This window comes from Macaca mulatta, chromosome X (assembly GCF_049350105.2).
Source record: "Macaca mulatta isolate MMU2019108-1 chromosome X, T2T-MMU8v2.0, whole genome shotgun sequence".
NCBI classification, from domain to species: Eukaryota; Metazoa; Chordata; class Mammalia; order Primates; family Cercopithecidae; genus Macaca; species Macaca mulatta.
Genome location: NC_133426.1, coordinates 160,849,672 through 160,903,984, shown reverse-complemented (window position 1 = coordinate 160,903,984; position 54,313 = coordinate 160,849,672). Strand labels below are relative to the sequence as shown.

The 54,313-nt window shown below is 50.9% G+C and overlaps 3 protein-coding genes, 1 long non-coding RNA gene and 1 pseudogene across 7 annotated transcripts; 4 read left to right on the top strand and 1 right to left on the bottom strand.

Annotated features, from left to right (window-relative positions):
* Positions 1–8,924: 8,924 nt before the first annotated feature.
* On the top strand, positions 8,925–10,223 carry LOC144338628 (cyclic AMP-dependent transcription factor ATF-4 pseudogene; annotated as a pseudogene).
* On the top strand, positions 10,162–14,935 carry LOC701497 (cancer/testis antigen 1). Of its 2 annotated transcripts, XM_077988994.1 has the most exons (5): positions 10,777–10,839; positions 11,671–11,808; positions 12,303–13,612; positions 14,271–14,405; positions 14,645–14,935. In XM_077988994.1, the coding sequence occupies exons 3-5, from the start codon at positions 13,326–13,328 to the stop codon at positions 14,781–14,783; spliced, it is 561 nt and encodes a 186-aa protein (XP_077845120.1). In that variant the 5' UTR covers positions 10,777–10,839; positions 11,671–11,808; positions 12,303–13,325; the 3' UTR covers positions 14,784–14,935. The 2 variants fall into 2 exon arrangements, with proteins under 2 accessions (XP_001095706.1, XP_077845120.1); XM_001095706.4 differs by having other exon boundaries at positions 10,162–13,612.
* Positions 14,936–16,239: 1,304 nt separating this feature from the next.
* LOC144338640 (uncharacterized) lies at positions 16,240–27,494 on the bottom strand. The gene is made up of 3 exons (XR_013412900.1): positions 27,384–27,494; positions 17,361–17,459; positions 16,240–16,374 (listed from the first exon to the last, which is right to left on the bottom strand). It is a non-coding gene; the product is annotated as an uncharacterized LOC144338640 (long non-coding RNA).
* Positions 27,495–39,370: 11,876 nt separating this feature from the next.
* On the top strand, positions 39,371–47,007 carry LOC720490 (olfactory receptor 10Q1-like). 2 transcript variants are annotated; one of them, XM_077988984.1, is made up of 3 exons: positions 39,371–39,594; positions 40,220–40,324; positions 42,159–46,719. In XM_077988984.1, the coding sequence occupies exon 3, from the start codon at positions 42,325–42,327 to the stop codon at positions 43,342–43,344; it is 1,020 nt and encodes a 339-aa protein (XP_077845110.1). In that variant the 5' UTR covers positions 39,371–39,594; positions 40,220–40,324; positions 42,159–42,324; the 3' UTR covers positions 43,345–46,719. The 2 variants fall into 2 exon arrangements, with proteins under 2 accessions (XP_077845110.1, XP_077845111.1); XM_077988985.1 differs by having other exon boundaries at positions 39,392–39,677; positions 42,159–47,007.
* Positions 47,008–49,696: 2,689 nt separating this feature from the next.
* On the top strand, positions 49,697–51,312 carry LOC144338632 (cancer/testis antigen 1-like). Of its 2 annotated transcripts, none has more exons than XM_077988996.1 (3): positions 49,697–50,087; positions 50,660–50,792; positions 51,022–51,312. In XM_077988996.1, the coding sequence occupies exons 1-3, from the start codon at positions 49,838–49,840 to the stop codon at positions 51,158–51,160; spliced, it is 522 nt and encodes a 173-aa protein (XP_077845122.1). In that variant the 5' UTR covers positions 49,697–49,837; the 3' UTR covers positions 51,161–51,312. The 2 variants fall into 2 exon arrangements, with proteins under 2 accessions (XP_077845122.1, XP_077845123.1); XM_077988997.1 differs by having other exon boundaries at positions 49,697–50,090; positions 50,663–50,792.
* Positions 51,313–54,313: the final 3,001 nt, after the last annotated feature.

Genomic DNA, 54,313 nt, shown 5'->3' with positions numbered 1-54,313 from the left:
GGGCGGATCACAAGGTCAGGAGATCGAGACCACGGTGAAACCCCGTCTCTACTAAAAATACAAAAAATTAGCCGGGCGCGGTGGCGGGCGCCTGTAGTCCCAGCTACTCAGGAGGCTGAGGCAGGAGAATGGCGTGAACCCGGGAGGCGGAGCTTGCAGTGAGCCGAGATCGCGCCACTGCACTCCAGCCTGGGCGACAGAGCGAGACTCCGTCTCAAAAAAAAAAAAAAAAGAAAATGCAAATGAAGACACAGAAGAAGATCAACATTGAACATTTACACCATCACCTAAAGCTATGTTTGACAGGTGACCTTTTTTTCCTTCCTTCCTTCCTTTCTTCCTTCTTTCCCTCTTCCTTATTCCTTTCTTCCTTCCTCCCTCCCTTCCTTCCTTCTCTCCTTCCTTTTTTCCTTATTCCTTCCTTCCTTCCTTCCCTCTCCTCCCTCCCTCCCTCCTTCCTTCCTTCCTTACGTTTTTAACAGTAGAGACAGGGTCTCACTGTGTTGCCCAGGCTGGACTTGAACTGCTGGAATCAAGTGATCCTCCCACCTTGGCCTCCCCAAATGCTGGGATTACAGGCTTGAGAACTGGCAGGGAGAATGGGCGACTGACTTTGTCTCGTGAAGCAGAGTGACCCTACTCTGTCCTTTCCTCAGAGACTCAGGGTTGGTACCAACCAGGAAACTAGCAGCTGCTCTTGTACTGGGCCCAGGTTGCTTTCTCTATAGTCATTGAGAGGCAAACCCTCAAACAGAGAGTGTGTCAGCAGGGGGCAGGCAGCTGATGGATGTCATTGTACCCTTGGGGGAAGAGAACTCAGCAGGCAAAGGAAGTGGGGAGATCCAGGGATTCCATCGGTCGCGGTCGCGTTGGTTCTGAGTTTCGCAGGCCTGAGGGGAAGGGGTGGGATTTTCTTTCTGAGTCTAGGAGAGCCAAAGTCGATAAATGTGTGCTATAGCTGGAAATAAGTCTTCTCCCGCACCTAGTGGGCGGTGGCCAGGGTGGTCTGTCTGTCCATCCCCAAAAGCATTGCAAGACCTGCCATCCGTTTCTGGTGATGCTGGCTGGTATTATTGAGACTGATATTTCTGCTGAAAATAACTGCAAATGAAACAGTTTGAGACTGTTCAAAACAACTGAGAACCAGCAAGCGAGCAAAACCTGAGAGGAAGTGGGAATCCAAGAAGAAGTACGCCACTGAAGCTGCTTATTTCCCGAGGACGCTGGGTGACCTGGGCAAACTTGGGTTTTGGTTCTGGAGGCCGTCCAGGCAAGGGAGGCAGCAGGCAAGGACCAAAGCCTTTGTGAAGTGTGGAGAGTTGAAGAGCAGCCCTCACTGCATTAAGGAAACCCCACCCCAGCTCTGCAGACTGCGGGGAAGCAGGAGATGAAAGGAAAGGGAAAACACCCATCTGCAAAGTTGTGGCCAAGGGCCAGGTTCTGTGCAGACTCGCAGTCTAGGTTTTCCTGGTGGGGCCATTCAGTGGCCCTGAAGTCCTAAATTTGGTCTGAGGTGGTCCTGGGCCGACAGTACCCATATTAGTTTCCTAGGGCTGCCATAAGAAACGGTCACAAACTGGGGGGCCAAAAACAACAGAAATGGATTCTCCCGTGGTTCTGGAAGCTACAAGTCTGGAATCCAGCTGTCAGCAGGCTTGGTTCCTACCGGAGGCTTTGTGGGAGAATCTGTTCCATGCCTCTCTCGTAGCTCCGGGTGGTTTCCGGCAATCCTTGGCACTCTCTGTCTTGTAGAGGCACCGCTCCAATCTCTTTGCCTCCTTCTTCGTGGGGTCATCTTCCCAGTGTGTCTACCTCTCTCTCCTATGAGGACACTAGTCATATTTGATTAGCGCCCACCCCAATCTAGTATGACCTTAACTTGATTACATCTGCAAAGACCCTATTTCCAAATCGGGTCACATTCCCAGGCACCCAGGTGTTAGGACTTGAACATCCCTTTTTGGGGGACACAGTTCAACCCACAATGGTTATCCCAATGGATGTGCGGACTTGTGGGAGCCTAGGGTTGAGATGCAGTTCCATAAAAGTTCCTGAACGAGAGCGTGTCCTTTGCAGGAGCATGGATGGAGCTGGAGGCCATTATCCTTAGCAAACTAACGCAGGAACAGAAAACCAAATCCCACATGTTCTCACTTATAAGTGGGAGCTAAATGATGAGAACACACGGACACATAGAGGGGAATGAAGCACACTGGGGCCTTTTGCAGGGCAGAGGTTGGGAGGAGGGAGAGTATGAGGAAAAATGGCTCATGGTTACTAGGCTTAATACCTGGGTGATGAAATAATCTGTGCAACAAACCCCCATGACACACGCTTATCCGTATAACAAACCTGCACATGTACCCCTGAGCTCTTAAAATAAAAAGAGCGATATATTAATATAAGAACTTCAGGAGCACTGGGGAAAGAAGTTCTTAATGATAATGAGCAGTGCACATAAAAACTAAGCACACCCGGGGCAGGAAAGAGACCATGAGACTAAGAGTTCAGATGCTGGAGGCTGGGTGCAGCGGCTCACACCTGTAATCCCAGCACTTTGGGAGGCCGAGGTGGGCAGATCACAAGGTCAGGAGATCTAGACCAGCCTGGCCAATATGGTGAAACCCCGTCTCTACTAAAAATACAAAAATTAGCCAGGCGTGGTGGTGGGCGCCTGTACTCCCAGCTACTCAGGAGGCTGAGGCAGGAGAATCACTTGAACTCGGGAGGTGGAGCTTGCAGTGAGCCGAGATGGCGCCACCGCACTCCAGCCTGGGCGACAGAGTGAGACTCAAAACAGATGCTGGAGCCACCACACAGATGACAGAACAACTGAACTTTAATAAATAAATAAATAAATAATAAAAATAAACCCTTGAGAATATCTGCAGGGAATAGGGAATATATATATATTCAAAAAGTAACAGCTGTCTAACTTCGTATTTGTTCGTTTATTTATTTATTTGAGACAGGGTCTCACTCTGTCACCCAGGCTGGAGGGTAGTGGCACAATCACAGCTCATTGCAGCTTTGACCTCCCGGGCTCAAGCAATCCTCCCGCCTCAGCCTGTCGAGTAGCTGGGATTACAGGCGCGTACCATCACGCCCGGCTAATTTATTTTTATTTTTATTTTTATTTTTTTGCAGAGATGGGGTTTCGCTATGTTGTCTAGGCTGCTCTCGAACTCCTGGGCTCAAGCCATCCTCCCACCTTGGCCTGCCAAAGTGCTGGGATTACAGGCGTGATGAACTCAGTTTATTTTTCTCTTTCTAAAAACTACCTACTTGCTTTCTCTGTGCCCGGAAAAGCCTTCAAAGCAATGCTAATGCGTCGTAGCTGGCACCAAGACTGTGGACTGAAGTGCTCCTGCTGAAGGTAAATTTGAGACATGACCACAGCGTTTGTCAAGAGGACACTGCTGCCAACCAGTTTGAGTTGCCATTGGCTACGAATGGAGCATCAGAAGGAACAATGGCCCTTCCTGCCGGCTGCTCTGCCGGTCTTCCTTCCCGCCTCTCTTCCTCGATCCTGTCCTTCTCCCCATCTTCTTCCAAAAGCCCCTGGGATTGGGGGCCCACTCAAGGCAAGTGTGGAGGGCGGCTGGGGACCAGTGTGAAGCATGATCCTCCACTGAGCGCAGCAGTGTCCTGCACAAGGAAGTTTTGTGGAGTAAGGAAGGGAGTCGGCGAGGGTGACAGTGTCCTGGGGAGGGGTCAGGGGTCCAAGAGAGGAACGTGTGCCAAGTTGGGTGGTGACCTGATGGGCTCAGATGATTGATTGGCTTTGCAGTAAATATATGAATTATGTAGGGACCTGGCTTTCTCACCATTTGGAAAAGGAGTTGCAGATATGAAAAGGGAGAAGGCTTGAATGTGGGTTCGATTTGGAGTTGTTGGTGTGAACTCATTGATCTAGTCTGAATGTTTGTCCCCACCCAAATCTCATGTTAACTTGTAATCCCCAGGGCTGGAGGTGGGGCCTGGTAGGGGGTGTTTGGGTCACGGGGGTGGATCCCTCAGGAATGGCTTAGTGCCGTCTTCGTGATAGTGAGTTCTCGAGAGATCTTGTCATTTTAAAGTGGGTGGCATTCCCCCCTTCCCCCCACACACATTCTCATTCTCTCTCTCTCTCTCCCTCACTCGCTCCTGCTTTCGCCATGAGATACACAAGCTCTCGCTTTGCCTCCCACCACAAGTAGAAGCTTCCCGAGGCCTCTCTAGAAGCCGGGCAGATGCCAGCACTATGCTTCCTGCAGAGCCTGCAGAACCAAGAGCCCAGTAAATCTCTTTTCTGTATAAATTACCCAGTCTCAGGTATTTCTTTATAGCGGCACAAGAGTGGCCTAATACACTTATGGCTTTCAATGTACAGATAGGTATAGAAATAAACATAGCTGTAATGTAGGGCTGTGCGTATGCATATGTCTCAGCTCCATCACTTAGAAGGCCTGGGACCATCTCAATAGCAGTGAGTCGACTTAGCGCCTGGGTCTCGATTTCTAAACAACAGTCTTGATTAAAAAGAACAGAGCTCATTAGAGAAATGACTGATTCCAGGGCCAGGGCAGAGAAAGTCCAAGATTAACTGGATCATCTTGTTGTCCCAGAAAAATAAGGAAGTGCTTAAAGAACAACGGAGACACATTTAGCTGGACTAAGACAGAGAGAGAGAGGACTAACATCAGAAACGAAAGTAGGCACGTTACTACTGACCTTGCAGAAATAAAAGTATGCATGAGAGCACGGAAACATATGACTTCCTTTAACTTCATTCTCCTCCTTTACTTCTGAGTTGGTCAAGAATTAGAAGCAAGAGTTTGGGAACACTTTGCTAAAAGGGTTTCTATTCACTGCTGCAGATATAGCTAAGCTATACATATATAGATATAGATGATAGAGATAGATAGAGATGATAGATAGATAGATAGATAGATAGATAGATAGATAGATAGATAGAGACAGACAGACAGAAGACTGGGTCTCACTTTGTCACCCAAGCTGGAGTGCAGTGGCGTGAACATGGCTTACCGCAGACTTGACTTCCTGGGCTCAATGCCATCTTCCCGCCTCAGCCTCCAGAGTAGCTGGAACCACAGGCGTGCGCCACCACGCCTGGCAAATTTTACAATTTTTTGTAGAGAGTAGGTACAGCCATGTTGCCCCGGCTGCTCTCGAACTCTTGAGCTCAAGCAATCTGCCCAGCTCAGCCTCCCAAATTGTTGGGATTACAGGCGTAAGCCACCATGCCCGGCCAATTGCAGCAATAATATTCTTTTGCAAAAAATTTGTTCACTGTTGGTACCGAAGAGCTGTTGAACATCCTATTACTGGACAGGAAGCATTTGTCATGGTACAGGCCAGGGTTTTCTGCCCCAATCAGGGTCTGATGTTAGGAGGTACGTGGAGAGATGGGTAACCCTAACAGTGTCACCGTTTTCTTACTTTCCCCCAACAACTCATCTCATTTATTCATGTTTGTGTTTTGCAGACAATCGGAAATAACACGTCACAGTTACAAGTGCCATTACATATAGTGGTAGTTTTTCTGATCCTAGACAAAGACCACTTGAGTTTATTACAACCCCTATCAGCCATGGTACTTTGGGACAGTCACTCAGCCTCTCTTAGGTTTAGTTTCCACGTCTATGAATAGGATGACAATCATATTCTGCATGCTTGCTCTGAGGATGGAAAAGACCATTTCCCTTTTTTTAGAGTCAGGGTCTCGCTCTGTCGCCCAGGCTGGTGGGAGTGCAGTAGTGCGATCACGGCTCACTGGAGCCTCGACCTCCTGGACTCAAGTGTTCCTCCCACCTCAGCCTCCCGAGTAGCTGGGACCACAGGCATGAGCCACCGTGTCTGGCGGAAAAGACAGTTTTTATAATGACTTTTATCTCTTTTATTTCTTGACAAAACCATGTTTTTGTTCACTACTTCAAGGTGAATGATGTCCTTCCGGTTCCAAATCTAGTGTCTGATTTGAGTGCTAGCTAGCCACTGGATAGATGCTGGAGGAAAAACAACTGCTCTCTGATTTGATTTTATGCTTAAGCAGATTTTCTGGAAGCTTGCACACCTGTTATCTTTGAAAAAATAAATCGGTTATTGGTTAATTTTTTCCCCAAACAGTGATACAATGAGTTATGATTATAACATGACATACGTGTACCTCAAAATCATTGTGTAGTACAAATCACAAAACTTACAGGAAAAATGGGGTTGGGGCACAATACTCAAAACCTTTGTCAGTGACACATAAAAAAAGAAGATGGGAACCTAGTAACAATGGTAGCACAGTTCTATGCATGTTAAATGGCTAAAAAATACTTAAGTGCTGCAGCAAGTATGGCACCTCACCTTGAATAAGACCTGAAGTTTGCTTGTGGAAATGGCGGTGGAAGGGTTGCAGGCCATGAATTGGTGAAAGGAGGGTGTTCTGAAATTGGACAGAAAGTTGTAACACCAGATGCGGACTAGTGTGGCTTATACTACGTGTGCTGAGCCGAGGGAGTGGAGTAAGGTGGGAATCCCCTGGGAATTTAAGTAAACACTGATCCAAATGTTTGTTTAAAACCAATTCTCTTGTATTCATTACGTTGGCATTTAGGAATGAAGTGATGTTTCCAGGACCTATGTTGATTGAAAGACCAAAGATTTTGTACCTGTTGAGTCTACGTCTTTACAGTACAGTAAATTTGTAAACTCAGAAGAGTTTAAAGATTCAGTCAACAATTGGGTATTTAGCAAGGCACTCTGGGAAACAGAAAAACTATAAGACAGTCTCTGCCTCGGGGCGACCAACTACTTTTTAAAAATTTAACTGGAGTGTATATGAAAGAGGAAATGGAGGCGGCCTGGTGCAGTGTGGCTCACGCCTGTAATCCCCACACTTTGGGAAGCCGAGGTGGGAGGACCGCTTGTGTCCAGGAGTTTGAGACTAGCCTGGGCAACATAGTCAGATGCCATCTCTACAAACCATTTTAAAAAATGAGTCAGGCGTGGAGGTGCGCACCTATAGTCCCAGCTACTTGGGAGGCTGAGGTGGAAAGATGGGTTGAGCACGGGAAGTCAAGGCTGCAGTGAGCCGTGATTGCACCACTGCACTCTGACCTGGGTGACACAGTGAGACCTTGTCTCCAGAAAAAAAACAACAAAAGGAGGAAATGAAAATCTAGAAAAAATATGTGAAATCTTTTCCTATCAGATGTTCCCCCCTAAGCTTTAATGATCCTATTTCAATAAAGGAAATATGGGAGAATATTGATGACTGGCAGCATGTAGTGGTTAAGAGCACCGGACTGGGAGCTGAAGAGTCTGTGATTCCCGAACTCCTGGGCTCAAGCGATCCTCCCACCTCGATCTCCCAAACTATTGGGACTATAGGCATGAGCCAACATGCATGGCCGAGTCTGTGATTCTTTACTGGAATTGAGTGACGTGTGTTTCCTTCTTAAATGACATTGTGAATTTCCAAGATCCTTGAAATCTCTTTGCATCTCTTTCCAATTTGCCATCACTATGCCTGAAGTTCAGCTGAAATGCTTATATTTCAGCTTAGACCATTACCTGTATTCTGATCAAATATGTTATGGCATCGAAGCTAATTTTGAGACATGGTCCCTAGGCCACGGGACCTAATGACCAGAGATGGAAGTCCATGTGCTGCTTCTGTCCCAAGGGAGATGAGTATCTGTTAGGGGCTCACTCGGGACTCTGTGCTGCTACCTGAGTGCGACGCAGATGCTGGAGACTTGAAAAGATATCACTGTAGACCCCAACCCTGTTATAGCTGATGAGGAAAAAAACTGAGACCATGTATTATTGCCCCCACAAAATGCATGTATTATATTGATAAGATGTGAACAATATATTATTCCTCACTATTCTGCAAGTTGCCTTTCCATTTTGTTGATCGTTACTGAATTCTTCCACCCTCAAAAAGGATTATATGAGAAGATTGTGAACAATTGTTTGCCAACACATTAGATAACCTAGATGAAGTGGACAAATTCCTAGAAATGTACAAACTATGAAAACTGACTCAGGAAGAAACAGATTTCATTTCCTTCAGATCTATACCCAGAAGTGGATAGCTGGATCATATGGTAGTTCTATTTTTAATTTTTTGATGGACATTCACAGGCCTGGAGGCCAAAGAGGCAAGAAAGGATTTTTGGACCCGGCCCAGGACCCTGCTGGCCTGCGCACCCTCGGGACACTGCTATCTGTGCCCCAGCTGCTCCAGCTTCAGCCATGTCTAAAAGGGCCCCAGATACACTTCCGGCTGCTGCTCCAGAGGGTGCAAGCTGTAAGCCTTGGTGGCTTCCATGTGGTGTTAAGCCTGCGGGTATGCAGAGGGCAAAAGTTGAGGCTTGGGAACCTCTGTGTACATTCAGAGGATGTATGGAAACACCTGAATGTCCAGGCAGAAGTCTGCTGCAGGGACGGAGCCCTCCTGGGGAAACTCAACTAGGGTAGTGCAGAAGGGAAACCTGGGGTTGGAGTCCCCACACAGAGTCCCCCCTGGGGCACTGCCTGGTGGAGCTGTGAGAAGGGGGCCACCGTCCTCCAGACCCCAGAATCGTAGATCCACCGGCAACTTGCATTATACTCCTGGAAAAGCTGCAGACACTCAACACCAGCCCAGGAAAGCAGCCGAGGGGGCTGTACCCTGCAGAGCCACAGAAGCGGAGGTGCCCAAGGCCTTGGGAGCCCACCCCTTGCATCAGTGTGGCCTGGATGTAAGACATGGAGTCAAAGGAGGTTATTTTGGAGCTTTAAGAATTAATGACGATTTTCTGCTGTGCCCGCCCACACATGTAGTTTCCTCCGCACATGCGTGCCTTCCCTCCTTCCGGCCTTCAGGGTCCATGGCCACCATGGCGTATTAGGGGTAGCAGTGCCTGTGGCAGCATTGGCCTTTGCAGTGGTGGCAGCAGCACCAGGCTCTGCAGTGGCACCCACCGGCGGCTTAAGCCATGGCACTTCTCACAGCATTCAGCAGCAGCATTGCTGTAACTGACAAAGACACCTTCGAATTAAGCACATTCCTTGATTCCAGCAAAGCACTGCACCATGACCAAGATGAGCTTCCTGAGCAGTGAGGTGTTGGTGGGGGCTTGATGTCCCCCTTTGACCAGTCAGGTTTGGGGACTGAAGAAAGCCTAGGTCTCTTAGATGACTACCTGGAGGTGGCCAGGCACTTCAAACCTCATGGGTTCTCCAGCGACAAGGCTAAGGCAGACTCCTCCGAATGGCTGCCTGTGGGTGGGTTGGTCAGTGCCTCCGACAATGGCAAGGAGGATGCTTTCTTTGGGACAGATTGGATGTTGGAGAAAACGGATCTGAAGGAGTTCGACTTTAATGCCCTGTTGGGTATAGATGACCTGGAAACCATGCCAGATGAGCTTCTGGCCACGTTGGATGACTCGTGTGATCTCTTTGTCCCCCTAGTCCAGGAGACTAATAAGGAGCCCCCTCAGACGGTGAACCCGATTTGCCATCTCCCAGAAAGGTGAACAAAACCCAACCAGGTTGCCCCCTTCACCTTCTTGCAACCTCTTCCCCTTTCCCCAGAGGTCCTGTCCTCCACTCTAGATTATTCCTGTAGTCTAGAGCTGGGAAGGGAAGCAGATATCTCTGAAGGAGATAGGAAGCCAGACTTCACTGCTTACATTTCCATGATCCCTCAGTGCATAAAGGAGGAAGTCACTCCCTCAGATAATGATAGTGGCATCTGTATGAGCCCAGAGTCCTATCTCAGCTCTCCCCAGTACACCTCCAGGGGCTCTCCGAGTAGGAGCCTGCCATCTCCAGGTGTCCTCTGTGGCTCTGCCTGTCCCAAACCTTATGACCCTCCTGGGGAGAAGATGGTAGCAGCACAAGTAAAGGGTGAGAAACTGGATAAGAAGCTGAAAAAATGGAGCAAAAACAGAACAGCAGGAACTAGGTATCACCAGAAGAAGAGGGTGGAGTAGGAGGTCCTCGCTGGTGAGTGCAAAGCCCTGGAAAAGAAGAACGAGGCACTGAAAGAGAGGGCAGATTCCCTGGCCAAGGAGATCCAGTACATGAAAGATTCGATAGAAGAGGTCTGCAAGGCAAGAGGGAAGAAAAGGGTCCTCTAGTTGAGGGTAGTCAGGAGCATCAGTGTGCTTGTACACAGGAGTCTCACGCTGTAGCTGTGTGTTTGAATAAATTATTTTGTAGTGGAAAAAAAAAAAAAAGAATTAGTGGCTGTCCTGTTGGGTTTTGGACTTGCATGGGGCCTGTAGCCCCTTTGTTTTGGCCGATGTCCCCCTTTTGGAAAGGGAGTCTTTACCCAATGCCTGTACCTCAATTGTATCTTGGAAGTAACTAACTTGTTTTTGATTTTACAGGCTCATGGGCAGAAGGGACTTGCCTTATCTCAGATGAGACTTTGGACTGTGGAGTTTCGAGTTAGTGCTGAAATGGGTTAAGACTTGGGGGACTGTTGAGAGGAGATGATTGTATTTTGCAATGTGAGAAGTACATGAGATTTGGGAGGGGGCAGGGGTGGAATGATATGGTTTGGATTTATGTCCCTGCCCAAATCTCATGTTGAACTGTAATCCCTAGTGTTGGAGGAAGGGCCTGGTGGGAGGTGATTGGATCATGGGCGTTGGTTTCTCCTTTGCTATTCTCATGATAGTGAGCTCTCACGAGATCTGGTTGTTTAAAAGTGTGTAGCATCTCCCCCTTCACTTTCTCTTTCTCCTTCTCTGGCCATATAAGATGTGACTCCTTTCTCTTTGCCTTCTGCTATGATTGTAACTTTCTTGAGGCCTCCCCAGCCATGCTTCCTGTAGAGCCTGCAGAACTGTGAGTCAATTAAACCTCTTTTCTTTATAAATTACTCAGTTTCAGGTAGTTCTTTATAGCAATGCGAGAACAGACTAGTACCGTCACTATTGATGAGAATGTTGAGCTATAGGTACTCTCATACATTACGGTGGAAGCGAAAATTGGCTCAAACCACTTGGAAAAACATGGCATTATCTAGTAAATTTCGAGATATGTATTGCCTGTGATACAGCAATTCCAAAAAGAAACTTGGACGTGTGCTTCAAGAGACCTGTACAAGTATGTTCATAGCCAAGGGATGGAAACTATCCAAATGCCTGCCCATCATCAGCAGAATGGATAAATTAGAGGACTAGGAAACTCTGCTGTAATGTAATAGGTAGTTTCCAAGAAATCCAATCACATACAATGTGAAACTGTGTTACTGTGGGGTTAATGAAGTGAACGAGGCAAGCCTACTGGACCATCCAAATCTGTCCTGATCCCGGCTGGAGTTTGATGCCATCTAGTGGCAGATGTTGCTCTGGCTGAAATATTGATGGAGGAGATTTCCGGCCCAGTGGCTGATTGAGACTTCCAGGACAGTGGCAGTATCTCCGGGAATCTCTCAATCAGTTAGGACTTCCTTTCTTGACTTGATCTGGTGATAATAGGCCGGGAAAATAATGGGGACCAGGAGACCCTCCCTCTGTCTTCCTGCTTCCTAAGACAGGGTCACGTGTACTTTACTCTCCCTTCCCTGACCTGTTGAAGGTAAGAACTTTAGCCTGCCTCTGTCTGAGAATGGGGACTGAGCAGAGGATGACAGGAAGGATGGCAATCACTAAGTGGGTTATGTCTCATTTTCAGCTATTCCAGGTGTAATTGTGTTACCAAGTTCTCTGGTTTTTAAAATTCATCATTTAATGAAATATATGCAATGAAATACAGTAGTGAAAATAATGAACTGGAGGTACACGCAAGAGCTTGGGTGAATTTTTCTTTCCTGTAAGTAAAAACATTTTTAACTGATGTATGATAACTCCACATATTTATGGAGTATATGTGATATTTTGATACATGCAGACGCACACACTATGTAATGATCAAGTCGGGGTATTTAGGATATCCTCCACCACCTCAAGCATTTATCATTTCTTTTTTTGGGGAACATTTCCTATCTTTTAGCTATTTTGAAATATACAATAAATAGTCCCTCTACAGTGCTATCAAACACTAGAACTTACTCCTTCTATCCAACTATATGTTTGTCCCCAGTAACCTCCCCACCCTCCCCACCTTTCCCAGTCTCTGGTAACCATTATTCTGCTCTACCTCCAAAAGATCAACTTTTTTAGTTTCCACGTGAGTGCCAATATGCTTTTCCCAGGTGCAGAGGCTGCTGATTCCTGGATTTGGACGGTGGGGGAGAGTGGTTTGGATTGCAGTACCTCCCCCTTCCTCAGGGCTAGACCCTGTCCGGTCACCTCCTGTTGCCACAGGTGTGCCTGGCACAGACATCCAGCTCCCAGGGCCGTGCCGCCCTTACCCCTGCATGCCTCTAGAGGTACCTGTCCCGTGGATTTGACCCCCCTTCCGGACACACAAGTAGATCAGCACCCAGCAGACACAGGGTCATCTCCTAGCTCCCCACCAGGTAAGAGCGACCAGGACAGGGACTGATACTGCCGAATCCAGGAGCCAGGCCCAACCCAGCCTCAGGTCCAGCAGGTCCTGCCTGTCCACCTGCGCCGGGCCTAGAGCCCGGGAGCCCCTGGCTGCTGGGAGGCCACCCGCAACCCACCCCACACGCAGCTCCAGCTCCCCCACCAGGCGGGGCGACTAGGACAGGGACAGAGCCTGTTGAACCCAGGAGTGAGACCCGGCCCTGGGTCCCGCTGGGCCCTCCCGTCCACCTTGGGTGGACCTGGCACATGGGAGACCTTGGCTGGCAGGAGGTCACTCCCACCTGACATGCGGTTCCAGCTACCCCACCTGGCTGGGTGACCGGGACAGGGACGGAGGCTGCTGAACCCAGTTAGAGGCCTGGCCCCGGGGTCTGTCCTGGACGCTCCCCCAAGGACAGGCAGGATAGGCAGGGTCCGGGACGACGGCCGCACAGCCCCGGCCCTGTGTTCCCAGGCCCGCCTTGCTCCTCGATGTGAGGAAGACCAGGGAGACGGGACAGGCTGGGCCCCGCGGTACCGGACTACCTGCAGGGCTCCCGGGACAGGGGCCTGGTGGACTGCCGGCTTCTCAGGGGTGACGGGTCCAAGCTGGCATGGCGGCCACCTTCCGGCCCGGGCTCTCTTGGGGCGGGGCAGGGTTGGCGAGAACCAGTCATGTGCTCCGGGGCTCGCTCGGGGTCTCCCAGGGCCGGAAGTAGGGCCCCTGTGCGCAGGCGCCCTGAGGATCCCAGGCTGCCCCTGTCACGCCAGGGGGCGGAACTTCCTGCAGCCTCACTGCCTCCGCGTGCTTGTGGGCCCTGACTTTCTCTCTGAGCACACCACAGAGGCCCAGGAGCCATGCAGGCTGCAGGCCAGGGCACAGGGGGCGCAGCGGGCGATGCTGATGGCCCAGGGGGCCCTGGCGATCCTGGTGGCCCAGGGGGCTATGCTGGCGGTCCAGGAGAGGCGGGTGCTGCGAGCGGCGGAGGTACTCAGGGCATCGCGGCAGCAAGGGCCTCAGGGCCAGAAGGGGTCTCAGGGCCAAGAGGAGGCGTCCCTCGTGGGCCACGTGGCGGCCCGGCTTCACGGCTGAATGGATGCTGCAGATGCGGGACCAGGAGGCCGGACAGCCGCCTGCTTGAGTTGTATCCTGTTCCGTTCTGTTCTGTTCTAGACAGTTCTCGTGGCGGGGTGGGGGCCGGGAGATGGGGAGGGCAGGACCCGGTGGGGGAGGAGGCGGGGGAGATGTGAGTAAGGGGTTGGGTGGGGGTGGGGGTGGGAGTTGGGAGGTGGGGATACGGGAGGCCAGCTGTGAGGAGGGCAGCAGGTAAGGGCTGGGAGGTAGGGGGTGTGCAGGGTGGGGGAGAGGGGATGGGTGATGGGGTTAGGGGCACTGGGTCATGCAGGAAGGGGGGCAGGGGCCAGGAGATAGGGGGACCCGGGTGTAGGAGGGGATCAGGAGGTGGGGGGAAGGGGGCAAGATGGGAGCGGGTGGCGGGAGGTGGGGAGAGGGAGGGTTGGGTGACGAGGAGGGGGCCGGGTGATGCGACAGGGGACAGGGTGGGGAGGGGCCTTGTAAGGGCATGGAGGAGTCACCTTGAGGTGCAGCAAAGGAAAGTGTGGAACCAAGACAGCTGAGTGGGATGTGCTACTGGGCCAGTGCCTGGGGAGACAGCCTGGGGGGGATGAGCTGGGCAATCGGGGGTGGGGGTGAGGAGTGGGGAAAGCTGACCTGGGGTAAGCAGCAGGCCGGAGGCACAGGCCACGTCCTAGGAGATGATGCCTTAACTGGGCCCCCACCAGCTACCTCACCATGCCTTTCCCGACACCCATGGAAGCAGAGCTGGCCCACAGGAGCCTGGCCCGGGATGCCCCACCGCTCCCCATGCCAGGGGTGCTTCTGAAGGAGTTCACCGTGTCTGGCAACATACTGACTATGTCAGTTCAGGACCAGGACAGGGACGGGGCCTGGGTGGGTGGCGTGCGCAGCGTGGCAGGGTGGGGACTGGGATCCGCCTACACCCCACGGTCAGGTTTCTAGAGACCTGGGAACACCCCAGCACAGGGTCTCAGAACAGAGACCTGGTGCACCAGGCCCGCCACCACCCGAGGGAGCCCGGGGAGATGGGTGCAGAGGTGTCACCTTTAATGTAATGTTCTTCGCCTCTCACATTTAGCCGACTGATTGCTGCGGACCACCGCCAACTCCAGCTCTCCATCAGCTCCTGTCTCCAGCAGCTTTCCCTGTTGATGTGGATCGTGCAGTGCTTTCTGCCTGTGTTTTTGGCTCGGCCTCCCTCAGGACAAAGGCGCTAAGCCCAGCCTGGTGCCCCTTCCTAGGTCGTGCCTCCTCCCCTAGGGGATGGTCCTTGCACGAGCGGCCACTTCATTGTGGGGGCCTGATTGTTTGTCGCTGGAGGAGGCCGGCTTACATGTTTGTTTCTGTAGGAAATAAAACTGAGCTACAATTCCGTGTCTGAGTCTCTTCTCGGCGAGCGAAGGCACCTTCAGACTTGCGTGCCCTTGTCCTCGGGTTGCAGGGGAGGCTCTGGGATTCAGAGATTGAAGTAGCACAAGGTAATGGAAGACAATTTGGGAAATGGGGGAAAATGAAAAGCCACTGGGTCCCGCCGTTCAGCTTTAAGTACTGTGGACATTTTAGAATACTTTCCTCAATATGCTTGCATTTATATGTTAAATATATGACAGTAGCATATATGATGTTTTTCCAGCTCAGCATTAAGTTTGTTCCCAAATTGTCTTCATTGAACATACGAGCTTTTTTACTTTGAAAAAATTCTTCAAAAACATGTACTTGAATAGGTGCATAAAACCAGTATTATCATTTCACTCTTAAGCATGTGATATGGGTCGGGCATGGTGGCCCACACCCGTATTCCCATCGCTGTGGGAGGCTTGAGGCGGGAGGATGACTTGAGACCTGGAGTTTGAAGCCACCCTGGGCCATATATTTATTTATTATATATTTAAATAAATATATATATAGACACGTATATATATGTGTGTGTGTGTATATATACACGTGTGTGTGTATATATATGTGTGTGTGTGTCTGTGTGTGTGTATACATATATATATTTAAAAATTAGGGGTGGAGGGTGTGGTGGCAGGCACCTGTAGTCCCAGTTACTCAGGAGGCTGAGGTGTGAGGTGGAAGGATGTGTTGAGTCCAAGAGCTGGATGCTGCAGTGAGCTATGAATGCACCCCTGAGCTCCAGCCTTGGTGACAGAGCGAGACCCTGTCTCTGAAATTATGATAACAGTAATTCAAATAATTCAAAATCTTTGTGTACACGCAATATAACCAAAACACAGGTTCATTCTCTCACCTCTTGGAGATCGAATTAACAAGAGCGATGTCTGCTACGAAGAAGCAGACTTTCTGCCATGCTTGGTTTAGGGGAAGACGTACAGGCTCCTGCCTTTAAGGGCTCTGCTTCCCTTTGTGGGCAGACAGCAGGGCCTTTTAAAGGGGGACTTGGCATGAATGGTAGGCAGGGGAGGGGGCAGGCTGCTGCGGGGTCTACGTGACATGCTGAGGTGCCTTGTCTGCTGCGCGGACATGCTGGCACCATCTTGGCCAGAGCTACATTGGAAAGGGGCTGTATGTCAAGCTGAAACAGACATATTCTTGAGCTGCGTTCCGGGATGCTCTTAAGTTGCTTGGAGACAACTTGATCCCTTTGAGTTTTGTTTTGGAATTTGCTCAGTGGGACCAGAGCATATTTTAATGTAAATTAATAGTATTAGTTGACAATCTCCAGTGCTTGGCAAGGCTGTAGTTGGAAACGAAGACTCATACGCTGTCAGTAGGAGTGGTGGTAACCTCTATCTGGACATTTATTTGGCATTTTCTATTGAGGGAAAGATGTACATACCCTTCCACCTGTAGGGAAAAGAAAGAAAGATCAGAGTGTTACTGTGTCTATGTAGAACAGGAAGACATAAGAAACTCCGTTTTGACCTGTACCCCGAAGGATTGTTTTGCCCTGAGATGCTGTTAATCTGTAACTTTGCCCCAACCTTGAGCTCACAGAAACATGTGTTGTATGGAATCAAGGTTTAAGGGATCTAGGGCTGTGCAAAGTGTGCCTTGTTAGTAAAATGTTTACAGGCAGTATGCTTGGGAAAAGTCATCGCCGTTCTCCATTCTCGATAAACCAGGGGCACAATGCACTGCGGAAAGCCTCAGGGACCTCTGCCCTGGAAGGCCGGGTATCGTCCAAGGTTTCTCCCCATGTGATAGCCTGAGATATGGCCTCGTGGGATGGGAAAGACCTGACCATCCCCAGCCCGACACCCGTGAAGGGTCTGTGCTGAGGAGGCAGGCCTCTTGCAGTTGAGATAAGAGGAAGGCCTCTGTCTCCTGCCTGCCCCTGGGAATGAAATGTCTCGGCATAAAACCCGATTGTACATTTGTTCTATTCTGAGATAGGAGAAAACCCGCCCTGTGGCGAGAGGCGAGACATGTTGGTGGCAGTGCCACTCTGTTACTGTTTACTCCACTGAGATGTTTGGGTGGAGAGAAGCATAAATCTGGCCTACATGCACATCTAGGCATAGTAACTTCCCCTGAACTTATTTGTGACACAGATTCCTTTGCTCACGTGTTTTCTTGCTGACCTTCTCCCCACTCTCACCCTGTTCTCCTGCCACATTCCCCTTACTGAGATAGTAAAAATAGTAATCGATAAATACTGAGGGAACTCAGAGACCGCTGCCCATGCGTGTCCTCCGTATGCTGAGCGCCGGTCTCCTGGGCCCACTGTTCTTTCTCTATACTTTGTGTCTTATTTCTTTCCTCAGTCTCTCGTCCCACCTGACGAGAAATACCCACAGGTGTGGAGGGGCTGGCCCCCTTCATCCACCCACCTTGAGGAATCCATCTGAGAAACTCCTGGACAGGCAAATGAGGTCGAAGACAGGTAAATGCGTCCAGACAACTTTGACCAGGCGCTGAGCCACCGGCCCCTGCAGACAACATCACGGGCACAAAAGCAGAAGCCCAGGGAGCAAAGATGAAGATCCAGGAGCACAGTAACTGTCAGGTAGGGACCTGCTGGCCCACTGAGTCTGGGAGCAATGCTACAGGCTCTGCAGGGAGACCCCCGGAGTGACCCGGGGCCTGTCTCCAGAGGGCGGCCCTTCCTTAACTGGAGCTGCCTCTTTCCCTCCTGCCCTAGGACGTAAACCTTGCTTGGCTGAAGTATTGAATTCACAGGGGATCTGACCCTGCTTCGCCCATGATGCTCATCTGTCCTCTGGGGTCTCATTCCCTGAGCTTCCCAGAGCGGCCTCCTTTGTTTGGCTCAGCTCTGTGTCTTCCTTCCCAAAGCTGTGTCTCCAGTGTGCTAGGCTTCCCCTCTTCCCTCAAGTGACCTCAAGGGCCCAGGAGGAAACACAAGAGGGCGGGAGGGCTCCCTGAGGTGGGGAGCAGACAGACAGCAGGTTCTCCTTCTGCCCTCCCTTGAAAGATGCCCCCAATTCACACCCACGCGGGCGCCGGCATGGCAAGGTGGGTGAGGAGGGGGAATGGGCGAGGCCTCAGGTGATCCTCCCACCTCGTTTTCTAGCATTAGCATATGGCATGGGGGAACAGCGTGGGGAGGTACATGGCTGTCAAAATGAGACTCAGGTTGGGGACATGACAATGATGAATGTGTCTGGGTCATGCAGCATACATGTGTGCTATGCACTCTCCGTATGACTGTGTGTGTGTGTGTGTGTGTGTGTGTGTGTGTGTGTGTGTGTGTGACTGCATATGCAGAGGCAATTGCAGGCGGCAGGGCCACCAGGATCCTGACAGTCCTCTCATGTGGCTGTGGGTGACAGTTACATTCTTCTCTATAGTTTTCTGTGTTGCTCGTTCGTTTTCCCTCCCGTGAAACTGTTTTATCTACAGAGTCAGAGGAAAAACAATAAAATACTTTTTTTTTAAAGATGAGATCTCACTTTGTTGTCTAGGCTATGAGGGATTATAACTCACTGTAGCCTTGAACTCCTGGCCTCAAGCAATCCTCCCACCTTGGCCTCCCAAAGTACTGGGATTACAGGAGTGAGCCTAGGATACGAAATGTCTTTCATAGATCGAAGGCTATTCAGGTTTTCTACTTCTCTTGAGCAAGTTTTGGTTATCTGAGTCATTCAAGGAATTTGTCCATTTCATCGAAATTGGCAAATTTATTTCCAAATATTGTTCCTAATATTTCCTGGTTATTCTTTTTTCAGTTTTATTGGTATTTCAAAAAGCATTCAGGTTCGTGGATTTTTCTCTATTGTTTGTTCATTTTACAGTTTTAAATTTCTGCTCTTATCTTTATTATTTCTTTCCTATTAGAAATTTAGATGTTTCAAAGTTATTTGTTTTTAAAATTGGCATGTAAAATTGTATGTATTTACCATATACATTGAGATGGGTTTTTATAGCTTTTATTTCTTTAATTGACACATACCAGTTCTACATATGTATTGGGTACATAGTGAAGTTTTGATACATATAATGTAGAGTGAACAGATCAACGTAATTAGCATATCCATCATCTCAAACATTTATCATTTCTTTGTGTTGGGAATATTCAATATCCTCATTCTAGCTGTTTAAAACTATATAATAGATTATTGTTAACTCTAGCCATTCTACAATGGTATAGAACACTAGAACTTATTCCTCCTATCTAGCTATAATGTTGTATCCTTTAACAAATGTCTCCATATCCCTTCCTTCCCCTCCCCATCCCAGCCTCTAGTATCTTCCGTTTTACCTTCGTAAGACCAACTCTTTTTAGCTTCTGCATATGAACGAGAACATGCAGAGTTTAACGTTCTGTTCCTGGCTTACTTCACTTAACAAAATGTCCTTCAGTTCCATCCATGTTGTCACAAATGACAAGATTTCATTCTTTTCATGGCCGATAGTATTCCATTGTGTATATACACCACATATTCTTTATCCATTCACTTGTGGTTGGACCCTTGTGTTGATTCCAATCCTTGGCTATTGTGAATAATGCTGCAATAAACATAGGGGTGCAGCTGTCTCTTCAATACATTGATTTCCTTTTCTCTGGATAAATTCCCAGTAGTGGGATTGCTGGACCGTAGGGTCGTTCTATGTTTAGAGTTTTGAGGAACCTCCATACCATTCTCCACAGTGGCTGTACTACTTTACAATCCCATGAGCAGTATGTAACAGTTCCCTTTCCTTTGCATCTTTCTCAGCATTTGTTATCTCTAGTCTTCTTGATACTGGTCATCCTAACTGGGGTGAGGTGATACCTTATTGTGGTTTGATTGTCACTTCCCTGCTGATGTTTGATGGTAGCCACGTTTTCATTTATTTGTTGGCCATATGTATGTCTCTTTTTGAGAAATGCCCGTTCAGATCATTTGCCCATTTTTCTTTTTATTATTTATTTATTTTTTTTTTTGAGAGGAAGTGTCGCCCTGTCGCCCACGCTGGAGTGCAGCGGTGGGATCTCAACTCAATGCAACCTCCGCCTCCCAGGTTCTAGCGATTCTCCTGCCCCGGCCTCCCGAGTAGCTGGGATTACAGGCCCCCGTCACCAAGCCCAGCTGATTTTTGTATTTTAGTAGACACGGGGTTTCACCATGTTGGCTAGGCTGGTCTGGAACTCCTGACCTCCAGTGATCCGCCCACCTCGGCCTCCCAAAGTGCTGGGATTACAGGCTTGAGCCACCGCGCCCGGCCACATTTCTTTATGAAGTTTTGTAAATGTATAGCTACAATTTAATACCAAAATGGAAATAATTGTGGTTTTATTACATGAATGATAATCTTTCACCCCTGGGTTTTATGAAGAGGAAAGGTTTTATGCAAAACAATGTGTCTCCATTCCTAATTGTTTTAAACACTTTAGGAGGGATTGGATTATATAGATTGGTTGTGTGATAAAGGAGATATTTTAATTATCATTTATCTTTTTGTATTGCGAGAAATTTCTTGTTCGTGAATCAGATTTTGCTGTATGTAATAGAAAGCATCCCAGGTGGCTGTCTGAAATGGCTATCGGTACATTTCTTGAAAAAAAAAAAAAAAAATTCCTGAAGCCTTTAAGTACTGCCACTTTCGGTCAAACTTTAAAACTGTTAGCAGTTTCAAAGTGCTCAGGAGGTGTGTGCAAAGACAGGTTTAATGGAGCTTGCACAGGTTGCTTTTTCCTTTGAACCTTTGAAAAAATTTACTCTTCACATTTTCTGACTCGAAAATTATTGAATCTTGTTGAACAAAACTTTTACATATTGAGATACTGTTTCCTTTTCATGGCAGAATTCTTTATAAGAGTTCGTTTGTTGAAAACCAGGGATCCTTTTGAATACCACAGCCTTAGTTCAATGTTGCTTTTTAATATATGGAAAATAGTTTTAAAACCAAATAGGAGTAATAGTGAATTATGAGGAACAACATAGACTTACAAATTCCAAAAATACTAACCTGGTGTCATAAGTTTGTATGATGCAATACATAATAATACTCTCACTTGAGAAGCTGTGATTGAGTACCCAGGCTAAGACTTTGCCCCTGTCTCAAACGCTAATCGCTTGGAGGGAGAACACAGCTGACTGCTGTCTCCCTGAATACGTTTGACAGAGACTGTCCAGTTGGGGTTTCTGGCAGCTGAGACATCCAGGCAAGTTCCGACTTATGCGGGAAGGCCAGCACCGGGGCGCTGTCCCAGGAGACATGGGGCCGCTGGTCACCAGGGCGGGGAAGGAGAGAAGCGTGAACACAACCCTTGCACACGATGACGCTGCTGTAAACGTGTACACCACAGACTGTGGCTCGGCACGGGCTATCCGGTTCCCTGGAGGGCCAAGTGGCAGATACTCAAGCTGAGTGTGAAGAGATCTATCTAGGTCCCAGCGGAAAGAAGCGGGCCAGACCCCACTCCCAATTCAGTGCCTCCCTTTTGCCTGTCCCCTAAGCCTTCTCTCCAGCCCAAGAGAAAGTGGCAACTGGTCTGGAGGAGCCCTAGGCCCTACCCTGCTGGTTCTGCTACCAGCCCAGCACCTGTTGATGCCAAAGCTGGTGTGTGTCACGCCCCCTCACCAGCACTGTAGACACAATGACTCGGCCAGTTGATAGTAGCCAACCTTCATCCTCAGCTATGCCAGAACCGGCATCCTTTAGCATCATGAAAATGGACAGTGAGACTGAGATATCACCACATCATACTTGCCACAGTGAGATGCCATCAAATACTTAGTAGAAGGGCTAACATGAGAAAGACTGACCGTGCCAAGTGTTGGGGGAAATGGTAGAAAGAACCGAACTGTTGGAGATGTGTCCGAGGCTTCTTGTCACTTCCACAAGAGTCCTACAAGAGGAAGATGAACTTGGACTAGAGCTAGGAGTCTGCAAGCCAGAGCTGGGAGGGGATGCACTTCTGAGAGCGTTGCTTTCCTCCTCCTGAGACCTGAAGTCTTTGTTGAATGAGAACCTGAACATTTGGAACCTTACAGGCTGAGAAAGCTAACTACTTCTAAAGCTCCAACTGCAGCCATTTGCGCAGGTGCCCTGGAATCAGCATCCTGAGGAGGCGATACAGACTTTAGGAGCCAGTCAAGTAGTTAAGATCAGCACTTCAGAAGTGAGACAGCCCAAGCCCCATTCATGAGGGATTCACCCCCATGACCCAAAATCGAGCTGGCACTTCACATGGTGAAAACAGGAGGGAGGGAGGGAGGGAGGGAGAGAGAGAGAGAGAGAGAAAGAGAGAAGAGAGAGAGAGACAGTGGGGGAGGACGTGCCACACACTTTTATTTATTTGTTCATTTCTTTGAGACAGGGTCTCACTCTGTCGCTCAGGCTGGAACACAGTGGTGTGATCACGGTTCAGTGCAGCCTCAACCTCCCTGGCTCAAGCATTCCTCCCACCTCTGCATCCAGAGTTGTTGAGACCAGAGGTGTGTGTCACCACGCCCAGCTAACTTTTGTGTTTTTTGTTGAGACGGGGTTTCGCCATGATGCCCAGGCTAGTCTCAAACTCCTGGGCTCAAGCGATCCACCCACCTTGGACTCCCAAAGTGCTGGGATGACAGGCGTGAGCCACTGTGCCCGGCTGCCACACACTTTTAAAGACCAGATCTCGTGTGAGCTCAGACTGAGAGCTCACGCATCAGGAAGGAGACAGCCCAAGCCCCATTCATGAGGGATTCATCCCCATGACCCAAAATCACCTCCCACCAGGCCCCACCTCAAACACTGGGGATTACAATTCAACATGAGATTTAGTGGGATCAAACACTCGAGCTGAATCACTGCATGACCTCCAAGAAGGCCATACTCCCCAATGCTCACATCAGGTGTGGCCCAGGGGGACAGATGGATAAGGAGAGACCGCCAGAAGGCAGAGCCAGTGGCCACAGAAGGCAATGTGAGGACAAGGGGTTCTTTCCCAGATGACAGACCCAAGGGCTGCCTGATGGAATAACCAAGGACTTTGCTCCACTGCTGGAGGAAAGCCCTCACGTTATCCCTGCCCAGAGGGATTTGTTCCATTGCTGCGAACCAGAGACTGCGGTGTGTCTCCCATCTTCCCCTTCTGGCTAACTTCAAGTTACCCTCCAGTAATGAGTCTCACCTTCTTCTTTTTTGAAATAAAGCTCGAGTTTTACCCGTGCACATTACCGTCTAGCTGGGGACTTATACCCAGGCTCCCTCGTCGTTAGATATGATTCCATGTGACCAGGGCCAGCGTCCTGCACACGGGACCTCTGCATGGGGCCCTGCTCTCAAAAGGACCTCACTCTTGGTCCAGTGCTCTTCTGTGGCCTCTGAAATTCCTCATCATTTTATATTTGAACTTGTGTTATGTAGGTGAAGTCCCTTGGGACAACAGAGCATGTGCAAGGGCAGAGGAGATACGCCGGTGTCAGCATGCAGATGTGTGGGCCCAGGCCCGCAGGTGCCAGAGGCAGTGGGCAGCACCCGTTCCATGCCTGGGGCAGTCTGGGGTGACATGGGGCCTTGACAGGTGGCCAGGGTGAGGCCTGGGCCCAGACTGGCAGTGGAAACAGTGGCTGGGACACGGAGGATGTGAAACCCCTGAGCCCTTGGCCATCCACTTCTAACTGCCAGTGAACAGACTCCCCCAAGTTGGGCCAGAGTCACCAGAAGACATTCACATCCCTCCCTTTTGATTCATAAGCCACCGTGCTGTGACTTCTGCCTCTGCCCCTCTACTGAAACTAAGGAGAAGTGGCAGGTGATGGTGAAGGAGGAGAGGACAATGCACAGGTTCTGGTGGAGTTCTTCATAAACCTGATGGGAGATAAGAAGCCTAGAAAGAGAAGCAGGCCTGAGTAGAAGGAAGATTAGGTCACCTGTGCTGTCTAATTCCTGCTGAAATAACCACGCAGGAGAGGTTGACCGACATCAAGCCAGGGGAAAGATATGAGGTGTTGTCGCGGCAGAGAAGAGAGGGGAGAGCCAGGAAGGTCCCAAGGAGGAGCGGGAAGTGGGGCGCGAGCTCTGGAAGGGGCTAATTTGCTCCTGCCGAGGGGTTGGGAGGATAACGGTGACGGATGAGAACGACGAGACCACAGAAAGAAGAGATGAGGGAAGGACAGCATCGTGCACGGAAGGGCAGAATCACAGGGTCCCCAGACCCAGGTCACTATGGCCAGCAGACTGGAGGGCTCCTGCTCAGAGGGTAGCCCAGGCTGACCTGATGGAGTAAAGGCAGACCACATACTCTGAGAAGTACTTTAAGTTAAGACTGCAATGAACCGGGGGAGGAAAGCCATGCTAAACTTCAGGAAGAGAGGAAGCATTGGCAGGGCAGCAGGGCAGGGCTTTCCGACGAGACGCAGGCAGAACAGGGGGAACTAGCGTCGCCATAGCTCCTTGACTCTAAGGGGACCTGCTGCTTCTGTGTATGCAGATGCTGTGTTCAACCTGTCACAGAGAGTAGAGTCAGACTGAAGCCTCCCATCGGAGCCAGGCCCCAGCCGTCCCACATGGCCAAGACCTTGGGAAAGGGTACAGAATGTACACCATTCACTTCAAAGGATCTGGAATTTCTCAATGAGGCACTGTGTGGCCACTGAAACAGAGAGAGGCATAACTAAGCATTCCAGGCACAGGGAGACAGACGCCTTCCCCTCACCCCCTGGGACAGGCTCAACCTGGCAACATGAACACCCCATCCATACCTGGTGGTGTCCAGCCCCAGGAATGACCCACCCACCTGTCACCCCAGATACAGGCAGATATGTTTTCTAAATAAGGTCACCATGTATGAGTCGTGCTCAAACTTTGGTACATATCAGAATCTCTCAGAGCCTGTTAAAATATGGACACTCCCCACCAAGCAGCAGTTAGAAAAAGCAAGTGCAGTGTGCAGCAAATGTGCTAAAATAAGGTCTCTGGGACTTGTTGGCAAAGTTTACGTGTGGTTCAAACGATCTATTTCTACCTAAAGGTGGGTGGGTGGGTGGATGGATGGATGGATGGATGGATGGACGGACAGACGGATGGACAGGTAGATTAGCTAAGCAGATTGGCTAACCCCATTTGTCCTGATGCGATGATTACACATTGCATGCCCATATCAAAATATTTCAGGCACCCGAAAAATGTATCCACCTACTATGTACTCATAAAAATTAAAAGTCAAAATTAAAATCAACAAATAGATTAGATAGGTTGGACAGGTGGATGGGTCATGTAAATACACAGACGCCTCCAGGGCCAGACCTGCCAGAGTCTCCCTCCCACAGGAATGGTGGTCCCTGAGTGGCCAGTTACACCCCCAGCCCCAGCTCCACACCACCTCAGGTTCCGCACTAATATACACTGGTCTTCCCCCCTCCCAGCCTACCAAGTTGATCCTTGAGGTTGTCGATTTCTTTCTGCAGCAGAGGACGCTAGCCCTCCTGCCGGCAAGGTCTAGGATAGGTCTGTCCTATCACCCACCATGGTGTCACATGCTCAGGGCATCAAGACTTGGCCCCACAAGTTACTCTCCGGAGAGCAGCTTGCACAATCTTATTTCTCGGGGCATAGATGACAGGATTTAGCCTTGGGGTCACTGCTACAAAAAGCCACCTCTTTTTGTAGATGGGCTCCCTAAAAGCCATGCGAGCCTTCTAGGGATTAACCTTCAAGGGATTAACCTCCCTTGCACCAGGAAGATGGGATCTGACATCTTGGTGGGGGCTTGCTGGAGAAGACAAAGCCGGCCCCAGACATGTGTCTGACTCCCGTGTCTATGCTCCCAGCCACTGTGCTACGACTGATCCACAGACCTTCCGTGCCATTTATCCAGGTATGTACCTCCATTTGTGCATTTGCCGTCTCCTTAAATACCACTTGATCAACATCGAGCTCGTTATCTGGTCCTGTTCCTTTTGGAGCCAATGCCGTTTTCGACTTTGCCGTCTCCACCAGTGTCTGGCACATATGAGGGGCTCCCTGAATGTTGGATCCCTTCTCCGTCTTACTCTCCCTATGTCATCAGTCAACCAGCTCTGTTAATGTGTTCATTTAATTGAATAGGCATTTACACACACACACTGTGGAGCGGGTGCTGGGAAGACTCTTCCTTTGCAATACCCCGTATAGCCATCCCTTCTTCTCTATTCGTAAGTTTTGGGGCACTCATTACCTCACTCCAAGCCTCACTACGAGCAACCTCCTGCACAGAGTCCCTGCCCTCAGGGAGTTCACAGTCTGATGGGAGGGACACGGAAGAACAGACAATTAAATCTTATGTGATATGTCATATGTCGGGGTAGGCTCAAGGTCCTACGGAGAGCACCCAAGAAGGGTGCCTAACCAGTTCTGATCAGGGACGAGGTGACATCTCTGCTAACACACAAAGAATGAGTAGGAACTAGCCAGTCAAGGAGTGGAGGAGAGGTGCGAGGAGACGCAAAGGTGAATGCCCCAGTTCCTGCTCACCATCTGTGGGGTAAGAATCTGACTATTCCAATATAGGATGAGGAGGGTGAGACAGAGGGAGGCACCAGAGAGGAAAGGACTCGCTTGGCTCATGAGTGGCTCTACTGATGAGTGGCTCATCAGTTACCACAGACAGATGCGTGTGCTTAGACCAGGGGCTCTCCAAGTGGGGCCTGTGGACAAGCGGCCTCAGCTTCCTCTGGGACTTGTTAAAGATATGTGATATGGTTTGGCTCTGTGTCCCCACCCCAGTCTCACCTTGGATTGTAATCCCCATAATCCCCATGTGTCAAGGGCGGGACCAGGTGGAGGTAATTGAATCGTGGGGGCAGTTTCCCCCGTGCTATTCTCGTGATAATGATTGAGTCTCACCAGATCTGATGGTTTTCATAAGCGTCTGGCATTTTCCCTGCTCACACTCATTCTGTCTCCTGCTGGCCCTGTGAAGAGATGCCTTCCGCCGTGATTGTAAGTTTCCTGAGGCCTCCCCAGCCGTGCAGAACTGTGAGTCAAATAAAGATCTTTTCTTTATAAATTACCCAACGTCGGGTACTTCTTCACAGCAGAGTGAGAACGGGCAAATGCAATATGGATCCTCAGGTCCCATCCCAGACCTACTGAGTCAGAGACTCTGAGAGTGGAGCTCAGAAATCTGTGTTTGAACAAGTCCTGCAGCTGATGCGGACGCCTCTAAAGTTTGAGAACCACTGGATGGAATAGAGCTTAACTATTCCCTGGTGGTTTTCAATTTGCATCTGAAAGCAGGAAGGAGTAACACACACACACGCACACACACACACACACACACACACACACACCCCACGTTTTAAACCTAGCTTCTGGAATTTTTCATAAGTTTCATCAGTTGCAAAGATATGATCTCTGGCTTACTATAAATATTCATCGTTGAAAACTATCCGTGCCTGGGTATTCTTTGGAGAGACTTTGTTTGCCCTCAGCAGTGTGCATACCTGGCTTTGAAGAGCAGGCACTGAGACCACACAACCACGCCAAGGCTGTTGACGGGGCTTGCTCCCCGGCGAGCTCCCACTGAAAGACTTCCGCCATGTTCTAGAGCACGGGATGGGCTAGTCATTCTGGGAAGCGGTCTCTTCCTGTTGGCATCAGGGCCAACTCTGACCTCAGGCAGATGTGCCTGAGTGAGTGGACTGACTCTTCTCTTCTGGGGACATCATGTGGATGATGCAGGCAATGCAGTAGAAAGTGAGCATGTGGACAGAGCCGAGTACTTCTTCTTTCCCAGGGGTGTGGACTAAATGTCCGTCTTTTTCCATAACTATCAACATTTCCTAACTAACTAGTTGGCACCCAGATTCTGAGGTCCAGCTGGGACAGACACAAGGGACAGCTCTTTAGGTACAAGATTGCCAAAGATGCCAGAGGTCAGGGCTGTGCCAAGAAAGTCACCTGAATCCAAGTGACCCTGCAGCCCTCCACTGTCGACCCATGGCCGATGATTCGGGGCTGCAGTGAAGCCAGGATAGGTAACGTGAAAGTCCGGTCCTCTTGCTAGGGACAGACAGAGGCCAAGCCGCAGCTGGCACATGTTCAGCTAGACTCTAGGAAGAGAGACACTCCAGGAAGAGAGACCCACTTTCCAGAGTCACGTGGATCACAGAGTGGCTCAGTAAAGCAATCCAGACTTTTCAGCCTGAAGTTGGGCTGACTTGGGGGTTAACTCCGCTGACCTGATTAAGCCGAGTCTTAGGAAATACAAAAGGACCTTGGCTAGAGAGGCTCGAGGGAATCACTTAGAGGTGTCTGCCAACCCTATTGCTGAAGTTGTGGGTACCCTCTGTGGGCAGCCACGATTGTAAGTGTCGTCCCTGGTGGAGCAAACAGACTGACTCTTTGAGCCAACGAATGACGACAAATAACAAGTCCCTGCTGCAACCTCACAGCCCAATGCATGGGATTTCTGCACTCCTTGTCCAAAACCGAAGATGACCATGGGAGTTCACGGTTCCTTTTGGGAAACAGTGACTCTCATGTCAAAACATAAGAATTATGGGATGGACTGCCATCATTTTCCCGGTGCCGCTTCTATGCCAGGTCTGTGCTGGCAGCTGTGAGGAAGGCTAACACTTGGAGTGGACGTTAAGAATTCAGCATCAGAATTAAGTCAGCTTAGGATGCTTACATTTAGAATCAGCCTGCTTAGAAGGAAAACTGAGGGCGAGACTTGACTGAGGGAGGGACTTAAGCTGGAGCCAGACAGATGGCCAGAGGTCAAGCTCAACTCCACCCCTTCCTGGATGTGTGATTTAGGGCGAGCTAGGATACTCAGCCTCTCTCTCTCAGCTTTAGATGTTTCCTCTTTCACGTGCAGCGAATAATAGCAGCTAGCTCACTTCGTTGTTTGGAGGAATAACAGAGAGAACATGCAGATACCTAGTTCCTAAGTGCAGGCATCCATTCAGAAAAGAAGCATGACACTCCCCCACTCCCACTAGTGAGGCCTCACCCTATGGCTCTCGGAGCAACTACACTGGAAAACAACGGTCCTGTATCAGCACATACCGGGGTATTCTGTGGTTAGCAACAACACACAGAGCATTGGCAGCGTAGGCAGGTCCGGCTACTTTGTCTCCCATTCTGTGCAGAAGTGGAGATGGGCCTGAGACAGCCCCAGCACGTCTCCCAGGGACATTGAAGGTACTCAGGTGGAATAACTCCTGGGGAACAGGAATTACACAGCTAGATGCACGGAACAAAAACAGTTTGGTGTTGAAGAAGAAACAGGAAGGCTGGTCAGTGAAACAGATTTAAGAGTCCAGACATAGATGGGTTTAATCCACGTGGGAATTTGGCGATATAATAAAGGAGAAATTTAAATTTCAGAAATGATAGAGGCAGCATTGAATAAATGGCGTTTCGGGCAACTGGCTCTCCATTTGGAACACACAAAGGCGGATCCCTACCTCTAACTTGTTGTGAATAGTTTCTCATTTGTCTTTTGCTGCCCATACACTTTTAATTTTATGCAGCCACTTTATCGTTTTTATGGCTTTTCTTCTCTGTGGTTTCTCAGCTCAGAAGTGTTTTCAGGACGCTCAAACGAGAAAATATTCACAGCAGTCTGATGAAGCCAACTTTGTTAACAGAGAATTTTAGGACAAGACAAACAACCTGATTTTAGAAATGGGCTAAAATATGAATAAGGAGCTCACAAGAAAAGAAATACAAAAGCAAATAAGCACATGAAAAGATGCTCAGTTTCACCAATTTTTAAATAATTTTCATTTCCTTCTTCAGTTTTTTTTTTTCTTCTTCTTCTTGAGACAGAGTCTCGCTCTGTCACCCAGGCCAGAGTACACTGGTGCAACCTCAGCTCACTGCAACCTCCGCCTCCTAGGTTCAAGCGATTCTCCTGTCTCAGCCTCTCGAGTAGCTGGGATTACAGGTGCGTGCCACCACACCCGGCTAAGTTTTGTATTTTTAGTGGAGACGGGGTTTCATCATGTTGGCCAGGCTGGTCTCAAACTCTTGATGTCAAATGGTCCCCCCGCCTTGGTCTCCCAAAATGCTGGGATTACAGGCGTAAGACCCCCCCACCCCAGCCTCCTTCTTTCGTTTTTAAAGAAAAATTAAAACAATGATTTGTTTTTCCGTCTGATTGGCGAAAATTTAAATAATTCCCATCAGTTCGGCAAGGATGTGAGGCTAGCAACACTGTCATAGGCTGTTGATGACAGTGCATATTGGAGGGCAAGTTGGCAGTGATGTAAGATAAGGGTAGGGGAAGGAGAGTCCAGATGGCCGGGGAATCTCCTCTGGCCAGAGCAGAAAGTACTGAAGGAAGAGAAAGAACAGGCAGGCATACTGAGCACCTTGTCCTGTGTTTTAATTGAGGGGTTTCCTGGGGTCTCACCCTGTGCACTGCAGAGAGCAAGTCAGGACTGTGGAACAGCCTGAGCTGCAGGGAACCTGAAGGAAGCTTTGGCAAAACTTGGTGATGTGGTTTGGCTGTGTCCCCACCCACATCTGATCTTGAAGTGTAGCTCCCATAATTCCCACGTGTCATGGGAGGGACCTGGTAGGAGGTAACTGAATCATGAGGACGGATGTTTCCCGTGCTGTTCTCGTGACAGTGAATAAGTCTCAGGAGATCTGACGGTTTCATGAAGGGGAGTTCCCCTGCACACGCTCTCTTGACTGCCGCCATGTAAGACGTGCCTTTGCTCATCCTTTGCCTTCTGCCATGATTGTGAGACCTCCCAGCCATGTGGAACTGTGAGTCCATTAAATCTCCTTCCGTTGTAAATTACCCAGTCTTGGGTATGTCTTTATTAGCAGCATGAGAACAGACTAATACACTTGTCCTCTCTCCCAAACCCGTGCTCAGTGTCTGTCCTGTTTGGAAAGCCTTTCCTGGAGATACATGCTCACATCTGAAAGACACCATCCTTCCACCCCACAGCCATATTAGCACATTGGCTTTCATATGTGTTCATTCAACCACCATTTATTTAGCATCCATGAAGCAGCAGACACTAGGGCCAGGGCTCTAGCGACGTGCCCAATTGCAGAAACTCCTGGGAACACTAGGGACCCAGCTGCCGCCAGTCAACACATGCTTGTCCCAGACTGGAGAGCTCATGGGCTAGAGAGAAACACGGAAAGAGTCAGCAGAAGAAAGGTGCTACGTGTTTGCCGGTCAATCCTGAGGAAGTCGTTTCCTTACCCTTAGACTGGCGTTCCATGCCATGTCCCTTTCTTCTTGTGTCTCCTTTTGGTGACCTGGCATGACGGTGTGGTGTCATTGAGCCAGCTTTCACCACAGGGGAAGGGCAAGAAGAGAGCCAGACAGGCCAAGGTCCCCACGGAGCTACTGCATCTGGAGATCATTGTCATGTACATGAGCCGGTACTTTGCTCGAACTGGCTAACATCCATATTCCCATCATCCCCTCCTATCTGTCTCGTCGGCCAACACTGCAACGCAGACCACATCCAGAAGGCCCTTCTGGCTCCTTCTTAGTGGATATGGGAGACTCAGAGAGATAGTCCTGATGATGTTTTAGAGCAGGAGGGTTTTCAAGTTACTCCACACCTTGACTGTCACCTGGGGATAGAGTTTGGATATTCGTCCCCTCCACATCTCATGTTGAAATGTGATCCCCAGTGTCGGAGGTGGGGCCTGGTGGGAGGTGTTTGGGTCATGGAAGCAGATCCCTCAAGAATGGCTTGGGCCATCCCCTTGGTGATGAGCGAGCTCTTTCTCTGAGTTCACATGAGATCTGGCAACTCCCTACCCCCTTGCTCCTGCCCCAGCCATGTGATGGTCCAACTCCACCTTTGCCCTCTGCCATGACTGGAAGCTTCCTGAGGCCTCACCAGAAACAGATGCTACTATGCTTCCTGTACAGCCTGCAGAACCATGAGCCCATTCAACCTCTTTTCTTATCAATGACCCGGCCTCAGGCATTTCTTTATAGCAGTGCGAGAATGGCCTAATACACCTGTAAATTTGGGAGCTGGCTGCGGTCATCCTGGGAAAAGGTGCAGAAGACATTTGTCTTCAGAGAAAAGGAAGAAAGGAGCAGATCCACGGGGCTGAAAGACACAGGGAGGGAGGAAGTCTTGATGGTGTCTGAGTCTCTGGCTTCAGTTTGTTCCTGAGACTCAGCTGCAGTCCTGTCCTGGGCTTCTGAGAGACAACCACCCCGCATCCCATAAACCTAGTATTCACATTAGAAGGTCCCATGCTTTCCTGACCTTGGTGGAGTTGCTTTCTGCTTCTTTTGACCCACAGAATCCCAGCTGCCACATCTGCTTGATCATTACTACAGTTTGGATGTTTTTGTCCTCCAAACCTCATGTTGAAATTGATCTCCAATGTCGGAGGTGGGGCCTGGTGGGAGGTGTTCTGCTCAGGGGGGCGGATCCCTCACAAAGGGCTTGGGGCTGCCCTCATGGTGGCAAGTGAGCTCTCCCTCTCTTAGTTCCCAGAATATCTGGTTCTTAAAAAGAGCCTGGCACCTCCTCTCTCTCTCTCTTGCTTCCTTGTCCTGTGACCTCTGCACATGCCACCTTCCCTTCGCTTTTCACAATGGGTAGAAGCAGCCCGAGGCCCTCCCCAGGAGCAGAGCAGACGCCACCACCATGCTTTCTGTACAGTCTGCAGAAACCTGAGCCAAATAAACCTCTTTTCTTTATCCATGACCCAGCCTCAGCTATTCCTTTGGAGCAACACAGATGGACTAAGACACTCATCTTTACAGAGGAAGGTCTCTGTCTACCAAAATTGGGAGTTAAGGAGGCTCCATCAGACACACTGTGTTCCAATCTTTCAGGCAGGATGAAGAGAGAGGGAAACAGTCTAGACTCTCTGTGGTTCTACTTTCCAGCTAAGAGATCTGGTAAAATGTGAAGAGCGCAAGACAATGGCAGCAGAGAGGTGGGGCCGTGCCCCCTGACCCAGCACATTCCCCCTCAGAAAGCCAGATCATGGCAGTGGCCAGCCCTTTCCACGGTGCTGCCACATGTAACCAGTATAAGGCAGGAGTAGAGACTCCTGTGGACTTCTCAGAAAGCTGGACTTCCAGGGGTGCTGGTGGGGCCAGATGTTTCTCCTTCCTCCAGCTGCTGCAGAACTCAACCTTGCTTCCAACCCAGGCCCCTCTCAGTTAGTGGGTGTGATTCGCCAAGATGCTGTGTTTTCACAGGCAGGGAGCCACAGGCTGCCCCTGCCTTTAAATTAGTCTTGCACCCTCTCCATGAGAGCCACAGAAAGTGAAGTTCACAAAACGAGGATGCTCCGTGTAGCGGGTTGAACTGTATCCCCCAAAAGTCATGTCAACCCAGGACCTGTCGATGCAACCTTATTTGGAAATAGGGTCTTTGCAGATGTAACCAAGTTAAGATGAAGTCCTTACGGTGGGCCCTAATCCAATAGGACTCGTATCTTAATTAAAAAGGGGAAAATTTGGAAACAGACGCATACGGGAACAAGGTCATATGATGACAGAGATGGAGATTGGAGTGATGTGCCCAAGCGTCTAAAAGCCACAGAATATCAAGGAATGCCACCAGCCACCAGAAGCTAGGAGAGACCAGCAACGATTTTTCCCTGGGAGCCTCTTTGGAGGGAGCGCGGCCCTGCCAACACCTTGATTTCGGACTAGTGGATGCCAGAACCTGCAAGAAAATCCATTTTTGTCATTTTAAGCCGTGCAGTTTGTGGTATTTTGTTCTGACAGCTCTAAATAAATGAATACAGTCTGCAAGTGGACGGTAATCCAGAAACTGCTTCCAGCCTGTAATAAGTACAGGAGTTGAGTGTATAGGCAGGCGGAGTAAATCTGTTTAATCAGAGTGTCTGTTGACTCTAACAATAAAGTAGATGGGCTTGGATTTGGGATCCTTTTCAGTTAATCGTATGATAAATGTTATTGTTTTTACAAAAATACCAATCCATGATAGATTGGAACTACGACAGAGAGACAGAGAGAGAGAGAGAGAGAGAGAGGAGAGAGAGATTGAAATTCCTCAGTTCCTGGTGAGGGGCTGCTGCTGTTTCCTAGTTAGCTGATGAACTGGCTTCCCCTTACACTTTATATTTCATTTGTTTCATTTGTCATTTCAGGGTAACTCTGGGGAGAGGACTTAAAAATCTTTGCCCTCCGGTCACTATTTTACCCAGAAGTTCTAATGCTTATGGTTTTCTTGTATCAAAGTTAAAACATCCTTACGAATTATTCCAATATAGAAGTGATGCAATTTCTAGATTCTGAGGTGACATCAATGATTGTAACATCATTTTTGTATATTCATAACCGAGAGAAAGAGAGAGAGAGAGAGAGAGAGAGAGAGAAATAGGATAGCAAAACCAAAACCTGAGGGCAACATCCACAATAAAACTAAGTGGTGACAAGATATCCGCATGAACTCCAAAATCTGGACTGGCTCAAACCAAATCATCCCTCCTGCACCTGCTCCAAGATCTGCAGAGCCTTAGCATCTGAGGGAAGGAAGTGAGTGGGCACCTGGCAGACCCAGAATTCCAATACTTACGTGCCTTCAGGCAATTGCAGCTATGGAATTCTTTGTGGTTGCCTCCACTACAAAACAAGGTAATAATAAAAATCATCTATAAATCTGTAGCTAACCATTTCAAAACACAAATGGACTGTAATGAGTAAGCTCGAGTGAGACAAAAAAGTGATCAACCAGATGGCTTCATCACGTCTCAACCTGGTATTTGCAGAGGGTTCCATTGAGCAGAGCTTAGTGTTGAGGCTGTGGGTGCAGCTGTGGCTTCCTCACCCCCTCCAGGCAGGCGTGGAGCACCATGGTGAGCGGAGGGGGGCCAGAGTTCGCTGTAAAACCAGAAGTGGTAGTTAAGAAGCCAGAGGAATTCTGAGCCTCCCCCCACCAACCTTCCTGGCAACCAGAATTGCATTCCTGCATATCTAGCACCAGAATTCCTAAGCAATTTACAAGCATTAGCACTGAAGTTGACAATCGGGGGAGCGGGGAGGTGGGGGGGGGCAATAAATAGCACATCTTCCCTGCTAGGGTTCCTAACCAACTGAGAAATTCCACAAATGTACCAGCAGATGGGGAAGCAGCCTTGGTGGATAGGACTTGTCAGGAGAGCCAAATGGGCTTGCTAATTCCTCACAAGCCCCCTAGTCTAGACTTAGAGCGACCCAACTGGAGGAAGGTTTTGGGTCTGTAGAACAGGCTCACATCCCCAGGATTGCTGCCTGCCACCAAACTGGGCAGGAAGGAAAGGAAAAAGAGGCCAGATCTCCCACAGTGAGAACTTTTGACAAATTAACCACTTGATCTAGAAATGTGGACCTATGGGTACCACCCACCAACTGGGTATTTTACTGCATCTCCATGGGGCGTCTCCTTCCTCGAGGAGACTGGGGGAGAGAAGAGTTACTGCCCCAGCATGCACACCTAATGTTTCACAAATTTTTGCACCTCGATATGGTTTGGCTGTGTCCCCTCCCAGATCTCATCTTGAACTGTAGCTCCCATAATCCCCATGGGTCGTGGGAGGGACCCAGTGGGAGGTAATTGAATCACGGGGGCGGGCCTTTCCCATGCTGTTCTCACGGTAGTGAATAAGTCTCACGAGATCTGATGGTTTTACAGAGGGCAGTTCCCCTGCACACGCTCTCTTGCCTGCCTCCATGTAAGACGTGCCTTTGCTCGTCCTTCGCCTTCCACCATGATTGTGAGGCCTCCCCAGCCATGTGGAACTGTGGGTCCATTGAACTCCTCTTTCTTTATAAATTACCCAGTCTTGGGTATTTCTTCATAGTGAAACAGCCAAGTAGAAAGGAGTCCCAGAGAAGCTCCAACCGGCTAGGGCACTGGGAGAACAGGGTAGCGCCATGGAAGTTCGTGCCCTTTCCAGGCGGGAGGAACCTGGCCCCTCCTGTTCCTGTGTGGTAACCTGGGATTCAACCTGTGAGATGGGGGCCTGTTAACAGAAGCCCCTCTGGCTTTGCTGAGAGTCTTTTTCCTTTTCGCTCAATATATCCCATAACCCCTCACCCTTCAAAATGTCTGCATGCCAAATCTTTCCTGGTCATGTGACAAGAACCCAGTTTTTAGCTGAACTGAGGAGAAAGTCCTACAACAGTAGCAGTGTGAAAATGGTCAAATACATACCTCTTGACCCATTGGGCTTAACTACTAAGTCTATGGTGTACCCACAGCCAAAAGTTTACCCCTTACTCTGTTTGCTCATCCCAAATTATTTCTGGCCATCGTTGCCCACCATATCTCATCAGAGGTTCTGCAACAAGGTCAAATGGTGTCTATGAGATATTCTAACAATGACAGGCCAACATAGTACATGTCCCAAACGTAAACCCTCTCCCATGAAGAATTACCTGCAGAGACAATAAAGTTCAAAATTCTCCTGGTCAGCCTGGGCAACATAGGGAGACCCCGTCTCTACAAAAACAAAAATAAAAATAAATTAGCCGGTGTTGGGGTGATCGAACTCAACACCAGGTCGTGGGGGTGACGAAGTCTGGCAGAGTCAAAGGAATGAGAAAAGACAGTTTGAGAGAGAAAGTGGGTCCAGGGGGCCATCACGAGTGTATGGAGGCTGCAAAGACCCCGAGCTCTGGAAGCCCAGACAATTTATTGGTGATCAAACAAAGAAACAGGTGGTGAGAATGTGGGGTTGAAAGGGAGCGTTGCTGCATTAAGCACATGATTTACAGCTGTGATGGTTTAGCATATGCTCTGCTACTTGAGATAATGGAGAGCAGATTCTTTTAACTCAAGATACAATTGATTCTGGGAGAGCAAGGAGCAAGGAGCCAGCAAGTCTAGACACATTCCAGAGCCATGAGCCCTGGATTCTATCCAAGCCACGCCCTGGGCTTAGATTATGGTGCGTGAGGGTAGCCTTCCACCCTTTAGCACAGAGCTTGGTGTTCCAAAGGCCACAAGGGGTTTTAGACCCTGGACCCCGGACATGTTCCAAGACTTTTACATTATGTCAGACATGGAAGCCCTGCCTCAGCTTCTCTCCCAACACTCAGCTTTTCTCCCAACAAGCTGGGCGTTCACCTGTAGTCCCAGCTACTTGGGAGGCTGAGGTGGGAGGATCGCTGGAGCCTGGGAGGTCGAAGCAGCGGTGAGCTGTGATCGTGCCAGTGCACTCCAGCCTGGCTGACAGAGCCAGACCCTTTCTCAAAAAAAGAAGATGAAATAAAAATTAAATCTCCCGGCAAGCTGAAGCTCAAAGGCATTAGAGAAAAGCCCTGCCCCCCACCCCAGGCCCCCGCCCCCCAAAGTCTTTTGATCTTGTGAGCTAATGTTGGAAGAAACTGAAGTCCCCAATCACTCTCTCCAACCTCCTCTCTGCTCCCACTCAGCTAGATGCTCTCGATGGCTTGTGGGCCCAGAGGTCTGCAGTCTAAACCGCCATCCACAGGAATGGGTGCTGTTTATTCAGTGCCTCGGCAGTTGGGTTATTTAAATGCCAACTCACTGTCACTTTCCCCTTTAAAGAGTTCATAGGATGCACAGGAATATCTAGCCCCAGCCTTACAGCCACCAAATGTAGAAGACAAGCCAGTGTCCCATCCCAGTAGAATTATGTTCCCAGAACTCAGTCCCACGTCGTCCCAAACCCTATCAGAATTGGTGATCTCTAACTGATATCTAAGTTGAGGGAGGTGCAGAAAGTCTGGGTAATTTTCAGAGCTGTGGTACCTGAGCTATTGCTGCTTTAGGATGTCTAGAAATTTGCAAAGGTAACAGCCACAGTTACTGAGGGGTCATTTGCAGTGCCTTTCTTTCAAAATGTTCAGTTTCTATTGGAATCTTCTTCCCTTTCCACCCCTCCCTCAGGGCCCTATGCCGAGGCAATCCTGGCCGGAAAGCTGCCTGCCGAAGGTGCCCCAAGGTCTCCCTGAGCAGGCACTCTCAGGGCACTCCGTCATTCCCTGCCTGCCGGCCGCAGCCACTCTAGACTGCCAACCCCACGTCCACCACCACTGCCCTTTCCAGGTATACCAGTGCACAGGTCAATGCCACCTGGGCCTCTGGGCCAGCTGTCTCCCACAGTGTCCTTGGGTTTCTGCTGTTGGCCGGCTCAGTTCAGGAAGTCTCGGCAACTCCGGAACAGTCCCGCATGCTTCCCACTTGCAAGGCAAGATCCCTCGTAGGGCACCTCCCAAAGCCTGTTCCCTGGGTGCTGAGAACAATAGGGTTTCCATGGCCTGAGCCTCCATTATAAGCAGAAGAGCTCTGTTTCAGCAACTGTGGCTGAGATGAGACAGATGCCCGAGAGGAGGAAGGGGGAAGAGCAAGGTGGAGGGGCTGGAAACGTGCCACCGTGCGATGTTGGGAGCCCCTTTGGGGGTGGAGGCAGAGGCAGAAGCTACTGGAGTGGTTCGAGGGGGAGAGTGTGTGATTCTAAGCTCAGACAGGGCTGTTTGGGGGTCCTGTTTCCTGTTTTGTCGTTTCCAGTAAGAAGCCGAGCTGGCCCTCCAAGGACTGGAAGCTTCCGAGGCGTGGCAGTGGCAGTGGCAGTGGCCTGTGCACTGGTATACCTGGAAAGGGCAGTGGTGGCAGATGCGGGGTTGGCAGCCTAGAGTGGCTGTGGCTGGCAGGCAGGGGAAAATGGAGCACCCTGACTGGGCTGGGCAGCGGTGACCTCGGTCCTGCTCTACTGAGAGGGTGACCGTGGTGCGGGCTGGACGTTGGGCTGCACCCCAGTTAGGAGTCATTGGGATGTGGCTACACTCACCTGGGGTGATGATGGGGTTAGGTGGAAGGTTAGGTCAGCTGAGTGGTAGCATTCTCGGGTTCTCTGACTCTGATTCCCCACCTCACTCCGTGAAGATGACTCACTCACTTTGATGACTGTGGTTTTGCAGATTAAATGTGGAGGCCTTGAGAGCCCGAAGAATGTCCCCTCCGAGTTATTACAGAGAAGCACAGAATCCCAGTGCAGTTTGTGTGTGTGCGTGTGTATGGGGGGGAGCGGGGGAGCGGTGTCTCAAAGGCCACCAATCTCAAGCCCCGTTGCCCACTTTATGCGTCTCTCTAGCAACGCGTGGGCACGGGATTCCACCCAAGCCAACCCTCTGCATTTCTGGCCTCTGGAGTCAGCCTGAGGTCCATTCACACGCTGGTAATTGCACAGCGGGGGCTGCCTTTTCAGCAGATCTGACTGAAGCAACATTGCCCAGACCTATGCCATCTCTAGGGTTGGCACATAAGACACAAGTGGTCGGGATTTGGGTTCCACTGGGAACCTGAGGAACTGAGTGACCTGGGGAAGTCACTCCCCTCAGTGGGTGAGTCCCAGTACGGTGGCTGGCCAGCGCCTTCCTGGCCTCTCCTGGGACTTCCCGAGTCCCGCCTTCGCCGCTATTTAAGGCAAGTTGCAGACCTTGGCGACTCCTCGAAGGACACTCCCTTTCTAAGAGCTGCCAGCAAATCCTTCTGAGGGCTGCTCCCCGTGGTCCAGACAGGCTGGAAAGCCACCGTCTGAGCTCCAGGAAGCCACTGGGCCCCGCCACTGTTCACCCGAGGATGGACTATTCTCACTGATAGCAGACGGTTCTCAACGGAAGAGTCTCCCAGACAGGGCTGCTCTCCGGATTTCTGCCCCTCCCAGGTCACCCCAGGCCTCCTCTCCAGGAGTGCTCAGGGGAGTGAGAAAAGCCAGGTATGCCATGCTCTATGCCAGGATGCGCTCGGTGCCATGGGCTGTGGTAAAAAATAAACGCCAGAAGCCACTTCAACAGCAAGGTACTCAAAGTCTGATGAAATTATGATTTATTTTAGTTAGATTTTGTTTTTGCTTATGTGTGTTATTACTTTCTGTTATTAATATTAGTCTACAATTAGTTAAATTAGAGCACATTCATACTGTGGAATGCAGCAGCTACAAAGAATGAAGTAAGCCAGTAAGTGCTGACTGAAAACCGCTCCCAGACATTTCGTTAAGTGACAAATTAAATCACTACAATAAGGGTGGGAAGTTTGTAGACTATGATCCCATTGAATGTTTGCAGTGGGTGAGTGGGGTGTTTGTGCACATGCACATGTGTGTATGTGTGTGTGCGTGCATGTGTGGGAACCCGTGTGTGCGTGTGTGTGCGAGTGTGTGAGTGTGTGTTTGCGTGCATGGCACCAAGCACGGAAGAAAATGTCCCTGGCAGCTAAGAATGGTTCTCTCTGGAGAGTGGGGAAAGACGGAAGAAGCAGGAACCTTCACTCTGACTTTCACGTCTTACTTTTCAAGTGTTTGCACGACGTGTGACTTTTACCTTCCTTTTTGTGTCTTTCAGTGTTTTCAAGGTTAAGGGCCCAAAGGAAACAAAGCACGCCCCACGTCTCTGCAGCGCTGTCATGGGAGAAAAGAGTGGACATGATTTGATGTGGCAAAGCTACAGGCAAGGGCACGAGTCCAAGGAAGACAGACATGAACCCAGAAAGCAGGTTCTCGCCTACCCGCAGGGAGGGCCGGCCAGGGACCATGGAGGGACTGCGGGAGGCTGGGCTGGGTCGCAGGAGGGGGCTGGGCCCTCTCTGGAGGGAACCCCTGTCTGGAGGGAGGCCGGTCACCCTGCCTTCTGCCCGTCCTTCCAGGCTGGGCTCCTGTGACCATAGCGAGAGGAGATGCCAGAGGGGAAGCCCGAGCTGGGCTGGGCTCCGTCCGGACAGGGGACCTGGGGCAGAAGCCAGGGGCGGGGGCAGGAGCAGGAGGTGGGTCATCCAGGGAAGAAGGTTTCCTGACCCTGTACTCTAAGGCGAGGAGTGGGCACGTGGCCCTCTGGGGACCTGTCCGGCTCAAAGACTCCAGGTGCCCTTCAGGTGAGTGAAACAACCGAGTAATCCTCAGTGCAATGTGAAAGCGGCTGGAAAGCTGGAATCACAGTCACCACCTATGCTGAGCAAAACCACGATTAAAATGGGTTTTCGGCTTTTGCTGAACCCACTTTGCGCCTCAGTGGTCCCAGTAGAAATGGCTCCTGTAGTTGACAGCTCCACTGGCACTGGACTCTCCTTGATTCTTACTTTGCTGAATCTCGAGAATCTTTTAAGATTGCTGGGATGGAGGGACGCACGGGGAGAAATGGCAGGCGAAACGCCAGGTCCTGCCAAGGGAAGGAGGAAACAAACGCCTCCCCGATAGACTCCAGGGAAACAGACCAGCCAAGGGTGTGGTCCCACACCGGGTGCTTGAGCCCCTGTTGTCCTGAGACCATTCCCTCCCTGACTCTCTCCTAACTCTGTCCCCGTCGCTCCCACTCGGTGACCTGGCTCGCCCTTTGCCCTCTGCTCTTCTCACTCTATGCCTGACCCCACACTAACTGTAGAAAATGCAGAAATGAGAAACAGACATTCATTCAACAAACACTTATTCTTTTATATTATTTATTTATTTATTTATTTATTGAGAGATGGGGTCTGGCTCTGTCACCCAGGCTGTAGTACAGTGGTACGACCATAGCTCACTGCAGCCTCCACCTCCTGGGCTCAAATGATCCTCCTGCCTCAGCCTCCTCAGTAGCTGGGACCACAGGCGCATGCCACCATGCCCGGCTAACTTAAAACAATTTTTTTTTGGTAGAGATGGGGTCTCACTCTGTTGTGCAGGCTGCTCTCGAACTCATGGCCTCAAACAATCCTTCTGCCTCAGCCTCCCAAAGTGCTGGGATTACAACCATCAGCCACCTTCAGGCCAGCCAACAAACATTTATTGACACTCCTAATCTGTGCCAGCCGTGGTTTGAGAGGCCGCATTAACACACTGTGCCTGCCGTCATGGAGCTCATAGGCTGTTGCAGTAGACAGAGAAGTAAACAAAGAATTACAGGGCTCAGAGATAAATCACCCAATCGACTGGGGATGCCAGAGAGGCAGCAGATCCGAGGTGGGTTGGGCCCCTTCCGCTCTAGTGTCCTGCGCTCTAGCGTCCTGTGCTCTAGCGTCCTGCTCACAGTCGGCTGCTGGAACCCTGGGAGTTTGGAGGTGGTAGTCAGGGAAGGACAAAGTGGCTGACGCACAAAGCCAGGAGTGTCCACACCCTACAGCAATTCCCTACAGCCTGGTGACTGTGTCTAAACCTATTTAGTACCTCGAGCTCAGCCCCCTGCCCCCGCCCCAGAAAAGTCTTGAAACCATAGAACAGCGCTGACAGAAAGATTGTCTTTAGCATCTGGGAAAAACAACTTCGTGTTTAGAATTTGCTCATCTGGGTTCATTTTGATAATAATTCAACAGGTGAACTGATGTGGCATCCCATAAGCAGTTCCTCATTTTCAGCGAACAGAGGGCAGAATTCGAAAAGCTGGTGGAGTGAAACCCAGGGCTAAGCCTGGAAAAGAGGGTTGGAGGGCTGCGAGAGCTGGCTGCACTCCCATTCCTGGAAAGGGCTTCAGGGTTTCTCATGACTTGGAGAATTGCTGGAAAAACAAAACAAAAACAAAACCTAAACCCTGTAACCCAGTTCTACAAGGCAGCCTGTAGGATGAACCGATTGCAGGAAAACCACACCTTAAGCTCTGAGTTTGTTATCTTGGGCTTCGGGGACCTGGCGGAACTGCAAATCTTCTTGTTTGGACTGTTTCTAATCATGCATCTTGTCACCCTGGCGGGGCACACAACTATTGTGCTCCTCACCCTCATTGACTCCTGCCTGCAGACCCCCATGTATTTCTTCCTCCGAAACCTGTCCACCGTTGAGATTTGCTATACATTGGTTATTGTCCCCAACATGCTGGCCAATTTCCTGTCCAGGAACCAGCGGATGCCCTTTCTGGGCTGTGCCCTGCAAATGCACTTCTTCGTTGCCCTGGGCGGGGCAGAGTGCTTCCTCCTGGCCGTGATGGCCTACGACCGCTTTGTGGCCATCTGCAAGCCCCTTCACTACACACTCCTCATCACCAGGACCCTCTGCCTGCAGATGCTGGCTCTGGCGTGCATTGGCAGCTTTGCGCTCTCCCTCACATTGACCACGCTGATATTCCTCCTGCCCTTTTGTCAGTCCCACGAGATCAATCATTTCTTCTGTGACATCCCCGCCGTGCTCTTCCTGGCCTGCTCGGACACTCGAGCCAATGAGATTGCTGTCTTCCTCGTCTGCACGCTCATCCTCTTGATCCCCTTCCTGCTGATCCTGCTCTCCTACGGATTCATTATCACGGCCGTCCTCAGAATCCGCTCGGCCGCGGGCAGGAGCAAGGCCTTCTCCACCTGCGCTGGGCACCTGTTGGTCTCGCTTCCTCACTATGGCTGTGCAGTCTTCATCTACATTTGCCCCAAGTCCTGCTACGCCCCCGACCAGGACAAAATTGTGTCCTTAATCTACACCAATGTCACCCCCATGCTCTATCCTATGATCTACAGTCTGAGGAACAAGGAAGTCAAGGGTGCCCTTGGGAGACTTCCGCACAGTCACAGTCCATGAAGCAGCAGCCCCATGCGAGTTGAAGGGGAAGGCAGAGCCCTCTGAGAACGGCCTGGCTCCCTTTCCAGAACCCAGCCGTCTCCCGATGCACCTGGCGGCCCCACCCCTCCCTTTGAGGGCTTCTCCGTGGTTCTGAGTGCACCTGGGACTCACTGCCCCCTTTGCTGTGGCCAGACAGACGGAAGGGATGCGAAGGTTTGCTGAGACGCAGCAAGTCTGGGGTGGACAGTTCCATCCAGCACCCACAGCAATGGCAGAGACGTGGACACTGACAGGCAGAAGGGCCTCAGATGGCCCAAATGAAACATTAAGCCAGCTGCTTCTGTGACCAAACAACCAGCAGGGCTAGAAACACAAGGAGTTCCCAGATCCAAACTAGGGAAGGCTTGGATGGAAAGGCAGAGCCAGCCTGGAAACAGAATCCCTGCGTCACCAGAAAACGACATCATGATCGCTTGAGACACGAGAGTGTAATCCGAGGCAGCAGCTCCAAGGGCGTGTCAGGCTCGGCCCCACTTCTGCTCCCAGTGCAGCTGACCCCTCCTCATCCTACCAATGTCGGTGAAAGGGCCACTTGTTCCCAGAAGCCCCATGGGTGGTCTGTCTCCCCGGCTGAGCTGGAGACTCCTCGAAGGGGAGAACCAGTTTCGAGGTCTCTGCCACCCCAGCCCCTGGCACATAATAGATGCGCCATAAGCGGTAACGGAACTGAACGGTGAGCCCCCCAAGTTTTGGCACAGGAATGGCTTCAGATCCCAGTTGCTAATGAAACAGAAACTTTTCATATCCTGCCGGGCTGAGGCCTCTGTGACTCGGGGACAAAGGTCAGGTGTAATGATCTCAAGAATGTGTTTGCTGGCCCCACTCTCACTCCACAGGCTGGCCAAGTGGTTGGATCTCTGAGTTTCCCTCGACCATAACACTTAGCAGGGAAGACACACTTCTTTGTTTCTTTTAGAGACAGGATCTCACTCTGTAGCCCAGGCTGGGGGGCAGTGATGTGATCACAGCTCACTGCAGCCTCAACCTCCCAGGCTCAAATGATCCTTACCACCTCAGCCTCCAGAGCAGCTGGTACTACAGGTGTGTGCAACTGCTCCTGGATAATATTAATATTAATCTTTTGTGTTTTTTTTTTTTTTTTTTTTTTTTTTTTTGAGGAGACGGGGGGAATCTCACTATGTTGCCCAGGCTTGTGTCCAATTCCTGGACTCAAGTGATCCTCCCACTTTGACCTCCCAAAGTGCTGGGATAACGGGTGTGAGCCACCACACCCGGCCAGGAAATATTTCTTGAAAGAAAGAATGAGAGAGTACCTCCTGTCTCCCCAGTACAGGGTTTGGCACTGGGGATACAGAAAAGCTCCAGACAAGCTTCCTGCCTTTATGGAGCTCACAAAGTAGGCTGGGCTATTAGGCACTAAGACAAATCACTGTCATACAATGGGTACTCGCCATTCCTGCACAGGAAAGGGTCACTCACCCCTACCACCAAACCTAGGAACGGCCACATGCTGCTCAAAGGGTCAACACAGCTGCCTTTCACTGTCCTCAAGTGATGGCGGGTGGGCGCTCAGAGAAGACCAAAGGCTCAAGGCCAGGGGACTAGGCCAGCCGGGGCTTCCCAACAGACCCCCATCCTGAGTCCGACACAAGAGCCCGCAATGACCCCCACAGGGTGAAACAAGCCGCTCTCACAAGCCCTGGTAGGTATGGCTGGGCCCTCCCCCTGGTCCACATGAGGCCAGCCTACACCATCCCCACTTAGACCGCCCCACTCAGGCCAAATTCCTGGGAAAGGGGCTGGGAATCTGTGTAGAGCGGGGGAGATTGTTCTCATCATATAGGTGAGAGATGATGCCGACCTGGCCTGGGGAGGGTGGAGACGACACATTGAAGGAAACTGATTAGACGGAAGGTGAGATGACAGAGTGCGGGGCCATGGAAACACGTGTCGCCAAGACAGAGAACGAAGCAGAAGGAAGCCATTCCGGGAGTCGGGGGACAGGCAGTGAGGTCGGCTGGGGTCAGGTTGGGTTGGAAGTACCTACAGGCCATCCAAGCTCACATGACTGTACTGGTTTGAAACTCCGGAATTCAAGCAAAGAGACCCCTGCTTAACTTTAATTCGATGGCCCTCTCTGAATATGGACATCCTGGCCCTGTCACCTCTGAAGCTTCGCCATTCCAGATGATGCCAAATGTGATTTCAAATACATTTCATCCATTCCGAGCAAGTCTTCTCTGATTCGGAAACACAAAGGCTATCACTGCCAGCGTGTGTGGACCAGGACCAGCCCTCTGGAGAGGAGGGGCTCTTATGGGCCCTGGTACGTTTTGTGTTTAAGCACACATGTGTTCTTCATGAGTGCCCCCAAGGTGTGGAAGAAAAAGAAAATCTCATTGTGTGGTAGTGACAAAATGCTGATGAAGCAAACTATCAACAGCCCTCTGGAGGAATAACTTTCAAGGTAGGATGAACTGCGTGTAAGGAATTTGGAAACAATGGTTTTTTGGAAGTGGCTGAAAGCCACAGAGACAACCGGGAGAGCCAGGCGACATCGGCCCCGTGGTGTCTAGCGTGGGGCCCAAGGCTTGGTGACTTCAGGGACTTCATCACGGCACCGTCCGCCTCATTGCGTCAAGAAAAGGTGCCAATTAGAACAAGTTTCAGAGGAAAAATACGGCCTCCAGTGAATTGAACAGGCTAATTTAAACTTTGGCAAACTGGCTCACTCCGGAGCTCATTAGAAATTTTCCTCAACAGCAAGTAATGAATAACTTTCTTAATCATTTTCTGCTTATAAAGGTAATACATGTTCACTGTAAAAGAAGAGGAAATGTGGGCAAGTTTGGAAGAGAAAATAAAAAACCAACCATTATCTCGCCGCCAAGGATAACGACAATGAAAATGTGGTGTATTTCTGGATAAATGAGCTGATTCTTGTCTAGTGCCTACGACAGTGGTTTGGGACGTGGTAACCACCCAACAAATGTTACTGGTTATCATTATTCTCATTGCTAGTAGGCTTAGAACAGTCTTTTCCGATGCTATCCCTCCCCCAGCCCCCCACCCCCGACAGACCCCGGTGTGTGATGTTCCCCTCCCTGTGTCCGTGTGTTCTCATTGTTCAACTCCCACTTATGAGTGAGAACACGCAGTGTTTGGTTTTCTGTTCCTGTGTTAGTTTGCCGAGAATGATGGTTTCCAGCTTCATCCACGTCTCTGCAAACGACACGAACTCATTCTTTTTCATGGCTGCATATGTGCCGCATTTTTAAAATCCGGTCTAACATTGATGGGCATTTGGGTTGGTTCCAAGTCTTTGCTATTGTGAACAGTACTGCAATAAACATACGTGTGCATGTGTTTTTATAGTAGAGTGATTCATAATCCTTTGGGTATATACCCAGTAATGGAATTGCTGGGTCAACGAGTTGATGGGTGCAGCAAACCAGCATGGCACATGTATACCTATGTAACAAACCTGCACATCGCACACAGGTACCCCAGAACTTAAGGTATAATAATGGAAAAACGAAAGAAAGAAAGAAAGAGAGAAAGAGAGAGAAAGAAAGAAAGAAAGAAAGAGAAAGAAAGAAAAGAAGGAAGAAAGAAAGTCTTTTCCATTCCAACAATCAAATAAAGTTCATCTAAATTTTCTTCCAATGTTTTCACTTTTATTGTGTCTATATTAGGTCAATACATTCTAAACTCTTCAGACACTATAGCAATATTTCTCTATATAGCATTCCCCCTCCCCCGTGCTTCTACTGAGATACGTATCGGCAGCCTGAGAAGTCGGTGTTCCTTTGTCCACACTCATCGCTGTGCATCCGTTCCATTTCATTCGCTCCACAGTCAGCCGCACCTCAGAGTTGTCCTTCAAAGGGTGAGAGACTAAGACAGTTATCCAGTGACTCTTGGCCGCATCAGTGGGGGGCTGTGTCCAAGGGTACAAATTCCCCCGAGCTTCCAGGCCCACCCTGTGCAGGGCACAGGAAAAAAAGGAGATGTGTCGGGAGCTGCAGGAGGGGCGCTGGCACAGGGCACAGAGGTGCCCATCCCAGCAGCTGAGAGTCAGAAGGCACGTGCAGGGGGCCCAGAGGCTCAGCAGGATCTGAAATGTGAGAAGATGTCTACAAACACAGAGGTGCAGGAGGACGCCGGAGATGACAGTCACTGGAGGGGCTCTGAGACGTGCATAGAAAACAGGACAGAGCTTGGTAGCAGCACTCATTTGTCGCCCTGCCACACACAGCCTGTGTTTTCTCCTTGACGGCCCCATCTCAGTAGGACCCAATAATGCCAACGCCTGGAGATCCCCCTGGACAATGGTCTTTGTCCTCCACATCTGGTCCTCCCCTACACCTGGGGCTTGGACCTGCTAAGGAGCTCTTTCCAGCTTTCTAGACACCTGTGGAATCCCTTCACCCATCCTTCCCCGCCAGTGTGGCTGCTCTCCAGCCCACTCTCATCCTGCTCTCCCGCCAAGTGCCTCGGCTCCAGGGGGACGAGGCTTTCCCTGGGCTGCTGCCTTCCCTGCTCCCTTCCCAGTCCCCAGAAGGGTGCCGGCTGCAGAGGCCTCCAGAGCAGAGCCTTGCTCACCGCATCAGCTCCAGCTGGAGGAGGTTCCCCCTACCTCCTGTACCCCAACCCCTTCTTAAAGCAGCAGAGGCGGAAGCCGGAGCCTGCTTTGGAAAATGGCATGCTTTTATTGCTGCGTCTGCATTGACTTTTTAGCGCTCTAAGAATGTCCCCGCAGTCCTGCCGCCCTCTGCCAGCCCCAGCCCTCCAGCCTCTGTTCCCGTGTTGGGGAAGCCTTTCTCAGGGTCACTCAGCTGTCTCAGGACTGGATGTGGCACAGACATACGTAGGTAAAAGCTGCTACACGGAAGACTGGAGGTGCGGGAAGTGCATTCGCTTTAAGCCTAGAGGTGGGAGCCGTGTCCGGGGTCCTTTCCTGGGGGTGTGCATGTTACCAAAATACCAAGGGTTTGGTCTAGGTCCTGCTGCTGGCCGCACAGAAAGCCAAAGACTGAGACGAAGACAATTACCAGGGAAGACAGCTTTAATTGGGTGCTGCAGCCGGGGGATGGGAGTTAAGTCTCAAATCCATCTCCCTGACTAAAACTAAGGGTTTATATAGCAGGGAAGAAAGGCACCAATGTGTAGGAAAACAGGAACTCGGGAGGGCCCAGAAAGCAATCCTGATGAATGAGGGGGTCCAGCATCTCATTGCCTGGATGCGATCTGGTGAGTTTCGGTTCTTTGATACTTTGAGAGGCCCCAAGGTCATTTCCTGAGGAAGGAATTCAGATAAAACAACTGTAAGGTTCAAGCTTGAAGACCAGAAGGGTCAGTTTCTATGTTTATCAAAAAGAACAGCCTACGGGACGATTGGATCGGTTTCATGCCCAGCCCAGGGTGCAGGATGTGGGAGGCCTGAGTTGGCCTGGTGAGCAGCCCAGACACCCGGGATGGAGGAGTGCAGCCTCTCCTCCCACAGACTTGTGAACAGGGTGTGGAGACAGACACCCAGCTCCTAGGACCATGCCACCCCCACCCCTGCCTACCTCTCGCAGCACCTTTCCTGTGGATCTGACGCCCTTCCAGACACAGAAGTAGGCCAGCACCCGGCAGGCCAGCAGACCACAGGGTCACCTCCCAGCTGAGGGCCCTCCGCACCTCCGACGCCGCCAGGGGAGCAAGGGAAGGAGGGAGAGAGGGAGATCCCATGAGGTCTGTGCTGGGAGACAAGGGAACTATGGGGTCCCCTCAAGGAGTCCTGGCTCCCTTCCCTCCCCCAGCTCTGGTCCCGCTGGTGCCTCCCATCCACATGGGCTGGACCTGGGGCCAGGGAGCCCCTGGGTGATTGGGGGCCCGACCTGGGGCCAGGGAGCCCCTGGGTGACGGGAGGCCACCCCCGAACCACCCGACCTGCAGCTCCAGCTCCCCCACCTGGCTGGGCGACCAGGACAGGGACCGAAGCTGCTGAACCCAGTTAGAGGCCTGGCCCCGGGGTCTGTCCTGGGCACTCCCCCAAGGACAGGCAGGGCAGGCAGAGTCTGGGACGATGGCCGCACAGCCCTGGCCCCATGTTCCCAGGCCCGCCTTGCTCCTCGGTGTGAGGGAGACCAGGGGGACGGGACAGGCTGGGCCCCGCCGTGCCTGACTCCCTGCAGGGCTCCCGGGACAAGGGCCCGGCGGACAGCCGGCTGCTCAGGGGTGAGGGGTCCAGGCTGGCATCGTGGCCACCTTCCGGCCCGGGCTCTCTTGGGGTGGGGCGGGCGGGGAGAACCAGTCACGTGCTCCAGGGCTCGCCCAGGGTCTCTCAGGGCCGGAAGTAGGACCCCTGTGCGCAGGCGCCCTGAGGATCCCAGGCTGCCAGTCGCACGCACGCCAGGGGGCGGAACTTCCTGCAGCCTCACTGCCTCCGCGTCCTCGTGGGCCCTGACTTTGTCTCTGAGCACACCACAGAGGCCCAGGAGCCATGCGGGCCGCAGGCCAGGGCACAGGGGGTGCGGCGGGCGATGCTGATGGCCCAGGAGGCCCTGGCGTTCCTGGCGGCCCAGGAGAGGCGGGTGCTGCGGGCGACGGAGGTCCCCAGGGTGCAGGGGCAGCAAGGGCCTCGGGGCCGGGAGGAGGCGCCCCACGGGTGCCGCGTGGCAGTGCTGCTTCTGCACAGAATGGAAGCTGCCAGTGCGGGGCCAGGGGGGCGGAAAGACGCCTGGTTCAGTTGTATCCTGTTGGGGGCAACAGGGTCAAGAGGTGGGGGGCAGGGCCAGGAGGTGGGGGAGGGCAGGGCCAGGTGCAGGAGGTAGGGTTTGGGAGATGGGGGTAAGGGGCCGGGTGGGGGGGAGTGGGGGCTGGGAGTTGGAGGTGGGGGGGTGTGGCTCGGAGGAAGGGAGCAGGTGGGGGATGGGAGGTGGAGCGTGTGCACGGTGGGTGCTGGGCGATGGGGTGACGGGCAAAGCGCCAGGAGGTAGGGGGTCTTGGGTATGAGAAAGGATCAGGAGTTGGGGGGAAGCGTGCAAGGTGGGAGCCGGTGGCTGGGGTGTGGGCTGGATGGGGCTGGGGGGGTTCAAGTGATGGGGGGACGGCTGATGCGGCAGGGGTCATGGTGGGGAGGGCCTTGGAAGGGCACACAGGAGTCAGCTTGGGGTACAACAGAGGAAAGTGGGGAATCAAGACAGCTGGGTGGGGTTGCTTCAGGACCTGGGCCAGTGCGTGGGAAGACAGCCTGTGGGGATGAGATGGGCACCGGCCAAGTCCTAGGCATAGTCCAAGGTCCTTAACCGGGTCCCCACCGGGAACATCACGATGCCTTTCTCATCGCCCATGGAAGCGGAGCTGGTCCGCAGGGTCCTGTCCCCGGATGCCACACCGCTCCCCCGACCAGGGGCGGTTCTGAAGGACTTCACCGTGTCCGGCAACCTACTGTTTATGTCGGTTCGGGACCAGGACAGGGAAGGGACTGGGCGGACGATGGTGGTGGGTTGGGGGCTGGGATCCGCCTCCCCGGAGGGGTAGAAAGCTAGAGACCTGGGAACACCCAAGCACAGGGTCTCAGAACAGAGACCTGGTACACCAGGTCCGCCGCCACCCGAGGGAGCCCGGGGAGATGGGTGCAGAGGTGTCGCCTTTAACCTGATGTTCTTCGCCCCTCACATTTAGCCGACTGACTGCTGCAGACCACCGCCAACTCCAGCTCTCCATCAGCTCCTGTCTCCAGCAGCTTTCCCTGTTGATGTGGATCGTGCAGTGCTTTCTGCCTGTGTTTTTGGCTCTGCTTCACTCAGGACAGAGGCGCTAAGCCCAGCCTGGTGCCCCTTCCTAGGTCGTGCCTCCTCCCCTAGGGGATGGTCCTTGCACGAGCGGCCACTTCATTGTGGGGGCCTGATTGTTTGTCGCTGGAGGAGGCCGGCTTACATGTTTGTTTCTGTAGGAAATAAAACTGAGCTACAATTCCGTGTCTGAGTCTCTTCTCGGCGAGCGAAGGCACCTTCAGACTTGCGTGCCCTTGTCCTCGGGTTGCAGGGGAGGCTCTGGGATTCAGAGATTGAAGTAGCACAAGGTAATGGAAGACAATTTGGGAAATGGGGGAAAATGAAAAGCCACTGGGTCCCGCCGTTCAGCTTTAAGTACTGTGGACATTTTAGAATACTTTCCTCAATATGCTTGCATTTATATGTTAAATATATGACAGTAGCATGTATGATGTTTTTCCAGCTCAGCATTAAGTTTGTTCCCAAATTGTCTTCATTGAACATATATGAGCTTTTGTGCTTTCTAAAAATGCTTCAAAAACATGTGCTTGAACAGATGCATAAAACCAGCATTATCATTTCACCATTAAACATGTGATATGGGCCGGGCATGGTGGCGCGCACCTGTATTCCCAGCGTTCGGGGAGGCTCAGGTGGGAGGATGGCTTGAGACCTGCAATTGGAGGCCACTCTGGGCAATGTAGCGAGATTCTGTCTCTATGAGAATCATTTAAAAATTAGGGGTGGAGGGCGTGGTGGCAGGCACCTGTAGTCCCAGTAACTCAGGAGGCTGGCGTGGGAGGGTGGCTTGAGTCCAGGATCTCGAGGCTGCAGTGAGCTATGAATGCACCCCTGAGCTCCAGCCTTGGCGACAGAGCGAGACCCTGTCTCTAAAATAATAATAATAGTAATAATGTGAACAACGTAAAATGTTTGTAAACACGGAATGTTAACAAAACGCAGATTCTCTTACCGCTTGCAGAGTCCAATGAACAAGAGCGATGTCTGCTATTAAGAAACGGACTTTCTGCCATGCTTGGTTTAGGGGAAGACGTACAGGCTCCTGCCTTTAAGGGCACTGCTTCCCTTTGGGGGCAGAAAGCAGGGCCTTTTAATGGGGGACTTGGCATGAATGGCACACAGGGGAGGGAGCAGGCAGCTGCGGGGTCTCTGTGACTTGCTGAGTTGCCTTGTCTACCGGGCGGTCACGCTGGCACCATCTTGGGCAGAGCTAGTTTGGAAAGTGGCTGTTGTTTGTCAAAGCAAAAGAGACATATTCTTGAGCTGTCTTCTGGGATGCTCTTAAGTTGCTTGGAAACAAGATCCCTTTGAGTCTTGCTTTCAGGATTTATTCAGTGGGACCAGAGCATATTTTAATGTAAGATTAAAGTATTAGTTGACAATCTCCAGTGCTTGGCAAGGCTGTAGTTGGAAACGAGGACTCATACGCTGTCAGTAGCAGTGGTAGTAGCATCTATTTGGACATTTATTTGGCATTTTCTATTAAGGGAAAAATGTGCATACCCTTTCACCCACCTTGAGGAATCCATCTGAGAAACTCCTGGATAGGCAAGTGAGGTCGAATCCACCAGCATCTTAATGACACCATCACGTAAATAGTTTTTAGAATGTAAATGTTCATCAGCTGCAGAAAAATTAAATAAATCACTGCACAACTGCCCCAGGGGAAAAGTGTGAGGAAGCTAGAGAGAGAGCATGGTAGATAGTCGGGTACTAGCATAGAAAGAGGTTAAAACAAGTCACCAGATCTCTGCATATAGGCTATGGCACACTCTTGTTTTGGCAGTGTGCTCCCGCCATGTGAGCATGTAGGGATGTGCACAGTAACTCCCTGGACAGCCACCTCCACGCTCAAGAGTGCTCATCGCTGGACAATAGCGTTAGGGAAATAAAACCTTCACCTTTTAAACCTCAGACTTCCATGCTGAAATATTTTCATCAAGCATGTATTACTTTGGAAATACACGTCTTTACTTTGTAAAAGAAGAGTCTGCTCGAATAAGAAACCATCTCTCCTAGTCCTGTTCTTTCAAAACATTGGAAGTGGATTTTGAGTGTGTTGACATGTCTGTGCCACAGCAGAGGGCATCTTTTGGTTTTGTCAGCCAACCTCTGTTCCCCTGTACCAGTGTCCATATTTCCCCTAGAACCACTCCCTCCCTTTCCCTTCAGCAGTTTTGATTCTGCTGGAGTTGACTTCACCCCAGATTCCAGGTGGAATGGCTCATCCTTCCTCTCTCACCATGCGATGCCAGCTTTCCGCCACCTCCCGCCAGGAGTAGATGCGGTCTGAGGCCCTCACCAGAAGCAGATGCTGGCACCACCCGTCCTATAGCTGCAGAACTATGAGCCAAATAAAACTCTTTATGAATTTCTCAGCATCAGGTACCCCTCTATAGCAACACAAATAGACTAAGACAGGGATTGAGTCCTTGCTGATAAGCCCTCAAAAGCTGTGATGGTAGAAAAAGCAGTGAAGGAGTCTTCTGTGGATACGAATCCAAATAGGGAGGGGTGAGCCTGCAAGGGAGTCCCAGGAGGAAAGGGAGGAGGAGAACGGGCACAGGGACCAGCTCTTTCCAGATAGGGCTCCCCAACCTGGTCCACAAGTGTGGGTTTCATTCACCCAGAGCATGAGTCTTTAGTTTCGTTGTCCCATGACCCCGTCCCGCCACCTCTGCCCAAACATGGCCCAGGTGCAGCCGGCCACCCTAATCCCACGGCCGGATGGCTGGAGCTGGTAGCTTTTAAACCCAAGTCAGGTGGCCTCAGTCCTCTGCTCTAAGCTGTCCAGTGGGCTTCCCTCACTCACAGTGAAAGCCAGAGCCCTGATGGCAGCCTGCAGACCCGACATGATCGAGCGTTTCCTCTCTGGCCTTCTCACCTCCCACACTTCCCCTTGCTCACGCTGACGCAGCCACACAGGGCCCCTGGCCCTTTCTGGAACACACCAGGCACACTCCTGCCTCACGGCCTTTGCACTAGCTTTCTCCTGTCGAGAAATCTCTTCTTCCAGCGTTGCACACAATTGTCACCCTCTCAGAGAGGCTTTTCTGGCCAGCCTCTTTAATACCGCATCCGGCCTCCCCTGCCTTCTGCCTGGTCCTGTCTGTCACTCCCTCTCCTTTCAGGGCCCAGGTGTGCCGGAGACATCCTGGCCAGGGTGACCTGCCCCGCAA

What these genes read in the sequence shown, in the direction of transcription:
- LOC720490 (XM_077988985.1), top strand. Translation starts at nt 42,325, where the DNA reads ATGACTTGGAGAATTGCTGGAAAAACAAAACAAAAACAAAACCTAAAC.
- LOC701497 (XM_001095706.4), top strand. Translation starts at nt 13,326, where the DNA reads ATGCAGGCTGCAGGCCAGGGCACAGGGGGCGCAGCGGGCGATGCTGAT. An exon ending in GACAGCCGCCTGCTTGAGTT is followed by an intron (nt 13,613 to 14,270) that starts GTATCCTGTTCC and finishes GGCCCCCACCAG; the next exon opens with CTACCTCACCATGCCTTTCC. An exon ending in TCTGGCAACATACTGACTAT is followed by an intron (nt 14,406 to 14,644) that starts GTCAGTTCAGGA and finishes TCTCACATTTAG; the next exon opens with CCGACTGATTGCTGCGGACC.
- LOC144338632 (XM_077988996.1), top strand. Translation starts at nt 49,838, where the DNA reads ATGCGGGCCGCAGGCCAGGGCACAGGGGGTGCGGCGGGCGATGCTGAT. An exon ending in AAGACGCCTGGTTCAGTTGT is followed by an intron (nt 50,088 to 50,659) that starts ATCCTGTTGGGG and finishes TCCCCACCGGGA; the next exon opens with ACATCACGATGCCTTTCTCA. An exon ending in TCCGGCAACCTACTGTTTAT is followed by an intron (nt 50,793 to 51,021) that starts GTCGGTTCGGGA and finishes CCTCACATTTAG; the next exon opens with CCGACTGACTGCTGCAGACC.